At 48.2% G+C, this 72089-nt stretch overlaps 1 protein-coding gene across 3 annotated transcripts; it reads left to right on the forward strand.

Annotated features, from left to right (window-relative positions):
• The first annotated feature begins 9570 nt into the window (after window positions 1-9570).
• LOC140721148 (NACHT, LRR and PYD domains-containing protein 3-like) lies at window positions 9571-56452 on the forward strand. Of its 3 annotated transcripts, none has more exons than XM_073036026.1 (12): window positions 9571-9867; window positions 28589-28676; window positions 30838-31004; window positions 32185-32235; window positions 41214-41306; window positions 42171-42337; window positions 46982-47153; window positions 47253-47318; window positions 51572-53309; window positions 54998-55084; window positions 55240-55407; window positions 55572-56452. In XM_073036026.1, the coding sequence occupies exons 5-12, from the start codon at window positions 41246-41248 to the stop codon at window positions 55657-55659; spliced, it is 2547 nt and encodes an 848-aa protein (XP_072892127.1). In that variant the 5' UTR covers window positions 9571-9867; window positions 28589-28676; window positions 30838-31004; window positions 32185-32235; window positions 41214-41245; the 3' UTR covers window positions 55660-56452. The 3 variants fall into 3 exon arrangements, with proteins under 3 accessions (XP_072892127.1, XP_072892128.1, XP_072892126.1); XM_073036027.1 differs by lacking the exon at window positions 9571-9867 and adding an exon at window positions 27579-28234; XM_073036025.1 differs by lacking the exon at window positions 9571-9867 and having other exon boundaries at window positions 27579-28676.
• The last annotated feature ends 15637 nt before the right edge of the window (window positions 56453-72089 follow it).

A 72089-nucleotide genomic window follows, 5' to 3' on the forward strand; every position in this document is an offset into this window, starting at 1 on the left:
TTTGTTTGTGGTTCAAGTATTAGATTGCCCACAGAAAGCAAAGAGTGGTTGTAGCTGGGTCATATTCTGCGTGGAAGTCGTTGACCAGTGTCGTGCCTCAGGAATCTTTCTGGAAACTCCACTCTTCGTGATTTTTATAAATTAACTTGATGAGGAAGTGGAGGGATGGGTTAGTAAATTTGCTGATGACACAAAGGTTGGAGGTGTTGTGGATAGCGTGGAGGGCTGACAGAGGTTACAGCGGGACATTGATAGAATGCAAAACTGGACTGAAAATGACAGATGGAGTTCAACCCAGTTTAGTGAGGTTGTTTTGTTTTGGTAGGTCAAATAGGATGGCAGAATATATTATTAATGATAAGACTCTTGGCAGTGTGGAGGATCAGAGGGACTTTGGGGCACGAGTCGATAGGGCACTCGAAGCAGCTGCGCAGGTTGACTCTGTGGTTAAGAAGGCGTATGGTGCATTGGCCTTCATCAATCGTGGGATTGAGTTTAGGAGCCGAGAGGTAATGTTGCAGCTATATAGGACCCTAGTCAGACCCTACTTGGAGTACTGTACTCAGTTCTGGTCGCCTCACTTCAGGAAGAATGTGGAATCCATGGACAGGGTGTAGAGGAGATTTACAAGGATGTTGACTAGTTTGGAGCGCATTCATTATGAGAATAGGTTGAGTGAACTCTGCATTTTCTACTTGTACCAACGATGAGAGGTGGCCTGATAAGTTTGTTCAAGATGAGGAGAGGCATTGGTCGTGTGGATAGTCTGAGTCTTTTTCCAAGGGTTGAAGTAGCTAACATGAGAGGTCCCAGTTTTAAAGTGCTTGGAAGTAGGTACAGAGAATATGTCAGGGGTACGTGTTTTACGTAGAGAGAGGTGAGTGCATGGATTGGGCTGCCGGCGACAATGGTGGAGGCGGATACAATAGGTTAGTTTAGGAGACTCCTAGATAGGTATATAGAACTAGAAAAATAGAGGGCTATGCTTAACCCCAGGTAACTTCTAAGGTAATGACATATTCGGCACAGCGCAGTGGGCTGTACAGCCTGTATTGGGTTGTAGGACTTCTATGCTTCTATGACGTTACCGGGAAAGTTGATGAAGACAAGACAGTGGATATAGTCTGCATTGAGTTTAACATGGTATTTGCCAAGGTCCCACGTGGGAGGTTCGTGAAGAAGTTTCAGTCGCTCGGGATCAATAAACTGTATAAGACACTGGTTTGGTGGGAGAAGCTGTGATGATGTAGCAGATGGTCACCTCTCTGACTGGAGGCCTGTGAACAATGGAGTGCTTCAGGGATCAGTGCTGGATCGGTTGTTCTTTGTCAACAATCTGGATGATAATGTGGTTAACTGGATCAGCAAATTTGCAGATATCGCCAAGATTGGGGGTGTACTGGACAGTGAGGAAGGTCATCATGATTTGAACGAGCTGTAAAAATGGGCTAAAGATGTCATACCCAATTTAACGCAGATAAATGCTAGGTGTTACAGTTCGGCAGGACCAGCCAGGATGGGACTTAAGCAGTGATTGATCGGGCATTGAGGAGTTTGGGAGAACGAACGCATTTGGGGTTACAGGTACATAATGCATTGAAATTAGCGTGACTGTTAGATAGAGTCGTACAGGAAACATTTTCCGACATTGGCATTCATAAATCTATGTATTGAGTTGAGGAGATGGAATGTTACATTGAAATTTTATAGGACATTGGTGAGGCGGACTTTGGAGTACAGTGTGCAGATTTGTTCACCTACCTGCATCAAAGATGTGAGTAAGGTTGTAGGAGTATTGAGTGATTTTACAAGGAAATTGCTGGGTCAGGAAGACCAGAGTTATAAGGACAGATTGAGCAAATTGGAAGACTGAGAGATTTGACCCAGATATACAAAGTTATGGGGGGTATAGGCAGGGTAAGTGCAAGCATGTTTTTTTTTTCACTGAAGGTGAGTGGGACTGCAACCAGAGGTTATGGGTGAAGGGTGAAAGATCAAAAGTTTGAGGAACGTGAGCGGAAACTTCTTCGCTCAGAGGGTCGTGGAATGAGAGGCCAGCAAAAGTAGTGCATGAGAATACGGTGTCACTGTTTAACTGATCGATTGGACGTTAGGGGTATGGCGGGCTCTGTCACGGGGATTAATCAGTTGGATGGTCGATGTATGGTGGATATGTCCCCGGTGTAGGTAGATGAGATTAATCATTTGGATCATAGGGGTATGGTGGGATATGACCCCGGCGAAGGTCGATGGGATTAATTATTTAGACGATAGGAGCATACTGGGTAATGCCCCAGTGCAGGTCGATGGGATTAATTATTTGAACGATAGGGATATATTGGATATTGCCCCAGCGCAGGTTGGTGGGATTAATTATTTGGATGGTAGGGGTATGGTGGCCTATGGCCCCAGTGCAGGTGAATGGGACTAATTATTTGAATGGTAGAGGCATAGTGGGCTATGACCCCGGTGCAGGTTGATGCATTAATCATTTGGATGGTAGGGGTGTGGTGGGCGATGTTCCCGGTCAGGCTGATGAGATTAGGCAGTTTAAGTTCCTCGGCCGAAGGACCTGTTTCTGTGCTGTACTTTTCTTTGACTCTATGTCTCCTTGATCTCCGATCCAGACAGCGATTGATTAAATAATGATCCAAAATAAATATCAGAAGTTGAATTATTCACACGTTTATTCCCCAAGAATATGCCAAAGGTGTAGATAAATTTAAAGTCGTTTCACTCTGACCCTACCCCAATGCCCCGTACTCTTCCTCCTGCCGATCTTTCATAACCATGGAAACACACAAGGTTCTGGAGGAACTCAGAAGGTCGGGCAGCATCTATGGAACTGAATCATTAATCGATGTTTCAGGCCCTGACAGCTCAGTGGAATTGGAAATGAAGGGGGAAAAGATCAGATCATTGATTTGGAAGATGCGGGTTGCTGTTCTGTTTGACTCTGAGCTCAGGATCTGTGTGTAAACAGCTGCCTGTCCGGGTGCATTCCTCAGAACAGGGAGTGGCCCTTCTGCTGAAATCAGATCTAATCGGTTTGACAATTCGCAGCTTGTCCGTACGCATTCCTCAGAACAGGGAGAGGCCTTTCTGCTGAAATCAGATCTAATCAGATTGACAATTCGCTCTCCTTCGGGTGTGAACAAAGTCACTTTAATATTGCATTTAACCATTTCAGCTGCAGGGTAGAGTGATAGAATCCTTAACATGATTTAAAGAAAATTACCTTGGGTCTCGAAACTGCAACGCTGCCCTGTTTGCTGCAAGTTCCCAGGATCTTGTGTTTACCTCAGACACGTATCCTCTGCAGTTGGGTTAAAAATAATCTTCAAAGGTCTTTTAAATAAATCCGTCCATGGCATTCCCAATCGCGACTTTCCTTAATATGAAGAACATTACCTAGGAACTGCAACCTGCAGCGTTCCCAGTTACAGATTCCTCGAATCTTTTAAATGTTGTTGAGGTGAGGGTGAGGAGCAGGAGCAGAGTGAGGGGTGAACAGGATCAACAGGAAGCTGAAGATGAAGATGAGTGTAAGGGGTGGCAGCAGAAAGAGAGAGAAACACAGAGGGTGTGGGTTAGAGAGAAAGGGGTAGGGTGAGGGAGATAGAGCCTGAGAGGGGAGAGATAAAGGGAGAGAAATGGAGTGGGACGGTTGGTGAGTGGTTGAGTGAGGGGGTAGAGAGGTTTGGAGATTGAAAGGAAGGGGAGAGAGGAGGAGATAGCGGGGATGGATGTGTGAGCTGAAGGGAGAGTGTGAGGGATAGGAGTAGAGACAGAGTGACGTTGTGTGAGTGAGGGAGAGGGGCTGAGGATTGTGAGATGAGAGAGGGATTTGAGGGAGGATTATTGAGTATGTGAGGGTGCCGTTGTATTGGTGACTGACAGGGCAGTGAGCATGAGGGCTGAGTGATAGGGGAGGCGAGGAGAGAGGGTTGAGTAAAATGGGTGACAAGGGTGTGCAGTGTGGACTATGCAGTGACGATGAAGGGTGACTGGGATGGGCGGGGAGGAAAAATGGGTGAGTGAGAATGCCGTCAATGAGAGGGGGTGAGGGAGGGCTTTGAGGCAGGAATGAAGGTGTGTGGTGCAGACAGCAGGGTGAGTACGAGCGGGAGGTGAGAAAGGAGGGGTGAGGGTGAATGGTGGTGAGTTGGGAGGGAAGAGGGAGAGGAATAGAGAAGAGACCAGAGTGAAAGAGACATGGATGAGTGAGGGAGGCACTGAGCCTGGTCAGAATTATTAGACAAACTATTTATTCATTCACTGAGGCAAGGATGTTAGTCATGGTTTATCACAAGTCACGGAACAGATGCACAGTGAGGTTACGGTTCCCTGTCTCGCGATTCCACACGGGGAGTTCTGCCGCACACTGATCCCCGTCTCCAACCCAGAGCGGGTGTTTTACCATGCATGGATCCCAATCTCCGCAACCCACATAGGGAGTATTACCGGTCACGATTCCCAGTCTCTGTATCTCATCAATCACCATATCCCATACCGGGAGTTTTACCGTGCACGATTCCCAATCACCATATCCAACACCGGGCCTTCTGCTCTGCACGGTTCCCAGTCTCCGTGTCGATCTGTTAACTTGCCAAGCCCCATTGACATGCTCTCCATCCCCTACCATCTGTTCACTTATCCAAATTTCTCAAACAGATATTGTTAGGACCGCAGACAAATGCAGACTAATGTTCTGAGCTGTGTATGTTTCAATGTACGAAGTATTGAAGGAAAGGCAGATGTGCTCAGGACATGGATCAGCATGTGGAATTATGACGTTCGTAGCCATTCGTGAGACTTGGTTGCAGGACGGGCGGGAATGACTGCTCTGGGTTTCCATTGTTTTAAATGCGACAGTCCATGTGGAATTAAATGGCGTAGGGGTGGCCCAGGAGGGCTAGTACTCCTGGAAAATGTCCCGGCAGTGCTCAGTCAGGAAAGACTGGAGAACTCGTCTAGTGAGGCTTTATGGGCAGAACTGAGGTATCAGAAAGATACGACCACATTAATGGGGCTGTATTACAGATCACCAACAGTCTGTGGGATTTAGTGCAGCAGATTTGCTGAGAGATTGCAGACTGTTGTAGAAACATAATTTGTGATGGTAGGTGATTTTATCTTTTCTCATATGGACTGGGACGTCCAAACTGTAAAATGACTCGATGTAATAATGGACCCTATACAGATTAGAGAGGAGGAGTTATTTGCTGTCTCAAAGCACATTAGGGACAATGACTCTCCAGGACCTGACAAGGTTCTCCCTTGGATGGTGTGGAGGCAAGTGCAGAACTTGCAGGGCCCGAGCAGAAATCTTTAAATCATCCATAGCGACACGTGAGGTAGCGGAGGATTGGAAGATAGCTAATGTTGTTCCACTGCTTCAGAAAACCTCCAAAAATAAACCAGCAAATGAGAGGCCAGGAATCCTGATATAAGTAATGGGAAAGTTATTGGAAGCTATTCTAAGGGACCAGATATATGACTATTTGGATAGACTTTGACTGATTCGGGATGACCAGCATGGCGTTGTGCGTGATAGGTTGTGTCTCAGCACTCTTATAAAAGACAAGACAGTGGATGCTGCCTACGTGGACTTTAACAAGGCATTTGCCAAGGTTCCACTTCGGAGCTAAGTCAAAAAGTTTCAGTTGCTCGACATTCAAAATAAGGCAGTAATTTGAATCAGTGGTTTGGTGGGAGAATCTGGAATGTGGTAGTAGATGGTTACCTGACTGGAGGCCTGTGAACGATGGAGCGCTGCAGGGATCAGTGCCGGCTAGGCTGTTCCTTGTAAATAATCTGGATGATAATGGGGTTAACTGCATCAGCAAATTTGAAGATAACGCCATGTTTGGGAGTGCAGGGATCAGCATGTATGGAACTGAATAGTGTCGGTGCTTCAAGCAGAGAGCCATCAGTGAAATTGGAAATGAAGGGGGAAGAGGACAGGTTATGGATTGATTTGAAGGTTCGGGTTGTTGTTCTGTGAGACTCGGTGCTCAGCGTCTGTGTGTGAGCATCTCCCTGTTCGCGCACATTCCGCAGAGCAGGGAGCGGCCCTTCTGCAGAAAACAAATCCAACCGGTTCTGAAAAAACACTCTCATGCAGGCGCAAAGAAAGTCGCTTCAATATTGTACTTAACCCTTTTTGCTGCAGGGAAGAGCGAGATAATCTCTAGCATGATTTAAAGAAAATTACCCAGGGTCTGGAACGCGCAGCATTGCCAGTTGCAGCTGTTGCCCTGTTTGCCGCGAGTTTCCAGCACTTCATGTTTATCTCAGACTCGAATCATCTGCAGTTGTTGCCCTGTTTGCCGCGAGTTTCCAGCCCTTCATGTTTATCTCAGACTCGAATCATCTGCAGCTGTTGCTCTGTTTGCCGCGAGTTTCCAGCCCTTCATGTTTATCTCAGACTCGAATCATCTGCAGCTGTTGCCCTGTTTGCCGCGAGTTTCCAGCCCTTCATGTTTATCTCAGACTCGAATCATCTGCAGCTGTTGCTCTGTTTGCCGCGAGTTTCCAGCCCTTCATGTTTATCTCAGACTCGAATCATCTGCAGCTGTTGCCCTGTTTGCCGCGAGTTTCCAGCCCTTCATGTTTATCTCAGACTCGAATCATCTGCAGCTGTTGCTCTGTTTGCCGCGTTTCCAGCCCTTCATGTTTATCTCGGACTCGAATCATCTGCAGCTGTTGCCCTGTTTGCCGCGAGTTTCCAGCACTTCATGTTTATCTCAGACTCGAATCATCTGCAGCTGTTGCCCTGTTTGCCGCGAGTTTCCAGCACTTCATGTTTATCTCAGACTCGAATCATCTGCAGCTGTTGCCCTGTTTGCCGCGAGTTTCCAGCACTTCATGTTTATCTCAGACTCGAATCATCTGCAGCTGTTGCCCTGTTTGCCGCGAGTTTCCAGCACTTCATGTTTATCTCAGACTCGAATCATCTGCAGCTGTTGCCCTGTTTGCCGCGAGTTTCCAGCCCTTCATGTTTATCTCAGACTCGAATCATCTGCAGTTGTTGCTCTGTTTGCCGCGAGTTTCCAGCACTTCATGTTTATCTCAGACTCGAATCATCTGCAGCTGTTGCCCTGTTTGCCGCGAGTTTCCAGCACTTCATGTTTATCTCAGACTCGAATCATCTGCAGTTGTTGCCCTGTTTGCCGCGAGTTTCCAGCCCTTCATGTTTATCTCAGACTCGAATCATCTGCAGCTGTTGCCCTGTTTGCCGCGAGTTTCCAGCACTTCATGTTTATCTCAGACTCGAATCATCTGCAGTTGTTGCCCTGTTTGCCGCGAGTTTCCAGCCCTTCATGTTTATCTCAGACTCGAATCATCTGCAGCTGTTGCTCTGTTTGCCGCGAGTTTCCAGCACTGCATGTTTATCTCAGACTCGAATCATCTGCAGTTGTTGCCCTGTTTGCCGCGAGTTTCCAGCCCTTCATGTTTATCTCAGACTCGAATCATCTGCAGCTGTTGCTCTGTTTGCCGCGAGTTTCCAGCACTTCATGTTTATCTCAGACTCGAATCATCTGCAGTTGTTGCTCTGTTTGCCGCGAGTTTCCAGCACTTCATGTTTATCTCAGACTCGAATCATCTGCAGTTGTTGCTCTGTTTGCCGCGAGTTTCCAGCACTACATGTTTATCTCAGACTCGAATCATCTGCAGTTGTTGCCCTGTTTGCCGCGAGTTTCCAGCACTTCATGTTTATCTCAGACTCGAATCATCTGCAGTTGTTGCTCTGTTTGCCGCGAGTTTCCAGCACTTCATGTTTATCTCAGACTCGAATCATCTGCAGTTGTTGCCCTGTTTGCCGCGAGTTTCCAGCACTTCATGTTTATCTCAGACTCGAATCATCTGCAGTTGTTGCTCTGTTTGCCGCGAGTTTCCAGCACTTCATGTTTATCTCAGACTCGAATCATCTGCAGCTGTTGCCCTGTTTGCCGCGAGTTTCCAGCCCTTCATGTTTATCTCAGACTCGAATCATCTGCAGCTGTTGCCCTGTTTGCCGCGAGTTTCCAGCCCTTCATGTTTATCTCAGACTCGAATCATCTGCAGTTGTTGCCCTGTTTGCCGCGAGTTTCCAGCCCTTCATGTTTATCTCGGACTCGAATCATCTGCAGTTGTTGCCCTGTTTGCCGCGAGTTTCCAGCCCTTCATGTTTATCTCAGACTCGAATCATCTGCAGTTGTTGCTCTGTTTGCCGCGAGTTTCCAGTACTTCATGTTTATCTCAGACTCGAATCATCTGCAGTTGTTGCTCTGTTTGCCGCGAGTTTCCAGTACTTCATGTTTATCTCAGACTCGAATCATCTGCAGCTGTTGCCCTGTTTGCCGCGAGTTTCCAGCCCTTCATGTTTATCTCGGACTCGAATCATCTGCAGTTGTTGCCCTGTTTGCCGCGAGTTTCCAGCCCTTCATGTTTATCTCAGACTCGAATCATCTGCAGCTGTTGCCCTGTTTGCCGCGAGTTTCCAGCACTTCATGTTTATCTCAGACTCGAATCATCTGCAGTTGTTGCCCTGTTTGCCGCGAGTTTCCAGCACTTCATGTTTATCTCAGACTCGAATCATCTGCAGCTGTTGCCCTGTTTGCCGCGAGTTTCCAGCACTTCATGTTTATCTCAGACTCGAATCATCTGCAGCTGTTGCCCTGTTTGCCGCGAGTTTCCAGCCCTTCATGTTTATCTCAGACTCGAATCATCTGCAGCTGTTGCCCTGTTTGCCGCGAGTTTCCAGCCCTTCATGTTTATCTCAGACTCGAATCATCTGCAGCTGTTGCCCTGTTTGCCGCGAGTTTCCAGCACTTCATGTTTATCTCAGACTCGAATCATCTGCAGTTGTTGCCCTGTTTGCCGCGAGTTTCCAGCCCTTCATGTTTATCTCAGACTCGAATCATCTGCAGCTGTTGCTCTGTTTGCCGCGAGTTTCCAGCACTTCATGTTTATCTCAGACTGGAATCATCTGCAGTTGGCGTGAAAATAGGCTTCATGGATCTTCCGAATAAATCGGTCCATGAGACCTCCCCCGGCAAAACATCTGGCCATTTGGAATGGCTGGAAACAAATTCCACAAGTATTTCCGGCGGGGTGTGAATCAACAATCACTGCTTGCGAAAAGAAACTCGCTGTTAACCGTGGGCGAGGGGGTTCTTCTGACAGCAGTTGTCCGGATGGAAATGCAATAATCTCTCAGTGATAGAGTTAATAAATGAATGTTAATAAATTCCCCTGAATCGAGAGGCCCTGAGAAAATCTTTGATCAGATTTATTACAGTTCATTGTGAATATATATAGTCGAAGGTGTTGGATTAATTTCAGCAGAAAGGCGGCTCCCTGAAAGACGTTTGAGCTGAAATTGTACCTATGCCGGGCAGTCCTGTTTACACACACGGGGCGGAGCTCAGACCCTCCCAGTACCCGGACTGGATCAAATCCGCAGCCTGGGACTGGCTGAGTTAAACAGAGAAACTCCGCCCCACTGGTTGCGATGAAAGAAAAAGGAGAGATCCACACGGAAATCCGGACTGAAAGGTTAACGCAGCCTGTTTGTTTTCCTCTTTAGGGTTGCTACATTGATCCCACTCCCGCCTCCTCCCGCTGTCAGACCCGTCCTGAGCCGGTGAGAGTCAGTGTGACCCGGACTGCGGCAGTCCCGCTCTACCCCGGCTCACCCGGCCCTGTCCATCTGTAATGAGCGACGGACACATCACAGCCGAGTGGCCTCGGGAGCAGCAGCTCAGACTCAGCTCTCCGTACAGGGTGAGGACACCGGTGCAGGACCATTGTCGTTCACCCGGGAAGTCAGACTGTGATTCCCTGGGGCCACACTGAACGCCGTCTGGTTAAACATCAGAGGTAAGTGTTGTCTATGAATCTGCACAACTATTCAGCGTTTAAAGTGAGACTCGGCGTTGTTCGGGATCGGGAGTGAATTTAGTGGGAGAAGGGAGTCCTGACATGTTCATGATAACGAGTCAATTACTATCCAAATGGATTAAGAGAAACGTGAGTGCGAGCAGAAGGCTTCTTTCACCCCGGTAGTGACATGTGAAATATCCCACGGGGCAGTGACCCGTCACCGATCTCTCTCAAACAAGAGAAATCAGCAGATGCTGGAAATCCGAGCAACACACACAGAATGCTGGAGGAACTCTACAGGTCAGGCAGCATCTATGGAAAATAGTACAGTCGACATTCGAGATCCTAGTAATGTTCTTTACATTGTGCCTTTGGTTCTACTGCTCATCCCTGTAGAAGAAGGGGTTAAATGCAATATTAAACTTTTTTCACGCTTGAATGACAGTGTTTTGACGAACCGGTTTGGATTTGATTTCAGCGGAACGGCCGCTGCCTGTTCTGAGGAATGTGACGGACAGGCAGCTGCTTACACACAGACCCTGAGCACCGAGTCTCACAGAACAACAAGCCGCAACTTCCAAATCAATCAATTATTTGGCGGCTTCCCCTATCCATTCCAGTCCTGATGAAGGGACTCGGTCCACAACATCGACTGCTTACACCCCTCAGTAAATGCTGCCTAACCTGCTGAGTTCTCCCAGCACTCTGTGTGTTGCCATGGTTACGTGTGATACGTGTGGGGTTGTGGGCGGGATTATTTGTAAGAAACGGTACACAGTATTTATACTCTCAGAAAATCTTGTGGAATTGACTTAAGAATAGATGATAGATAGATAGATAGATAGATAGATAGATAGATACTTTATTCATCCTCATGGGGAAATTCAACTTTTTTCCAATGTCCCATACACTTGTTGTAGCAAAACTAATTACATACAATACTTAACTCAGTAAAAAAAAATATGATATGCATCTAAATCACCATCTCAAAAAGCATTAATAATAGCTTTAAAAAGTTCTTAAGTCCTGGCGGTAGAATTGTAAAGCCTAATGGCATTGAGGAGTATTGACCTCTTCATCCTGTCTGAGGAGCATTGCATTGATAGTAACCTGTCACGGAAACTGCTTCTCTGTCTCTGGATGGTGCTATGTAGAGGATGTTCAGAGTTATCCATAATTGACCGTAGCCTACTCAGTGCCCTTCGCTCAGCTACCGATGTTAAACTCTCCAGTACTTTGCCCACGACAGAGCCCGCCTTCCTTACCAGCTTATTAAGACGTGAGGCGTCCCTCTTCTTAATGCTTCCTCCCCAACACGCCACCACAAAGAAGAGGGCGCTCTCCACAACTGACCTATAGAACATCTTCAGCATCTCACTACAGACATTGAATGACGCCAACCTTCTTAGGAAGTACATTCGACTCTGTGTCTTCCTCCACAAGGCATCTGTGTTGGCAGTCCAGTCAAGCTGCTCATCTAACTGTACTCCCAGATACTTGTAGGTCTTAACCTGCTCCACACATTCTCCATTAATGATCACTGGCTCCATATGAGGCCTAGATCTCCTAAAGTCCACCACCATCTCCTTGGTCTTGGTGATATTGAGACGCAGGTAGTTTGAGTTGCACCATATCACAAAGTCCTGTATCAGTTTCCTATACTCCTCCTCCTGTCCATTCCTGACACACCCCACTATGGCCGTGTCATCAGCGAACTTCTGCACATGGCAGGACTCTGAGTTATATTGGAAATCTGATGTGTACAGTGTGAACAGGACCAGAGGGAGTACGGTTCCCTGCGGCGCCCCTGTGCTGCTGACCACCGTGTCAGACCTACAGTCTCCCAACCGCACATACTGAGGTCTATCTGTCAAGTAGTCCACTATCCAATCCACCATGTGAGAGTCTACTCCCATCTCCGTTAGTTTGTGCCTTAAGATCTTGTACTGGATGGTGTTAAAGGCACTAGAGAAGTCAAGGAATGTAATCCTCACAGCACAACTGACCCCCTCTAGGTGAGAGAGTGATTTGTGCAGCAAATACGTGATAGCATCCTCCACTCCCACCTTCTCCTTATATGCAAACTGAAGAGGATCCTGGGCGTGCCTGGTTTGTGGCCTCAAATTCTGTATTATCAGCCGCTGCATGGTCTTCATCACCTGCGACGTCAAGGCAACAGGTCTGAAGTCATTCAACTCCTTTGGTTGTGGTTTCTTCGGTACCGGGACAATACAGGATGTTTTCCACTGTCTGGGTACTCTTCTCTGCTCCAGGCTCATGTTGAAGATGCGCTGTAGTGGTTCTCCCAGCTCAGTCGCACAGGCCCTCAGTAATCGTGGGGAAACTCCATCCGGTCCCGCCGCCTTGCTGGTACAGATCTTCCTCAGTTGACCTTCCAACTGTGCAGCCGTAATCCTGGGCGTGGGCAAGGTCTCCTGTGAGTGGCTATTTTCCTGTGAGGGAAGTAAGCCTGGTGTGGATTTCTGCGGTGAAGATGAGATTGAGCTGTCGAACCTGTTGAAGAAGTTGTTCAGCTGGTTCGCTTTCTCCACATCTCCACTTATGTTCGCCCTCCGCTTTGCACCGCATCCGGTGATGATCTTCATCCCATCCCACACCTCCTTCATGCTTTTTTTCTGCAGCTTTTGTTCTAGCTTCCTCCTATACTGCTCCTTTGCCCCCCTCATCTGTACTCTGAGTTCCTTCTGAACTCTTTTAAGCTCCAACCGATCACCATCTTTAAAGGCCCTCTTCTTCTGGTTTAGGAGGCCTTTGATGTGACTAGTGATCCAGGGCTTATTATTAGGATAGCAGTGAACAGTTCTAACAGGGACAACTGCATCCACACAAAAGTTAATATAGTCCGTTGTGCATTCAGTGACCTCCTCAACGCCCCCACAGAGCCCCCCCTGCAGTACATCCCAGTTAGTAGTACCGAAGCAGTCTCTCAGGGCCTGTTCAGCTTCAGGAGTCCACTTCCTAAAAGAGCGTGTGGTAGTGGGATGCCTCATCACAATTGATTTATATCTGGGCTGTAACAAAACCAGGTTGTGATCAGCTTTCCCCAATGAAGGCAGTGGGGATGCACTATATGCCTCCTCTACGTTTGCATACAGTAGGTCAATAGTCCTATTACCCCTGGTGTAGCAATCCACGTACTGGGAGAAAGCAGGTAGTGTCTTGTCCAAAGTCACATGGTTGAAGTCCCCTGTAATTATCATCAGTGCCTCAGGGTGCTGTGTCTGCAGCCTAGCAACAGTGGAGCTGATGACGTCACACGCTACCGTTGCGTCGGCACGCGGCGGGACATACACATTCACCACAATGACGCTTGCGAATTCTCGAGGCAGGTAATATGGCCTCATACTCACGGCGATCAGCTCAATATCTCTTTCACAAACGGAGATCTTTGTACTCACATGCCCGGGGTTACACCATCTTTCGTTAATGTAGACAGCGAGTCCCCCTCCTTTCTTCTTCCCACACTTTTTGGCATCTGTGTCAAATCTTACCGTAGTAAAACCAGGTAATTCTACATTTACATCCGGGAAGTTAGCATAATTCAGCTTCGGATATTTATTTCGGATCTTTATTTCCAAATAACAAGTTGTCTCTGCATTGAATCAGCGATCAAGGAGATACTTGTTTTTTGAGCCACTTCTGGCGGCTTTGCTTTTTCTGTTCCTAGTGTTAGAATTTTTTGAGGTTGTGACTAAACACATTTCTGAAGTAAGAGCAGTAGATGTAGTGTATATGGATTTCAGCAAGGCATTTGATAAGGTACCACATGCAAGGCTTATTGAGAAAGTAAGGAGGCATGGGATACAAGGGGACATTGATTTGTGGATCCAGAGCTGGCTTGCCCACAGAAGGCAAAGAGTGGTTGTAGCCGGGTCATATTCTGCATGGTGACCAGTGGTGTGTTTCACGGATCTGTCCTGGGACCCTTACTCTTCGTAGTTTTTATAATTGACCTGGATGAGGAAGTGGAGGAATTGGTTAGTAAGTTTGCAGGTGACACAAATGTTCGCGGTGTTGTGAATAGTGTGGAGGTCTGTCAGAGATAACAGCGGGACATTGATAGGATGCTGAACTGGGCTGAGAAGTGGCAGATGGAGTTCAATCCAGATAAGCGTGAAATAGTTCATTTTGGTAGGTCTAATATGATGGCAGAATATAGTATTAATGGTATGATTTTTGGCCGTGTGGAGGATCAGAGGGATCTTGGGGTCCGAGTCCATAGGACGCCCAAAGCTGCTACGCAGGTTGACTCTGTGGTTAAGAAGGCATACGGTGTGTACTGGCCTTCATCAATCGTGGAAACGAATTTAGGAGCCAAGAAGTAATGTTGCAGCTATATAGGACCCCGTGCTCAGTTTTGGTCTCCTCACTACAGGAAGCATGTGGAAACCATAGAAAGGATGCAGAGAATATTTACGAGGATGTTGCCTGGATTGGGGAGCATGCCTTATGAGAATAGTTTGAGTGCACTCGGCCTTTTCACCTTGGAGCGACGGAGGATGAGAGTTGACCTGATAGAGATGTATACGATGATGAGAGGCATTGATCGTGCGGATAGTCAGAGGCTTTTTCTCAGGGCTGAAATGGCTGCCTCAAGAGGGCACATGTTTAAGGTGCTTGGGAGTAGGTAAGAAGAGATGTCAGGGGTAACTTTTTTTACACAGAGAGTGGTGAGTGGTGTAATAGGCTGCCGGCAACGATGGTGCAGGTGGATACGATAGGCTCTTTTAAGAGACTTTTGGATAGGTACATGGAGCTTAGAAAAATCGAGGGTTATGGGTAACCCTAGTAATTTCTAAGATAGGGATACGTTCGGCACAACGTTGTTTACCGAAGGGCCTGTATTGTGCTGCAGGTTTTCTATGTTCCATGTTTTTCTTTGTTAACTCTTTGCACGATTGACATTTTCCACAGGCTTAGTAAAGATTAAGAACAGCTCTAGAACAATGGCCACCTGTTTCAAAGCGAAGGTGCGCGATCTGTACAGTAAACGCCTGTTCCCTTTTCAGAATTTCTAATTTCAGATGGATACATCTATTCTATTTATACATCTGTGTTGATTGAGGGTGTTCTGAACTCTTCTCCTCAATGGCCAGTGGAAGAAAAGCCTTTGATTCTTTTGAAGGCCGAGATTCTTGATAAACCGTAGGTTACAGGGATGGACATGGGGGAATACGGAATGAAATTTCAGATCAGATCAGCCATGATTTCATTACCTGCAGCATCAGTTTTGAGGGATGTGTGGTCCAATGGAGAATGTGTGGAGCAGGTTAAGACCTACAAGTATCTGGGAGTACAGTTAGACGAGAAGCTAGACTGGACTGCCAACACAGATGCCTTGTGCAGGAAGGCACAGAGTCGACTGTAATTCCTAAGAAGGTTGGCGTCATTCAATGTCTGTAGTGAGATGCTGAAGATGTTCTATAGGTCAGTTGTGGAGAGCGCCCTCTTCTTTGTGGTGGCGTGTTGGGGAGGAAGGATTAAGAAGAGGGCCGCCTCACGTCTTAATAAGCTGGTAAGGAAGGCGGGCTCTGTCGTGGGCAAAGTACTGGAGAGTTTAACATCGGTAGCTGAGGGAAGGGCGCTGAGTAGGCTACGGTCAATTATGGATAACTCTGAACATCCTCTACATAGCACCATCCAGAGACAGAGAAGCAGTATCAGCGACAGGTTACTATCGATGCAATGCTCCTCAGACAGGATGAAGAGGTCAATACTCCTCAATGCCATTGGGCTTTACAATTCTACCGCCAGGACTTAAGAACTTTTTAAAAGCTAATGCTTTTTGAGATAGTGATTTAGATGCATATCATATTTTTTACTGAGTTAAGTATTGTATGTAATTAGTTTTGCTACAACAAGTGTATGGGACATTGGAAAAAAAGTTGAATTTCCCCATGGGGATGAATAAAGTATCTATATATCTATCTATCTATCTAAAAGCTCTGACAATTTAAATAATGTAATCTGGTATAATGACTGCCTTCGAAGAGCGATATAATTTCTTTTATATGGTGAGCTGAAAACAAGCATTAAATAGATGAACGATTTACATCCAACTTTGTGCTTTAAGTATATGCCCCAGCTACGTCAGGGGATGGAATTTATGAGTAACTCGGTGAGCTGGACATCACGATGTTGGACCGAGAGGCGAGCTCCCGATTCCATGTTAATCCTGCTGCAGACTCCATGTGTCTTTCCACGACCCCAACACAGACCCCACAGCAACATTAGAAGTTAGGGGACCTCGGATGGCCACGAGTGGCCAGAGATCCCCGCGGAGCCATCACTTGTCGGCAGCCGGATGGACAATGGAGAGGGCTTAGCTGTCCGGCCCTTACTGTGCGACACTCCCGATCTCCACATCAACTCCATCCATCTGACTCTGGGCGAATTTTAACAATTAGCAAACATAATTCCTCTCAGCGACCAGCTCTCTGAGTGATCCCCTGGCTTTTAGAGTAAAGGTTACCTATGGTCCACACTGTCAGGGTGTTGAGTTTACCAGGAGACAAAGACTGCAGGGACGAGAGGTTTTCTGTTGACTAATACACTGTGTGTGGACCCCGCTGGCAATTCTGGTTTACATTTGTAAAACAGATGTTTTTGTTTCAAAATACTGAACAGTGAATCTCTGCATTGATTAATCTACTCGAATCCAGATCAACCTCGATAGTTCTCCCAAATCATTCGGGACTTTGTGACCTAACTCGAGACAAATAGCGTGCTACCCACTCCAACAACGGCACAGCTGGGCGAATCCCAGGATTGATTTTGTTGTCGCTCTGAAACCAGAATAAACAGCCATTCGGGTGTTTTAAAATACAAGAGCTCTCCCACACCAGGACCTAACGACACGTGTGCGGTACTTTACGTCGCACTAATAGAAACATAGAAAGCCTAGAGCACAATACAGGCCCTTCGGCCCACAAAGCTGTGCTGAACGTGTCCTTACCTTAGAGCTACTTAGGTTTGCACATAGCCCGCTATTTTTCTGAGCTCCATGTACCTATCCAAGAGTCTCTTAAACAACCCGATCGTATCCGGCTCCACCACCGTCACCGGTAGCCAATTCCAGTCACTCACCATTCTATGTGGAAAAAACTTACCCCTGACATCTTCTCTATACCGACTTCCAAGCACCTTAAAATTATGCCCTCTCATTGTAGCCATTTGAGTGCTGGGGAAAAGCCTTTGACTATCCACACGATCAATGCCTCTCATTATCTTATACACCTCTATCAGTTCACCTCTCAGCCTCCGTCGCTCCAAGGAGAACAGGCCGAGTTCACTCAACAATGCTGCCCGGCTCGCATTGAGATGTGTTAACGGCTCAGGTACCAATCACGTCAGCCCACCCCCACCGGCGCTGTCAACAGAGCATATACAAGCTACATTATTCTCATTGATGCGAAGAGATGTCAATTACTGGTTACACCCAATAGTGGAGGCGGACCAGTCGAGAGGGTGGTACCACCACAGAACGGTCTCCCACTCCCATTCCAAACTCCCCGTCAAAGTGGAACAAACCTCAAAGTAAATGTCCCCCTTTTTTGTTTATCTCCAATTCCTTCCGAGGGAAGTTGGGGGTGTTTGTGAACCGTCTTCTGCAGCCGGTGTCTGATGTATGGCTGAGAGGCAGGAGGAGACTGCTTGTCCATCGGTTTGATGCCGGCTCCCCGGGGTGTGAGAGATCCCTCCTGAAGAAGTGGGGGGGGGATTTTATTGAAAGGATAAAGATGGTGTTAGAGGTGTCGGAGAGGATGGTTTCCCCAATGGGGATAGGAGGGACTCATCTGTGGAAATGTCCGAGCACATGGTGGTGGTGAGCAGAGGGATTCACCATATTGGTGGACAAACACCGGCGGACTGTTGACCTGTAAATTGGCCACGTCACAAAAATCTGTATATTGTTGACGACATAAAAAAGATATTTTATATGTTACTGACAGAGGTTTTGTATAATTTATGTTAGTGTGTCATCTGGATGTACTTGCCTTCGATGCTGCTAGAAGTCAGTGTTTCTCTATACCTGCACCTTCCTGTATTCCTGAATACGGGGCTTCAAAAATGCTGCAAGGGGGAGGGATTCAAATTTCTGGGGCATTAGAACCAGTTCTGAGAGTGGTGGGACCGCTATAAACTGGACGGTCTGCACCTGGACTGGACTAGAACCTATGTCCTTTGGGGAGCGTTTGCTACTATTGTTCAGGAGGATTTAAACTAATGTGACAGGGGGATGGGAACAAGTGCAGAGAGACAGAGGGGTGTAAAATGAGGGTAGAAGCAAAAAGTAGTAACTTGAAAAATAAAAGTAGCAGGCAGGAAAATCCAGGGAAAAATCAAAAAAGAGCCACTTCTCAACATAATTGTATAAGGGCTAAGAGTGTTGTAAAAACAAGCCTGAAGGCTTTGTGTGTCAATGTGAAGAGCATTCGTAACAAGGTGGATGAATTGAATGTGCAGATAGTTATTAATGAATATGATATAGTTGGGATGACAGAGACATGGCTCCAGGGTGACCAATGATGGGAACTCAACATCCAGGGATATTCAATATTCAGGAGGGATAGACAGGAAAGAAAAGGAGGTGGGGTAGTGTTCCTGGTTAGAGAGGAGATTAACGCAATAGAAAGGAAGGACATTAGCCTGGAGGATGTGGAATCGATATGGGTAGAGCTGCATAACACTAAGGGGCAGAAAATGCTGTTGGGAGTTGTGTGCAGGCCACCTAACAGTAGTATTGAGGTCGGGGATGGCATTAAACAGGAAATTAGAAATGCGTGCAATAAAGGAACAGCAGTTATAATGGGTGACTTCAATCCACATATAGATTGGGTGAACCAAATTGGTAAGGGTACTGAGGAAGAGGATTTCTTGGGATGTATGCGGGATGGTTTTCTGAACCAACATGTCGAGGAACCAACTAGAGAGCAGGCAATTCTAGACTGGGTATTGAGTAACGAAGAAGGGTTAGTTAGCAATCTTGTCTTGCGAGAGCCCTTCGGTAAGAGTGACCATAATATGATGGAATTCTTCATTAAGATGGAGAGTAACATAGTTAATTCAGAAACAAAGGTTCTGTACTTAAAGGAGGGTTACTCTGAAGGTACAAGACGTAAATTAGCAAAGATAGACTGGCAAATGATACTTGACGGTGGATATACAATGACAAGCATTTAAAGATCGCATGGATGAACTACAACAATTTTTCATCTCAGTTTGGCAAAAGAATAAACCAGGGAAGGTATTGCACATGTAGCAGACAAGGGAAATTAGGGATAGTATCAATTCCAAAGAAGAAAAATACAAATTAGCCAGAAAAAGCGGCACACCTGAGGACTGGGAATAATTCAGAGTCCAGCAGAGGAGGACAAAGGGCTTAATTAGGAAAGTGAAAAAGATTATGAGAGAAAACTAGCAGGAAACATAAAAATTTACTGTAAAAGCTTTTATAGATATATGAAAAGAAAAAGATTGGTTAAGACAAATGTAGGTCCCTTACAGTCAGATACAGGTGAATTGATCATGTGGAACAAGGACATGGCAGACTAATTGAATAACTACTTTGGTTCTGTCTTCACTAAGGAGGACATAAATAATCTTCTGGAAATAGTATTGGACCGAGGGTCTAGTGAGATGGAGGAACTGAGTGAAAAACATGTTAGTAGGGAACTGGTGTTAGGTAAATTGAAGGGATTAAAGGCAGATAAATCCCCAGGGCCAGATGGTTTGCATCCCAGAGTGCGTAAAGAAGTAGCCCAAGAAATAGTGGATGTATTAGTGATAATTTTTCAAAACTCTTTAGATTCTGGATTAGTTCCTGAGGACTGGTGGGTGGCTAATGTAACCCCACTTTTTAAAGAAAGAGGGAGAGAGAAACCGGGGAATTATCGACCGGTTAGCCTGACATCGGTGGTGGGGAAAATGCTAGAGTCAGTTATCAAAGATGTGATAACAGCACATTTGGAAAGCGGTGAAATCATCGGACAACGTCAGCATAGATTTGTGAAAGGAAAATCATGTCTGACGAATCTTATAGAATTTTTTGAGGATGTAACTACTAGAGTGGATGGGGAGAACCAGTGGATGTGGTATATTTGGATTTTCAAAAGGCTTATGACAAGGTCCCACACAGGAGATTAGTGTGCAAACTTAAAGCACACGGTATTGGGGGTATGGTATTGATGTGGATAGAGAATTGGTTGGCTGACAGGAAGCAAAGAGTGGGAATAAACGGGACCTTTTCAGAATGGCAGGCAGTGATTAGTGGGGTACCGCAAGGCTCAGTGCTGGGACACCAGTTGTTTACAATATATATTAATGATCTAGACGAGGGAATTAAAAGCAGCATCTCCAAGTTTGCGGATGACACGAAGCTGGGCGGCAGTGTTAGCTGTGAGGAGGATGCTAAGAGGATGCAGGGTGACTTGGATAGGTTAGGTGAGTGGGCAAATTCAAGGTAGATGCAATTTAATGTGGATAAATGTGAGTTTATCCACTTTGGTGGCAAGAACAGGGAAACAGATTATTATCTGAATGGCGGCCGATTAGGAAAAGGGGAGGTACAACGAGACCTGAGTGTCATTGTACACCAGTCATTGAAGGTGGGCATGCAGGTACAGCAGGTGGTGAAAAAGGCCAATCGTCTGTTGGCATTCATAGCAAGAGGATTCGAGTACAGGAGCAGGGAGGTTCTACTGCAGTTGGATAAGGCCTTGGTGAGAGTACACCTGGAGTACTGTGTGCAGTTTTGGTCCCCTAATCTGAGGAGATATTCTTGACATAGAGGGAGTACAAAGATGGTTCACCAAATTGATTCCTGGGATGGGAGGACTTTCATATGAAGAAAGACTGGATCGACTCGGCTTATTCTCGCTGGAATTTAGAAGATTGAGGGGAGATCTTATTGAAACGTATAAAATTCTAAAGGGATTGGACAGGCTAGATGCAGGAAGATTGTTCCCGATGTTGGGAACGTCTAGAACGAGGTGTCACAGTTTAAGGTTAAAGGGGAAGGAAGCCTTTTAGGAACGAGATGAGGAAAAACTTCTTCACACAGAGAGAGGTGAATCTATTGAATTCTCTGCCACAGAGAACAGTTTGAGGCCAGTTCATTGGCTACATTTAAGAGGGAGTTAGATATGGCCCTTGTGGCTAAAGGGATCAGGGGGTATGGAGAGAAAGCAAGTACAGAGTTCTGAGTTGGATGATCAGCCATGATCATACTGAATAGCGGTGCGGGCTCAAAGGGCCAAAGGGCCTACTCCTGCCCCTATTTTCTATGATTCTATTGTACACTTGACAATAAATTCAACAGGACCTGAGAAAACTCAGGGAGATTTGATTAGTGATGATCATATTGGAACCTCGGTAGGTGGAATGTAAATAGACAGTACACTGTTAAATGTAAGACCCTTAAAATGTCGATGAACACAGGGATCTTGGAGTCCAAGTTCATCGCTCCCTGAAAGTAGCTACACAGATTGACAGGGTGGTTAAGAAGGCAAATAGCATCTTTGCCTTTATCAGTCAAGATATTGCATTCAACATTCATAAAACTTGATTAGACCACATTTGGAGTGTTTCAGACAGATCTGATCGCCCCCATTCTCGGAAGGATGTCGGGACTTTGGACAGGGCGCAGAAGAGGTTTACCAGGACACTGCCTGGATTAGAGGGCAGGAGCTATAATGAGAGGCTGGACAAATTTGGGTTGTTTTCTCCGGAGCGGCTCAGGCTAGGGAGGGACTGGATGGACATTTATAAGATTATGCGAAGCATATATGGAGTAGACAGACAAGATCTTTTACAATGGTAGCAATGTCTAACACCAGAGGCCATACATTCAAGGAGTAAAGGGGTAGTTTGAAAGGAGATGTCAAGGGCAAGTGTTTCTTACAGAGAGAGTGGTGGGTCGCTAGAATGTGCTGCCTGGGGTGGTGGTAAAGGCAGATACATTGGGGACTTCTCAGGGACGTTTCGATAGGCACACGGATGTGAGGAAGATAGAAGTATTGTGGACATTTTGTAGGCAGAAGGGCTTTGATTGGTTAACATTTCGGTAAAAAAATTTAATTGGTTGAGTACAATATTGTGGGCCGAAGGGCCTGTTCCTGTGCTGTACGGTTCTATTTTCTGTGTCTGTTCTCGAGAGATTTCAGCGTAACTGAGGCAAAAGGAGTGAGTGGGAACAACAGGTCAGCTGGTCCAATGTGGGAAATGTAACATCACCCACTTCTGTAGGAGAAACAGAAACACTAAATGGTTTAAATGGTGAGGGACTGAGGTGCAGTGGGTGGGGAAGGAAGTCAAAACTACATTGAATTTATCGTAAAACTTATTGGATATCAGAGTGAAATGACTTTAACAATTATTTGGGCTCTGTTGAGATTGTACCTGGAATATTGTGTAAAATCCCGCTCCCCATAACCAAAGAACAAACTGCCGGAGGAACTCAGTGGGTCAGGCAGCATCTGTGGAGGTAAATTTTTCGGGCCGAGACCGTCCCTCTGGTGAGAGTGGACGGGAAATAGTCAGAGAAAAGAGGTGAGGGGTGGGTATGGGGCAAGAGCTGGGGAGTGAGAGGTGGATCCAGGTGAGGGGGAGGTGGGAAGGTGGAAATAGTGACAGGGGTGGGAGGTGAGTGGTTGGGGCAATACGGGGCTGCAGAAGATGGAAATTAATTCCATAGAGGATTAACAAAGGGGTTAGAGAGTATTTGTTATAGAGAGTGCAATGAGGATTCACCTGACTGATCCCTGGGGTGGTGGGATCATCATATGAAGAAAGATCAAATGCGATAACCCTTTCATTTAAAGAATCGAGGACTGAGAGGTGAACACATTGAAATGCACAACATCATTACTGGTTGAACCAGGGATCCCAGTCTCTGAAAAAAGGGGCGGACTGTCCGGGACTGAGTGAGGGGAAATGTCTCCACTCCGAGGGTGTTGAATGTCTGTAATTCCCCACCACAGAGGGTGGTGAAGACTCAGTGATCATCCTTACCTAAAACAGTGATCGGCAGATGTGGGGAGAGACCGAAGGGATCGAAGAAACGAGGATCGGGCAGAAACATGTGGCTGAGATGGAAGAGCAGCCGCCATCTTATTGATGGTTAGAGGGGCTGAATGGCCACCACTTGCTGATTCTCACTTGATGATGTTTCAATGTTCCTTTCCAGTGAGGCCGGAGGAATGTGAATAGAAATTAGTGTTTGTACACATAGAAGTGATTTAAATGAAATCTGCATATTTCCTGTTTGGGTCTGAATTGTGTGTCGGACCGGGATGTGAATCGAACTGGTAACTCTGTGAGCCGGTGATGGAGTGAAGGGATCGGGGAAGATACAGAGGGATTTTTTTTTAATTAAAATATAACTGGTGTAAATATGAAGTAATTTGGAAAATGCAGCGGTTGGTAGGTAGTGTTTGTGGGGTGAGAAGCAAAATTACCGGCTCAGGTGGGTGACCATTCACGGGTCATGTGATCCCATCTCCCGCTCCTGTTTTACCGCAGATCTGGATCCTGATTCCACAGTTTTTGACCCAGGTAAAACGGAGCCGAGGATCGGGCCACCAAGTTTTCTTAAGGTGTTGAACGGGTGTTTTTCTTTTGGGCTCAGATATTTGTTTCTGAAGTTCCTTTGGAAGCAAAGACTGCTTTTCCGAGGACAGGATAAGCTCCTGTTCCAAATGCTGAGATTAAATGGGCTGTTCTGTGTTTATAACAGTAGAAATAGACACAGTCCAGTGTTTAAACCGTATGTGGAAATTTCCCCCCACTGTCACCTGTCTGTTAGGCAGTGGAAATCAAACAGAAACTCAAGTTAACACACACAAAATGCTGGAGGAACTCAACAGGCTAGGCAGAATCTATGAAGAACAGTAAACAGTCAACATTTTAGGGGCTGTGACGGCCTGCTAAGATCTTGCACTAGTTTGTGTGCGTTACATTTAGATTTGAGAAAGTTGGGACGCTGGAGATCCGCACTACAAGCGGAAAATGTTTGAAGCCATTCTAACGAAAGTTTGGGAACCTGAATTGTTACTTAGTTCCTCTCCCCACAGCTGTTCCTTACCTGCTGACTGTTTCAAATAATTGCAGATTACTTTTTTAATTACATTCACTCTGGAATGATTTAAATCTGCTGATAATTGTACGTAGGTGCTCTTTTTGTAATGTTTCGAGAACAATAAAATAATCACTGTTTTTGTTTCCCGTAAATTATCCTGGTACCGATTTGCCTGAAAATGTGTTCAGTACAGGTGTTGCTAACAATGTTCACAAGAATGATGACAGGGATGACAGTCTTTAACTATGAGGAGTGTTTGATGGATCTGGGCCTGTGCTCAGTGGAGTTCAGAGCGACGGGACAGGGTGCGATCCTACTTAAACCTCTGAATGTTGAATAGCCTGAATTGAGTGGACGTGGAGAGGATATTTCCATTGGTCAGAGAGTCTGAAATCCAAGGTTGCACCTTCAGAATAAAGAAACTTCCCTTTAAAACTGAGATGAGAGGAATTTCTTCGGCTAATGGTTAATCTGTGGAAATTGTTTCCACATGGGGTGTTGGAGGCTTGTATTGTGATACAGCTGAGACTACTATGTTCATGACTGTAAGGAGATTGAGGATTTAAGGAAGAACGTAGGAGAATAAGGTTGGATCAGACTGGATGGACCAAATAGCCTTATTATACTGGTTTTACTGTGAACAGAAGGATATCACCTCCAGATGTTGCGGTGTGAGGGACGATTATATATTTGTTCTCTGAGATCATTCTACTTGCAAGCGGTGTTCAAATTTCAATGAGGTTTGCTTTTAAAAACAGTAAGATCTGGTGGTTTTCGAAGTTATTTTAGGAGTCCAGGAACGTCTTGAAAACTTGTCCCAACTCGATCGTACATTGAAAGTTTAAAAATAGAAATGGGCACAGCATCGTGTCCTAATAGTGTTCTAAAATCTCCTATTAATGTTTACTATTAATAGTGTTATTAATTCACTAATTAATTAGGCTCCAGGCATGGTACAGCGAGGCAAGGTGAGGCACCAGGAGGAAAGTGAAGGGAAGGGATAGGGGCAGGGGGTTTGGGCAGGAATAATCCAGCCGCCAGAGGCTGAATCCTGAAGCTGTTTACAAAGCCAGCCCAAACAAGGGGATGCTGGGGGAAACAGGAAAACCTAGAATAAGGAACTTGGACGGGATGGTGAAACGGAATGCCGATTCCATGGACCGGACCATGACAATGTCATGATCTGGCATATTAATGCGTGGCTGAGAAACTGGTGTAGGGGGCAGGGTTTAGGGTTCCTGATTCATTGGGGGCTCTTTTGGGGAAGGGACCACCTGTACAAAAAGGACGGATTACACCTGAAGTCAAATTATCTGAGTAGGCAGGGTTAATAGTGCTGTTAGGCAGGGTTTAACAGAGGGTGGGAACTGGAGTGATTGGGCTGAGGAAGGGGAGAACAGAAATAAATCGAAGATAACCTGCATTAGAGATGATAGAAATGACAGGCAGGAGCTGAGGCTTAATCACAGCCAGTGGCATGAGTTACAGGCAATAGAGTCATGGTGCAATTAAAACAGAAGCAACAAATGCTGGACTGAGAGTGTTGTACTTGAATGCACGCAGCATAAGGAATAAAATGGACGATCTTGAAATTCAGCTGCAGATTGGCAACTATGACGTAGTGTCCATCTCTGAATCTTGGCTAAAGAATGGCTTCCATTGGGAACTGAATGTCCAAGGATACACTGTGTATCGGAGAGATAGATTGGTAGGCAGATATGGGAGTGATATGGCCCTGTCTAGAAGAACTAATATTAAATCATTAGAAAGGGATGACATACCATTGGAAGGTGTAGAGTCGATATGGGTTGAGTTAAATGGAAAGTGTATAAGGACCCTAATGGCAGCTTTATACAGGCCTCCAAACAGCAGCCGCGATGTGGATTACAATTTACAGCAGGAGATAGAAAAGGCCTGTCAGAAGGGCAATATCATGATAATCGTTGGGGATTTTAACATGAAAGTGAGTTAGGTAAACCAGGTTAGTACTGGACCTCAAGAGAATGAAATGGTAGAATGTCAAAGGGATGTTTTTTTTTAAGAACAGCTTGTTGTTGAGCCCAGTCGGGAATCGTCTGTGCTGGATTGGCTGTTGTGCAATGATCCAGAAGTGATAAGGGAGCTTAAGGTTAAGGAACACTTAGGGAACAGTAATCACAATATGATCGAGTTCACATTGAAATTTGAGTGTGCAGGCTGATCGGCAGAAAACAAAGAGTGGGAAAGAAGGGATCCTATTCTGGCTGGCTGCCGGTTACCAGTGGAGATCCTCAGGGGTCGATGTTGGGACCACTGCTTTTTACGATGTATGTCGATATGGACTATGGGATTAATGGATTACTGGCTAAATTTGCCGATGAAACTAATGTAGGTGGAGGAGCTGGTAGTGTTGAGGAATAAGAGAGTCTGTAGATAGACTTAGGTAGTTTAGGGGAATAGGCAAAGAAATGGCAAATGAAATACAATGTTGGAAAGTGTATGGTCAGGCACTTTGTTGGAAGCAATCAATGGGCAGACTGTTATTTAGATGGGGAGAGAATTCAAAATGCAGAGATGCAAAATGACTTGGAGTCCTTGTGCAGGACACCCCAAAAGGTTAACCTCCAGGGTGAGTCCGTGGTGAAGCAGGCGAATACAATGTTAGCATTCATTTTTAGAGGTATATAATATGAGAGCAGGGATGTGATGCTGGGGCTCCATAAGATACTCGTGAGACACACTTGGAATATTGTGTGCAGTTTTGGGCTCCTTAATTTAGAAGTGATATACTGACATTGGAGAGGGTTCAAAGAAGGTTCTCCAGAATGATTCCAGTGATTAACGGGTTACCGTCTATTGAACACGTGGCTGCTCTTGGGCTATGTTCCCTGGAGTTCAAAAGAATGAGTGAGGGAATCTCATAGAAAAAATCCAAATGTCAAAAGGCCTGAGAAGATTAGGTATGGCAAAGTTATTTCCCATGGCAGGGGATTCCAGGACAAAAGGACACAACTTCAGGATTGAAGGACATCCATTTAGAACAGAGATGCGAAGAACTTACTTTAGTCAAAGGGTGGTAAATCTATTGAATTTGTTGCCACGAACGGCTGTGGAGGTTAAGTCATTAGGTGTATTTAACGCAGAGATATACAGGTTCTTGATTAACCAGCACATCAAAGGGTATGGGGTGAAAGCAGGGGAGTGGGGATGACTAGAAGAATTAGACCAGTCTATGATTGAATGGCATAGCAGACTGGATGGGCCGAATGACCTACCTCTGCTCCTATATCTTATGGTCCTATATTTCAAATAATCGTCAGATTGAGAAACATTTGTTGAGAGTGTAGCCAAACAAATTTGTCATTGTTCGCGACCCCCAAGGATTTGTTATGGTTGTATGATGTGTCCTCAACTCCAATAGCGATTGCAAAAGTTGGTGATTGTAAAGGTTGGTGTATTCGATCATTTATTAGAAATCAGTTAACATGCAATCTTGTAGTGATGGAACTCAAGTCCACCCGAGTGTAAATTCAGTGTATTGGAGTGGATAATAATCAAAGGTATGACATCCGTCAGTTCCCAGCTGTGAACAAAGCACAGATATTTAACTGATTCCCTTCACTTTTACCCCTCCCTACCCCACCCCACCCCACCCCACAGCATAAGAAAATCATAAATACGCTAGACAGAATACAATGCAGACAGAGAGCAGATACATGGCTGATACAGATAGGCTCAGCTTTGATTACACGGTCTTCGACCCGAAGTATCAACGTACCGTCTGCCTTGTTCAATAATTCCAGCATTTTGTTTTAGTTATTGTCAATCAGTTTTTGCCAGCTTGCTGTTTTTGATGTATGGTGGGTCTGCATTGTGTTTAACAAAGTGCCATGTAACTATCTGATAATAGCCAGATGAATGCAAAAATAAATCTTGACCGGAGATTAGGTGCTAACAATGATCTTAAAATCCTGCCAGAGAAAATGTGGTTTCTGGACAAGATGCCAGAAAAGACTATAGACTGCATTGTTCAGGATTCATTGTTCATTGAACAAGACTGCATTGTTCAGGATGTAGAGTATTTCTATGTAGACTCACTCCACATGTATTGCCGTAGGTGTCAAGGCCAGGCAATGATAACCTGAAAGGGGACGGTGAGAATCAGGTGTGACTGAGAAATCTGTATAATCCAGTGACGAGAGGAATAGACGTCCCATTGGTCAGCAGAAATGCTTCACCTAACACTGCTGGAACAGCTATCCATTACTCACCAGAGCGCCACCAATGGTAGGAGGACCAAAGCAGAGCGTGTTGTCTGATCAATCTGCCTCGCCATTCCATTGACAAATCACTCACAGTCCAGGACACAAGATTGGTTCTATAAAGGGAGTTGCCTGTAATACAGCGAGTAGATACTCCGGGGAATCCCCAAAAGGTGAACAATCCAGGGATAGAGGGGAAATGGGTATTCTGTGATTGTGGGTGGATGGGCGCAGGTCGATTAGGTCGTATCAAGTCTTCAGTGGATAGGCCTAAGATGTTTGGAAGTGTGTTGCTCTGCTTAACAACAAAACAGTGTTCTCCTTTATACTTCAATTAATGCCTGATGCTCTACTGTTAATTCTGTTTGATACATCGCAGCAAAATCTCACGACAACTGTCCTCAACATGGCTGAACGGGCGGGTAGTGGAAGAGTTCCAGTGATGTCAATATCTGGAAAGGTCACGGGTATGTCGGCAATTGCCTTGACTCTGTATCTGGGTTTAATGCTGTGTCTGCACTTCACAAAATATTTGTGAAATCAGCAGAGAGATGAGAGAGTTAACATCCCTAAGGGAACAGTCACACGTGGAAGGAGTAAAATCCCCTCTCCATCTCTCCCCACCGCTCCCTTCCCCCTCTCCTATACATCTCTGCCCAACCCTCCGTTCCACCTCTCCTGTCCAGCACTCCCCACCCCTACCTTCACTCCTCTCCAACTAATCCCACCCCTCCCTTCACCCTCTCCTCTCCCTCACTCTCCACACCTCCCTACCCCCTCTCTTCCCCATCTCTCCACACCCGTCCCTTCCCCCTCTCCTCCCCATCTCTGCCCACCCCTCCGTTACCTCTCTCCTCCGTCTCTCCCCACACCTCCCATCCTCCTCTTCTCTCTCTCCACCCCTCCCTTCCCCCTCGCCTCTGCATCATTCCCCACCCCTCCCTCCCCCTCACCTCTCCCTCCCCATCCCTCCGTTCCTCCCCACCCCCTTCCCTCTCTCCTCTCTGTCACTCCCCACCCCTTCCTTCCCCCTCGCCTCTGCGTCTTTCCCCACCCCTCCCTCCCCCTCCCCATCCCTCCGTTCCTCCCCACCCCTCCTCTCTCTCCTCTCTGTCACTCCCCACCCCTCCCATCCTGCTCTACTCTCCCTCTCCCCACCAATCATTTCCCCCCACCACTCCGTCTCTACCCAGCACTCCCTTTCCCCTCTCCTCTGTCTCTCCCCACCGCTCCGTTACACTCCTCTCTGTCTCTCCACATCCCTCCCTCCGCCCTCTCCTCTCACTCTCTCCGCACCCATCCCTTCCCCCTCCATCTCGCCACATCCCTCCCTTCCTCTCTCCCTTCCCCCTCTCATCTCCGTCTCCACACACCCCACTCTTCCGTCTCTCCAGTCCTCTCGCCCCATCCCTCCCTTCTCCCTCTCGTCAACGTCTCTCCCCATGCCCTTCCCCCTCTCCTCTCACTCTCCACGACCCTCACTTACCCCTCTCCTCTCCCTCTCTCCCCACCGCTCCTTTCTGCCTCTCCTTTCGGTCCCCACCCTTCCCTTCCCCCTCCTCTCCATCTCTGACCTCTCCTCCCTTCCCCTTCTCCGCTCCGTCTCTACCTTCCCCCCTTCTCTTCCTCTCTCCCCTCCTCTCTGTTTCTCCCCACCCCTCCCTTCCCCCTCCTCTCTGTTTCTCCCCACCCTCCCTTCCCCCACTCCTCTCCGTCTCTCCCGACCCCTCCCTTCTCCCTCTCCTCTCAGACACTCCCCACCCTTCCCTTCCCTCTCCTCTCTGTCTCTCCACCCCTCCCCCCTCCTCTCCCTTTTGCCTCACCACTCCCTTCCCCCTCATCTCTCTATCTGCCCACCCCTCCCTTCCCCCTCTCCTCCACTTCACTCCCCACACCTTCCTTCCCCCTCTCCTCTCCCTCTACCCATCCCTCCCTTCCCCCTCTCTCCTTCTACCCACCCCTCCCTTCCCACTCTCCTCTCCCTCTCCCCACTATTCCTTTCCCCCTCTCCTCTCAGTCTCTCCACAACCCTCACTTAGCCCTCTCCTCTCCCTCTCTCCCCACCACTCCTTCTCCCCCTCCTCTCCATCTCTCAACTCCCCTCCCTTCCCCTCCCCTCTCCATCTCTCCCTATCCCTCCCTTTCCCCTCTTCTCTCCCTCTCTCCCACCCCTCCCTTCCCCCTCTCCTCTCTGTTTCTCCCCACCTCTCCCTTCCCCCTCTCCTCTCCATCTCTCCCCACCCCTCCCTTCCCCCTCTCCTCTCCGTCTCTCCCCACCTCTCCCTTCCCCCTCTCCTCTCCGTCTCTCCCAACCCCTCCCTTCCCCCTCTCCTCTCCGTCACATCCCTCCTTCCCTTCCCCTATCCTGTCCGTCTTCCGCACCTACCCTTCCCCCTCCCTCTCCCTACCAGCTTTCTATCCCACCTCCGGCTCACCACCCGCCCCGCCTCAGCACCGGATCTCTGACCGCTCCCTATTTGACTCTCGTCTCCAGACCTCTCTACACCTACCGTACTTATTTTACACTGTGTTTGGTGACCTGCCACACCATCTTTAGGTTCCAGAAAGAAAGTTACTGCCCAATATTGGGTCAGCAATTTCTTTAATGCTCCTCATTCTCCATCACAGGTCCGGGCTCAGCAATCACCGAGCTCCTGGAAAGCTGGGACGATTCCCAGCTCCTGCAGTTGACAGATATCTACCAGGACAGGCTGGAGCAGGCGATGGAAGGAGGGGTGCACGGAGTGAGCCTGGCGTTAATGGCCGAGAATCAGTTCAGCGGAGAGGAACATCGGGTGAGTGTGAGGGAGAATGAGTTTGAATTTTCACACATCACAGCACTGATGGGTGTTGAATTCTAACTCATCGGATATTAAATAACATAAAAGAACAACTGGGAAATAAATACGGTACCTGCAATCACAAACATGTGAATCTGAACCAGTGATGGAAAGGGGTGAAAAGACCCCGCGGGCTGGTGGGTTGCTGCTCAATGTTCAGAGTGAGTTGAGCAGGTAACAGTTGTGTGGGCTTACAGTATTAAATGGAAATATGACAGGAGGTTTCGGTTTGGGATGAACGTGCAGCGTGACGGCAGGATGTCAGTGAGAACCAGGACATCATTTGTGGGTGCCACAGGAGCTCCAGTGTGTTCTGTTCTGTGTGGCAATGATTGTGTTACAATCTGTAACTGCAAACAGTGTGAATCGGGGAATACTGCCATGTTCTAATGTGTAATCACTGAATAAACCTCCACTGGAAAAGGCATCAGGTGTCAGCTGGTAATCCGCTGTCATGCTGGACACTGGCGGACTGAGGAGATGAATCACATCATCTTTTCTGCAACTTCTCTGAGACTGCTCACTCTGTTATAAAAACCCTCCTGACTTCTTTCTTCATCTGTGATCGTTATTTTCTGATTTCTGTTTTACACCGTCAAATCCAGTGAGGAATTATTTATGGATTTGGAGCCACGTCAATGAAGCGGTCACAGACCAGCCAGGATCTCATTGACTGGTGGACCAGGTTCACGGTGAATGTCCCTCCGTGTGCTCTGCACTCAGAATGTACAGTCCATGTCCAGACAGGATCAGCACCCGTCCGGGTGACTGCTCAGTGTGATCCCGTTACAGAGCACATCATTTACTTCTCATTCTCTGTGTGAATCTGTCAGTCCCCAATATGTTCACTGTTACTCTTCACAGAAAATCTCTGATCTCGCTGATAAGGGAGAGTGGGCGGACAGTTCTAAACTCCTCCTGAGCCTGGTGATGGAGAAAGGCTCCCGCGCCCGGAGGGTGATGTGGGAAACCTTTGTGAAAATGCGGATTGGTGTCCCAAAGTTTGACAAAATACTGAAAGAAATACAGGAACATGGGGAGAGAGTATCAGAGATTAATTTAATTTTGTATTCAGACATTACATACTTATAATTTGAGGAATTGAAACGTGTGAAATTATTTTAAATCTGAACAGGTTGTGTTCCGGTCCGTCAATGCATACCGGAGATTCCCAGTGAGCTGAAAGGTAAGTGAAGAAACCTCTGTTTTCAACGAAGGTTGATATTATGTAGGGCCATGTCGTTGTTGAGCCAAGGGGACTTGATCAGGTAAATGTTCCACCGTGACACAGAGTACAGTGAGACACAGGGAAAATATTTTGTTGGAGGGAGAGATTTCACAGGACAGCATGAGGAACAACGCAGAGAGATGGGGGCTTTGCTGAAAGAGTTCACTCCTCTCCGGGTCCCGCAACTACAGATCCCTCCACCCAAGTCAGAATGGAGAAGAGGGCAATCTGAGGACCGAAATTATGGGAAATGTCTTATTCTGAAAGGTGAAATTTTTTCCCTACAACCACCCAACCCCCGGTACAGGCCTCATCTTAATTCCCTCAGATCCTACAGGAAATCATTTTTGAACTGGGAGTCCATTGAAGTTCTCGGCACCGAATAACAATGATAATGAGAAAAGCAGGTAGCACCCCAACTCGTCTGTTCAACCCCAAAGCAGCATATGAAATCAACTATAGACACATCTGCACTTCCTTACTGCAAACACTGCCAAAGTTATCCAGTTTAATATCCCACTCAGTAATACTGGGAATCCCATCAGGAGACAGTGTTACTGAGGGTGTGATGGGGACAAAATCTTCAGCTCAGTCCACAGAAGCTGAAATTGAGAGGATGTGTGATGGACACTGTGGAAGGGTGAGAGGTGGGAATTAGGACAGGGAAACCGAGGGTTGTGGGATCGCGGCAAGAAAGGTGGAAAGGACTGAAAATATCTATAAATAATATTGCAATCAATTAAATTGTGACCGTCTGGATAAGAAACTCACTATTGTACATCTGTAAGCACACTGTGTCTGTAAAAATGGAGCCCGAGGCAGTGCATGGGCGAAAGAGATTGCAAGGCTTCATAATCACAGACTGAGTTGGATTACTCAACTGCACATTTAACAGAGGAGACAGCGTGGTGAAGACAGATATCGTAAAAATTATTAATCTTAAAGTAGCCCATGTTTTATCTGATTTCTCAAAGCCCTTGAACAGAAATATAAAGAATCTGGACCACAACCCTCATTCAGCCTCTCTCATTTCCAAGAACAAATTCCAAAGATGTTAATATTCAAACGGCACCAAAGGAAGTGGTCAAACTGCTCACGTTTCTGTCACCTGTGATAATGCTTTTCCCATCTACATTCAGACAATAAAACCCCTCCGTTCCCCTGCACTAAGGATTTGGTAATATTCTACAATTTCCTGGCAAACTTATTCTTCACTGTTCTTCATGCTGTTTGCTGAGGGAACAGTCACAGCAGTAAAGCTCCCACATCTATTTCTGAATACAGAACAGACCTCTCCCTGATTATTGAAGAAAATTATTTCTCCCACTGTCACATTCTCTAAAGTAAACATTTCAACAATCAATGTTTTCTTACGCTCCCTGTTTCACCCGAATACATTGTCTGGAGAGCCTACACATTCCCCGACAGGTCCTGACAAATTGTGAGACACCTCACAGACCTGGCAGGTTCCTAACACACAGTGAGACTTTCCACACTCCTGATAGATTCCTGACACACTTTAAGACCCCACACACCCCTGACAGGGTCCTTACACACAGTGAGACCCCACACACCACTGACAGGGTCCTGACACACTGTGAGACCCCACACACCCCTGACAGGGTCCAGACAAACTGTGCGACCCCACACACCCCTGACAGGGTCCCGACACACGGTGAGAACCCACACACCCCTGACAAGGTCCTGACACACTGCGAGACCACAATCCCCCCCCCACCCCGGAAGGTTCCTGAAACACTGTGAGAAACAACACACCCCTGATGGGGTCCTGACACGCTGTGAGACCCCACACACTGCTGACAGGTTCCTGACGCACTGTGAGACCCCACACACCCCTGACAGGGTCCTGACACACTGTGAGACCCCACACATACCTGACACGGTCCTAACACACTGTGAGACTCCACACAGCCCTGACAGGGTCCTGACACACTGTGAAACTCCACACACCACTGACAGGGTCCTGACACACTGTGAGACCCCACACACCCCTGACAGGTTCCTAACACACTGAGACCCCACACACCCCTGGCAGGGTTCTGACACACTGTGAGACCGCACACACCCCTGACAGGGTCCTGACACGCTGTGACACCCCACACACTGCTGGCAGGGTCCTGTCACACTGTGAGAACCCACACACCACTGACAGGGTCCTGACACACTGTGAGACCCCACACACCCCTGACAGGGTCCAGACAAACTGTGCGACCCCACACACCCCTGACAGGGTCCCGACACACGGTGAGAACCCACACACCCCTGACAAGGTCCTGACACACTGCGAGACCACAATCCCCCCCCCACCCCGGAAGGTTCCTGAAACACTGTGAGAAACAACACACCCCTGATGGGGTCCTGACACGCTGTGAGACCCCACACACTGCTGACAGGTTCCTGACGCACTGTGAGACCCCACACACCCCTGACAGGGTCCTGACACACTGTGAGACCCCACACATACCTGACACGGTCCTAACACACTGTGAGACTCCACACAGCCCTGACAGGGTCCTGACACACTGTGAAACTCCACACACCACTGACAGGGTCCTGACACACTGTGAGACCCCACACACCCCTGACAGGTTCCTAACACACTGAGACCCCACACACCCCTGGCAGGGTTCTGACACACTGTGAGACCGCACACACCCCTGACAGGGTCCTGACACGCTGTGACACCCCACACACTGCTGGCAGGGTCCTGTCACACTGTGAGAACCCACACACCCTTGACAGGGTCCTGACACACTGTGAGACTCCACACACACCTAACAGGATCCTGACACACTGTGAGACCCCACACACCCCTGACAGGGTCCTGACACGCTGTGAGACCCCACACACTGCTGGCAGGGTCCTGTCACACTGTGAGAACCCACACACCCCTGACAGGGTCCTGACACACTGTGAGACTCCACACACACCTAACAGGGTCCTGACACACTGTGAGACCGCACACACCCCTGACAGGTTCCTGACGCACGGTGAGAACACACACACCCCTGACTGGGACCTGACACACTGTTAGACTCCACATACCCCTGACAGGGTCCTGACACACGGTGAGACTCCACACACCCCTGACAGGGTCCTGACACACTGTGACACCCCACACACCACTGACAGGGTCCTGACACACTGTGAGACCCCACACACCCCTGACAGGTTCCTAACACACTGAGACCCCACACACCCCTGGCAGGGTTCTGACACACTGTGAGACCGCACACACCCCTGACAGGGTCCTGACACGCTGTGACACCCCACACACTGCTGGCAGGGTCCTGTCACACTGTGAGAACCCACACACCCCTGACAGGGTCCTGACACACTGTGAGACTCCACACACACCTAACAGGGACCTGACACACTGTGAGACCCCACACACCCCTGACAGGGTCCTGACACGCTGTGAGACCCCACACACTGCTGGCAGGGTCCTGTCACACTGTGAGAACCCACACACCCCTGACAGGGTCCTGACACACTGTGAGACTCCACACACACCTAACAGGGTCCTGACACACTGTGAGACCGCACACACCCCTGACAGGTTCCTGACGCACGGTGAGAACACACACACCCCTGACTGGGACCTGACACACTGTTAGACTCCACATACCCCTGACAGGGTCCTGACACACGGTGAGACTCCACACACCCCTGACAGGGTCCTGACACACTGTGACACCCCACACACCCCTGACATGGTCCCGACACAAGGTGAGACCCCACACACTTCTGACATGGTCCCGACACACTGTGAGACCCCAGACACCCCTGACAGGGTCCCGACACACTGTGAGAACCCACACACCCCTGACAGGGTCCTGACACACTGTGACACCCCACACACCCCTGACATGGTCCCGACACACTGTGAGACCCCACACACCCCTGACAGGGTCCCGACACACTGTGAGAACCCAAACACCCTTGTCTGGGACCTGACACACTGTGAGACTCCACATAGCCCTGGTTTCGGTCATGACAAACTGTGAGACCTCACACACCCCTGACAGGGTCCTGACACACTGTGCGACTCCACACACCGCTGACAGGGTCCTGACACACTGTGAGACCCCACACATCCCTGACAGGGTCAGAACACACTGTGAGACCCCACACACCCCTGACAGGGACCTGACACACTGAGACCCCACACACACCTGACAGGGTCCTGACACACTGTGAGACCCCACACAACCCTGTCCGGGTCCTGACACACAGTGAGACCCCACACACCCCTGACAGGGTCCTGACACACTATGAGACCCCACACACCCCTGACAGGGACCTGACACACTGTAAGTCTCCACATACCTCTGGCAGGGTGCTGACACACTGTGAGAACCCACACACATGGCTGACGGTGTCCTAACACACTGTGAGACCCCACACACCCATGACGGGTTCCCGACATGCTGTGAGACGCAAGTCAACCCTGGCAGGATATTGTTCCGCTCTGAGAACCCACACACACACCCCTGACAGCTTACTGACACACTGTCAGACTCCACATAACCCTGGTAGGGTCCCGACGCACGGTGAGAACACACACACCCCTGACTGGGACCTGACACACTGTTAGACTCCACATACCCCTGACAGGGTCCTGACACACTGTGAGATCCCACACACCCCTGACAGGGTCCTGACACACTGTGAGACCCCACACACTCCTGACAGGTTCCTGACACACTGTGAGACCCCACACACTTCTGACATGGTCCCGACACACTGTGAGACCCCACACACCCCTGACAGGGTCCTGACATACTGCGAGACCCCACAGACCCTTGACAGGGTCCCGACACACTGTGAGAACCCACACACACCCCTGACAGGGTCCTGACACACTGTGAGACCCCACACACCACTGACAGGGTCCTGACAAACTGTGAGACCCCACACACCCCTGACAGGGTCCTGACATACTGTGAGACCCCGCAGACCCTTGACAGGGTCCCAACACACTGTGAGAACCCACACCCACCTGACAGGGTCCTGACACACTGTGAGACCACACACACACACCCCTGACAGGGTCCTGACACACTGTGAGACCCCACACACTCCTGTCAGGGTACTGACACACTGTGAGAACCCACACACATGGCTGACGGTGTCCTAACACACTGTGAGACCCCACACACCCATGACGGGTTCCCGACATGCTGTGAGACGCCAGTCAACCCTGGCAGGATATTGTTCCGCTCTGAGAACCCACACACACACCCCTGACAGCTTACTGACACACTGTCAGACTCCACATAACCCTGGTAGGGTCCCGACGCACGGTGAGAACACACACACCCCTGACTGGGACCTGACACACTGTTAGACTCCACATACCCCTGACAGGGTCCTGACACACTGTGAGATCCCACACACCCCTGACAGGGTCCTGACACACTGTGAGACCCCACACACTCCTGACAGGTTCCTGACACACTGTGAGACCCCACACACTTCTGACATGGTCCCGACACACTGTGAGACCCCACACACCCCTGACAGGGTCCTGACATACTGCGAGACCCCACAGACCCTTGACAGGGTCCCGACACACTGTGAGAACCCACACACACCCCTGACAGGGTCCTGACACACTGTGAGACCCCACACACCACTGACAGGGTCCTGACAAACTGTGAGACCCCACACACCCCTGACAGGGTCCTGACATACTGTGAGACCCCGCAGACCCTTGACAGGGTCCCAACACACTGTGAGAACCCACACCCACCTGACAGGGTCCTGACACACTGTGAGACCCCACACATCCCTGACAGGGTCAGAACACACTGTGAGACCCCACACACCCCTGACAGGGACCTGACACACTGTAAGACCCCACATACCTCTGGCAGGGTCCTGACACACGGTGAGAACCCACACACATGGCTGACGGTGTCCTAACACACTGTGAGAACCCACACACCCCTGACAGCTTACTGACACACTGTCAGACTCCACATAACCCTGGTAGGGTCCCGACGCACGGTGAGAACACACACACCCCTGACTGGGACCTGACACACTGTTAGACTCCACATACCCCTGACAGGGTCCTGACACACGGTGAGACTCCACACACCCCTGACAGCTTACTGACACACTGTCAGACTCCACATAACCCTGGTAGGGTCCCGACACACGGTGAGAACACACACACCCCTGACTGGGACCTGACACACTGTTAGACTCCACATACCCCTGACAGGGTCCTGACACACGGTGAGACTCCACACACCCCTGACATGGTCCCGACACACTGTGAGACCCCACACACCCCTGACAGGGTCCTGACACACTGAGAGACCCCACACACCCCTGACAGGGTCCTGACACACTGTGAGACCCCACACACCCCTGACAGTGTCCTGACACACTGTGAGACCCCTCACACCCCTGACAGAGTCCTGACATACTGTGAGACCCCACAGACCCTTGACAGGGTCCCGACACACTGTGAGAACCCACACACACCCCTGACAGGGTCCTGACACACTGTGAGACCCCACACGCCACTAACAGGGACCTGACAAACTGTGAGACCCCACACACCCCTGACAGGATCCTGACACACTGTGAGACCCGCAGACCCTTGACAGGGTCCCGACACACTGTGAGAACCCACACACCCCTGACAGGGTCCTGACACACTGTGAGACCCTACACACCCCTGACAGGGTCCTAACACACTGTGAGACTCCACATACCCCTGACAGGGTCCCAACACACTGTGAGACTCCACATACCCCTGGTAGGGTCCTGACACACTGTGAGACCCCACACACCCCTGACAGGGTCCTGACACACAGTGAGACCCCACACACCCCTGACAGGATCCTGACACACTGTGAGACCCGCAGACCCTTGACAGGGTCCCGACACACTGTGAGAACCCACACCCACCTGACACGGTCCTGACACACTTAGAGACCACACACACACACCCCTGACAGGGTCCTGACACACTGTGAGACCCCGCACACCCCTGACAGGGTCCTGACACACTGTGAGACTCCACATACCCCTGACAGGGTCCCAACACACTGTGAGACTCCACATACCCCTGGTAGGGTCCTGACACACTGTGAGACCCCACACACCCCTGACAGGGTCCTGACACACAGTGAGACCCCACACACCCCTGACATGGTCCCGACACAAGGTGAGACCCCACACACTTCTGACATGGTCCCGACACACTGTGAGACTCCACACACCCCTGACAGGTTCCTGACACACTGTGAGACCCCACACACCCCTGACAGGGTCCTGACACACTGTGAGACCCCACACACCCCTGACAGGGTCCTGACACACTGAGAGACCCCACACACCCCTGACAGGGTCCTGACACACTGTGAGACCCCACACACCCCTGACAGCGTCCTGACACACTGTGAGACCCCACACACCCCTGACAGAGTCCTGACATACTGTGAGACCCCACAGACCCTTGACAGGGTCCCGACACACTGTGAGAACCCACACACACCCCTGACAGGGTCCTGACACACTGTGAGACCCCACACACCACTGACAGGGTCCTGACAAACTGTGAGACCCCACACACCCCTGACAGGGTCCTGACATACTGTGAGACCCGCAGACCCTTGACAGGGTCCCGACACACTGTGAGAACCCACACCCACCTGACAGGGTCGTGACACACTTAGAGACCCCACACACACCTGACAGGGTCCTGACACACTGAGAGACCCCACACACCCCTGACAGGGTCCTGACACACTGTGAGACCCCACACACCCCTGACAGCGTCCTGACACACTGTGAGACCCCACACACCCCTGACAGAGTCCGGACATACTGTGAGACCCCACAGACCCTTGACAGGGTCCCGACACACTGTGAGAACCCACACACACCCCTGACAGGGTCCTGACACACTGTGAGACCCCACACACCACTGACAGGGTCCTGACAAACTGTGAGACCCCACACACCCCTGACAGGGTCCTGACATACTGTGAGACCCGCAGACCCTTGACAGGGTCCCGACACACTGTGAGAACCCACACCCACCTGACAGGGTCCTGACACACTTAGAGACCACACACACACACCCCTGACAGGGTCCTGACACACTGTGAGACCCCGCACACCCCTGACAGGGACCTGACACACTGAGAGAGCCCACACACACATGACCCGGTCCTGACACACTACGGGACCCCACACACCCCTGACAGGGTCCTGACACACTGCGAGACCCCACACACCCCTGGCAGTGTCCTGACACACTGTGAGACCCCACACACACCTGACAGGGTCCTGACACACTGTGAGAACCCACATAACCCTGGCAGAGTCTTGACACACTGTCAGACCACACACCTGACAGGGTGTCATATAACTAATTATCTGATAATAGCCAGGTGATATGCTTAAAGAAATCTTAACCGAGTTTTAGTGCTAATAATGATCTTAAAGTCCTGCTGGAAAAATGATAGTGGTTCAGGACAAGATATTATGATACTATGGGTGAGACTGCATTGTTCAGGATGTCAGATTGTTTCTCTATAGAGTCAAATCATATATTGCCATAGGTGTCAATGCCAGGCAATGTTAAACTGTGGTAGGATGACCACATTCGCCATTCCATTGACACATCCCTCCAGGGCACAAGATTTTTACCTAATAGGGATTTGCCAGCAATATAGTGAGTAGATACCCCAGAGAATCCCAGCACGGTGCACAATCCATGGGGAGATCGATCTGTGGGTGGTTGGACGCGGGTGGATCTGGCTGTGTCAAGCCTTTAGTGGATAGGTCCAAGATATTTGGAAATGTTTGCCTCAGTTGAAAAACAAAACAGTGTTCTGCTTTACACCTCAATTAATATCTGACCCTACTGTTAATTTTGTTTGTTACAGAGCATCAAAATCTGAGCACAACTGTCCTCAAAATGGCTCAAGGAGTGGGCAGGAGAGAAGTTCCAGTGATGTTAAGATCAGGAAAGGACATGGGTATGTTAGCAAATTATTTTAATTTTTAAATATTTCCTTGACACTGTGTCTGAGTTTATTCCAATATCAGCAATTCACAAAATATTTGTAAAAACTGAGCAGAGAGATGAGACAGAGTTAGCAGTCACACGTGGAAGGAGCACAATTATTGTCTGCTTTTTGCTCTTCAAACAGACAGTGATGCACAATAAAACAGTGAGGTGTTCCAGAGCACAAGACATTCTGCAGATGCTGAAAGCTTTGAGCAACACAAAGACACACAAAATATTGGCGGAACTCAGCATCCATGGAGAGAAATAAACAGTTAATGTTTCAGATCAGGACCACAAAATATAGAAAATAATGTGACAATATCTAGAATTTCTGTCCCCTCATTTCCAGTCTGATGAAGCACCCTAAATGTTGGCTGTTTATTCTCCTCGATAGATGCTGCCTGACCTGCTGAGTACCTCCAGCATTTTGTGAGATATGCCAGAGATTTGCTGAGGAAGGGGTTGACCAGGCAGGCAGACATAACCCAGAGCAAAGCGGTGGTGATGGGCAGTACCAGGAGAGTGAGGGTGATGGGTTACTATATTCTCAGGAATAAGCAGAGTCCTTTCCAAACAGAGAGGTATATTCCTGGGGACTAGAAAGGGCAGCCTTCAACAGATGGAGCCAAGCCCCACCACAACCCTGCTCGATCTGAACCCCCACCCAGCCTGCGCTCATTTCACCAACCCCGCTTATTCCTCCCTCGCACCCTTTATATATATCTTGGACTGTGTTTGGTGACCTGGTGCACCATCTTACGGTTCCAGAGAGAAAGTTGCCTCCGAATATGGGGTCAGTAATTTCTTTAATTTTCACCATTGTGCTTCATAGGTCCGAGTTCAGTGATCACCGAGCTCCTGGCAGGCTGCAACGATTCCCAGCTGCTGCAGCTGACGGACTTCTACCGGGACAGGCTGGAGCAGGCGATGGAAAGAGGGGTGCACGGAGTGAGCCTGGCATTAACGGCCGAGAATCAGTTCAGCGGAGAGGAACATCGGGTGAGTGGGAGGGAGAATGAGTTTGAATTTTCACACATCACAGGACTGATGGATGTCGGAACTCCGACTCATTGGATATTAAATTAGATAAAAGAACAACTGGGAAATAAATACTGTACATGCAATCTCAAAGATGTGATTCTGAAGCAGTGATAGAAAGGGGCGAAAAGACCCGCGGACTGGTGGGTGGCTGCTCAATGTTCAGAGTGAGTTGAGCAAGTGACATTTGTGTGGGGTTACAGTATTAAATGGAAATATGACAGGAGGTTTCAGTTTGGGAAGATCGTGCAGTCTGACAGCAGGATATCAATGAGAACCGGGGCATCATCTGTGGGTGCCACAGGAGCTCGAGTGTGTTCTGTTCTGAGTGGAGATTGTTATGAAACCAGTAACTGATTTCACTTACCAGCAAAGATAGATATGTCAGTTGAAGTCCAATGGTACTATTTTCAAAAAGTTTTATTAATAAAGGGGCACAAAAATTAAGGTTAATACAAACATTCAGATAACATGCGTCAATACTCAATCTAAACCGCAGGTACATTAATAATCACTCAGAAATAAGCTCTTTCGTTGTCTAGGGTATATAATACTGAGTCCAATTGGAAATATAAAGAGTCACTCTGAAGTCTGCAGGCTTTTCTCTTTTGGTTTCACGTGTTGGAGAGAGAGAGAGATAAAACGGAAAAACTTGCCCAAAACATCCGTGGAATCAGGGGAGCGATCTTCCCCGTTGTTAGTTAAAAAGCGATCTTCCGTTGGTTCCAGCCACAAACCCCGCATTCGGAATTTAACGCACGTGGCTTATTTCAAAATGGCTTCCCGTTCCCACGGGAAGCGTTATCGTGCTTCTTGGTGTCTCCTTGGTGCGTCTGAGGGTCGTCCTCTTTCAGACCCTTCTTTATACTGCCTCACGGGATCTCAGGTGTCAATCAGGTTGCAGGTGATGCAATCTCTCTCTCAACCAGCCCACTTTGCCCGAGGGCTTTACAATGTCCCTGCGAGTTGGCACGTCTGCAGTTCCCAGGTGTCTCCTGAGAACAATGCCACAGTCTCCAGCTTTTGTCCCAGTGGAATGCGGTATCCAGCACGTTGCTGTCTTTCCATTTCCTGTGTCCATTCAGCCTGTCTCTCTCTCTCTCTTGCTCTCTCTCTCTCTCTCTCGGGTCATTGACCCCCCTTTCACTCGGGCTCTTGCAATTCTCACAAAGGAGGGGGCTGGTATCATAACACCTCCCCTCTTAAAAAGGTTTTTACCAGCGGTTAAAACCCAGAGTGGTACAGTCTTACAGAAATTTTGAATCTAATACAATACAGAAGCTTTTCTTTTCACTACAGAGTAATACAGTTATACATTCAAGTCAGCATCTAAACAGTTAACAAGTACAGTGTCCCTTTAGTTAATATCTTAACATCTTAATATCTTAAAGTCTTGTAGCATCAGACTTCAATTCAATAACCACCCATTTATTTATTGTTTTCAGCCACAAAACTGCGGAGGTGTGATCTTAGCTTAGGTGCATCTACAAAAGTTTATGCGAATACTAATCGTTTCGGTCGGTTTACTTCGCCGGCAGGTCTCCAAAGGTCTGTCTTTATTATTCACAGGCTTTGGCGCAACCCGTAAAACCTGCTTTGCTGTTTAAAAAAAATGGCATCCCCATTAACCGTCACCTCTTTTCTGGCGAGTCCCCCCGTTGGGACTTTGAGTAATTTGGCGTGGTGAACTCCCGCCCGCCTCGTTCATCGGGGCTATTTTTTCAACACCATGCCCCAAACTGTCAAGACCCTTCAGGCTATTTGTTTTTAATTCCAACTCCTCTTTCAGGTAGCATTTCGAATGCAACCTCTTCACACCCCACCCTGGCGTAACAATAGAGTGGGGGGCCCCGCTATTTCCCGACTCACTCTGTGAGCGATCTGCCAGGTTTAAAATTTCTTCCTTCGACTTGGGAACTACAGACTCTCCGTTTCCTTCAATAACAATCCTCATCCCCCCCTTAAATTCGGCATTAACCTTGGCCCCACTCTCGAATACAAACACCGTGGAACTCACACTTCCCACGGTTACCAAGGTTAACCCTTTTCCTACTGAACCAACCCTATCTGATCCACAAAGACGGCCGCCCCGTCCCCCTGAATCAAACACCTCAGACTTCCCCTGAGCTCTGTTACCAGGTTCAGTACCATGTGCGCCCCCATCTTGGACACACTCAAACGGGACATTGGCCCCTTCCAGGCTTTCAATACCCGTACCTTTTTCAAATTCTAACGTCCCCCGATCCTTCCAGCTACTCTCTAGGCAGCCCCCCGTTGGGGAAGGCGCAACCCTGCGAGCTGAAACAACCTCCTCGGCCATTTCAGCTGACTTCTCCACAGCAAGGATACCCTTCCTCTCTAAGACTGCCCTCATTTCACTCTCGGGACCATCGAGAACACCTTTAGAACTCTGAACTTCTTCAAACAATTCTGCCAAACCAGACAGATTAACCATGTCCAACTCTGGACATTTTAACAACTTTATCCGTTTCTCAACTTTAGTTCCTACCTCTAGGACCTTTCTCTTCACTAAGGGCAGGGCTATTTCCTCTCCCTTACCCCCTTTTACTTTACTGCTTTCTGTTTTTCCACCCTCGGAACCCTCATGGTACAGGGTCGGTAAAAACATCTTGGCCAGATTACTGCTGGCCCGATTTAAACTGCTCACTGCTTTTCTGGACAGGCTGCGTGTGACCGCGCATGCGCGATAGCTTTGGTACTCTAGGGGCGGGGCCACCGCACTCGCCGGTCTGCGGGTCGGCATCATAGCTGCCACCGTTTCAAAAAACAAGAAATAACTATCAACATCCGTCTCCTCGAACGGAGGTACTACTCTCAGCTCCCGACTAACATTAAACCGCTCTCTCCTTAGCTCCTCCCTCTCTCTTTCTCTCCCCGCTGCCGCTCTCTCGGCTGCTGCTAACTCTCTGATCCGAATTTCATGCTGTCTTTGCCTCTCCGCTTGATCCTGCTCGTTTTCCAGTTCTAACCCCTTCGCCAAATTTAACAAGTCTGCTTTGGTGCTCACCTCTAGCGCCGCCACAGTCGCGCTTTCCATAAATTCACACACGTCCATCCTTGCTGGTTTTTCTGTCTGGCTACCTGCGTACCAGATCCAAATTATTTTTTTTTTGACTTACAATCCCGATTGACTGACCTCCCCCTTTTTGGTGTCAAATCCCGAGACGAGAACCCCACTTGTTATGAAACCAGTAACTGGTTTCACTTACCAGCAAAGATAGATATGTCAGTTGAAGTCCAATGGTACTATTTTCAAAAAGTTTTATTAATAAAGGGGCACAAAAATTAAGGTTAATACAAACATTCAGATAACATGCGTCAATACTCAATCTAAAACGCAGGTACATTAATAATCACTCAGAAATAAGCTCTTTCGTTGTCTAGGGTATATAATACTGAGTCCAATTGGAAATATAAAGAGTCACTCTGAAGTCTGCAGGCTTTTCTCTTTTGGTTTCACGTGTTGGAGAGAGAGAGAGATAAAACGGAAAAACTTGCCCAAAACATCCGTGGAATCAGGGGAGCGATCTTCCCCGTTGTTAGTTAAAAAGCGATCTTCCGTTGGTTCCAGCCACAAACCCCGCATTCGGAATTTAACGCACGTGGCTTATTTCAAAATGGCTTCCCGTTCCCACGGGAAGCGTTATCGTGCTTCTTGGTGTCTCCTTGGTGCGTCTGAGGGTCGTCCTCTTTCAGACCCTTCTTTATACTGCCTCACGGGATCTCAGGTGTCAATCAGGTTGCAGGTGATGCAATCTCTCTCTCAACCAGCCCACTTTGCCCGAGGGCTTTACAATGTCCCTGCGAGTTGGCACGTCTGCAGTTCCCAGGTGTCTCCTGAGAACAATGCCACAGTCTCCAGCTTTTGTCCCAGTGGAATGCGGTATCCAGCACGTTGCTGTCTTTCCATTTCCTGTGTCCATTCAGCCTGTCTCTCTCTCTCTCTTGCTCTCTCTCTCTCTCTCTCGGGTCATTGACCCCCCTTTCACTAGGGCTCTTGCAATTCTCACAAAGGAGGGGGCTGGTATCATAACAAGATGATTGTGTTACAATCTGTAACTGCAAACAGTGTGAATCGGGGAATACTGCCATGTTCTAATGTGTAATCACCGAACAAACCTACACTGGAAAAGGCAAAGGAAAGGAATCAGGTGTCAGCCGATAATCCGCTGTCATGCTGGACACTGGCGGACTGAGGAGATGAATCACATCATCTTTTCTGCAACTTCTCCGAGACTGCTCACTCTGTTATAAAAACCCTCCTGACTTCTTTCTTCATCTGTTATGGTTATTTTCTGATTTCTGTTTTACGCTGTTAAATCCGGTGAGGAATTATTTATGGATTTGGAGCCACGTCAATGAAGCGGTCACAGACCAGCCAGGATCTCATTGACTGGTGGACCAGGTTCACGGTGAATGTCCCTCCGTGTGCTCTGCACTCAGAATGTACAGTCCATGTCCAGACAGGATCAGCACCCGTCCGGGTGACTGCTCTGTGTGATCCCGTTTCAGAGCACATCATTTACTTCTCATTCTCTGTGTGAATCTGTCAGTCCCCAATATGTTCACCGTTACTCTTCACAGAAAATCTCTGATCTCGCTGATAAGGGAGAGCGGGCGGACAGTTCTAAACTCCTCCTGAGCCTGGTGATGGGGAAAGGCTCCCGCGCCCGGAGGGTGATGTGGGAAACCTTTGTGAAAATGCGGATAGGAGTCCCAAATTTGGACAAAATACTTAAGGATATACAGATGTATGGTGAGATAATATCAGAGGTTAATTCAAATTTGAGTTGCAAAACATTACACTTCACAATTTTCCATAAATTATCCACTTAATGTGTTTAAATTCAAACAGGTTCTGATCCATCCCATCGATCAAATCCCACTCAAGGTTTACTCAAGATTCTCAGTGAGTTGAAAGGTGAGTGAACATGCGTTGAAAATTGAAGAGTATAACAGAGGAATAGGCCATTAGGCAAATAATATTGTACTGAAACAGCTAACAAGTAAATCAAACATACCCAAACTCTAATCTCCCCTTCCGACACCATCTCCATATGCCTCCATCTTCCTTAATCCATGTACCTAACCAAACGTCTCTTAAAAGCTTCAAAAAATTTACGTCTACCACCTTACCAGGCAGTGCTTTCCAGACAGCAATGACACTTCCCCCTTCACTGTACACCCTCTCACCTTCAATAGCATTTGAGACATTCAGAAACCGATTCTTTCTGTTCACTCTATTTATGCCTCTCTTAATGTTGCAAACCTTTGTCAGAGCTCCCCTCGGCCTCCGATGATCCAGAGAAAACAATCTAATTTTATCCAGCCTCTCATGATAACACATGCCCTTTAAACCAGGCAGCATCCTGGTAAACCTCTTCTGCTCCCTCTCTAAAGCCTCAACATCCCTCCGGTAGTGAGGCGATTGGAACGGTACGCAGTGGCCCAGATGAGACTGAAGCAGAGTTCATCAAGTTGAAACTTGACCTCTGTTTTCACCAACGTTTGTAATTTGCATCAGGCGGTTCAGTTGTTGAGCCACGAGGATCTGACCAGGTAAATACTGGCACTGTGACAGAGAACACAGTGACACACAGGGAAACGTGTTTGCTAGAGGGAGAGTTTTCAAAGGACATTTTGAGGAAAGAGGCAGAGAGCTGGCGAGTTTGAGGAAAGTGCTCACACCGCTCTGGGGCCTGAAACTACAGATCCCCACCAGAGTCTGAGTGGAGAAGGGGGGGATCTGGAGAATGACAAAAAAAAAGGATATTTCTTCATATCAAAAAGTCAAATCCTTCTCTTGCCAGCGACTATCCGCTCCAGGATAGCCTCATCCTTAACCATTTTCTAAACGACTTCAGTTTCTTTAGGTTATTTTTGTTTTTCGAGTTGCTCGTCCATTGAAGTTCTATTCACAGAATAGTAATAATAACGTCACTTTAATCAAAAAAGCAGCATATGAACCCTGCTCTTTTCACATCTGCGCTCCCTTAGTGCAAACTTTGATAAAGATATCCAGTTTAATTTCCAACTCAATAATCCTGGGAATTCTAGCAGTGAGACAGTATTACTGAGGGTGAGATCGGAGACAAATTCCTCAGCACAGTTCACAGAAGCTGAAATTGATGTGTGCCGGTTTGTGTGCTGGACTCTGAGGAAGGTGAAGAGATGGGAATTAGGACAGGGAAACCGAGGGTTGTGGGATCGCTGCAAGGAATGTGGAAAGGACTGAAAATATCTATAAATAATATTGCAATTAGTTAAATTGTGACCATCTGGATGAGAAGCTCACTACATCCATAAGCCCATCATGCCCGTGAAAATGGAGCCCGGGGCAGTGCATGGGCTGAAGAGATTGTAAGGCTCCATCATCGCAGACTGAGTTGGATCACTCAACTTCACATTTAACACAGGAGAGAGCGTAGGAAAGACAAATATCACAAAACTTATCAATATTGCATCAGCCCATGTCTTATCTGATTATTTGAAGCTCTTAAAATAAATATAGGGAATCTCAGCCAGAACCCTGGTTCAGTCTCTCTCACTTACAGGAATAAATCCCAAAGATGATAATTTAAATTTGGTACCAGAGATAGACCAATCAGGAAGTTTACAAACTACTCACGTCTCTGTCACCTCTGTTAATGCAGCTCCAGTCCACATCCGGTCAATAAAACCCCTCAGTGTCCCTGAACACGGGTTTAGTAAATCGCTACAAGCTTGTTCATCATTGTCCTTCATCCGGTTTACAGAGGGAACAGACATGACATTGTCATTCCCACACCCATTTCTGAATAGGAAACAGATACACTCCCTGATTATTGAACAACATCATTTCTACCAGTGTCACATTCTCTAAATTAAATATGTGCAAGATCAATGTTTTCCTACGTTGCCTATCACAGCTGAATAGATTGAATAGAGACCCCACACGTACCTGACAGTGTCCTGCCGCACTGTGAGACCCCACACACTCCTGGCAGGGTCCTGACACACTGTGGGACGCCAGACACACCTGGCAGGATCTTGACACACTAAGAGCCCACACACTCCCAGCAGGGTCCTGACACACTGTGAGACCCCACACACGCCTGACAGGGTCCTGACACAATGTGAGACCCCACACACTCCCAGCAGGGTCCTGACTCACTGTGAGACCCCACACACGCCTGACAGGGTCCTGACACACTGTGAGACCCCACACACTCCCAGCAGGGTCCTGACACACTGTGAGACCCCACACAACCCTGATTGGGTCCTGACAAACTAAGAGAAGCCACATACCCCTGGCAGGTTTCAGATACATTGTGAGATCCAGATCTTATCAAGGAGCCTAATGTAAAGGGAACCTTAGGAGACAGTTAGTGACTGGGTAAAAGCCAAGGAATAAGATAAAAAAAGTTGTTTTATTTTCTCTTTCTTCCATGGCCTTCTGTCTCTTTAACCAATCAACTTCAACCCTTTGCGTCAACCCTCCCCCTCCAGTTTCACCCATCGTCTGGCAATTCTCTCTCCCCTCTCCTCCCCCCACCCCCCCCGCCACACCTTTCAATTCTACTCCCCAGCATTTTGTTTCCAGACCTACCGAAGTGTTTAAGCCCGGAACGTCAACTATACTTTTTTTCCATAGATGCTGTCTGGCCTTCCAAGTTCCTCCAGCATTTTGTGTGTGTTGCTGCATTTTCAGCATCTACAGATTCTCTCTTGATTGCAAAATTATAGACCAGTTTGCCCAACCTCAGTGGTTGGGGAAGTGTGAGAGTATTATTAAGATTGAGGTTCTGAGGTATTTACAGTCTAATTATAAAATAAGTCAAAGTCAACATAGTTTCTATGAAGGGAAATCTTGCCTGATAGATCTGCTAGAGTTCATTGAGGAAATTCCAAACAGAGTGGACAAAGGAGATGCAGTGGATGTCATTTAGGTTTTCATAAGGCGTATTATAAGTTACCTCATGAGTCTACTTAACAAGATAAAATCTGATAGCGTTACAGGAAATATACTGGCATGGACAGTAGGTTGACATAGGACACTCAAGGCTGCTGCGGAGTTTGACTCTGTGGTTAGGAAGGCATACGGCACATTGGCCTTCATCAACCGTGGGATTGAGTTCAAGAGGTGAGAGGTAATGTTGTAGTTATATAGGACCCTGGTCAGACACCACTTGGAGTACTGTGCTCAGTTCTGGTCACCTCACTACAGGAAGGATATGGAAACTATAGAAAGGGTGCAGTGGAGATTTACAAGGATGTTGCCTGTATTGGGTGCATGCCCTATGAGAATAGGTTGAGTGAAACTAGCCTTTTCTCCTTGGAGCGAGGAAGGATGAGAGGTGACCTGATAGAGGTGTATAAAGTGATGAGAGGCGTTGATCTTGTGGATAGTCAGAGGCTTTTTCCCAGGGCTGAAATGGCTAGCACCAGAGGGCATAGTTTTATGTTGCTTGGAAGCAGGTACAGAGGAGATGTCAGGGGTAAGTTGTTTTTTACTCAGAGAGTGGTGAGTACATGGAATGGGCGGCCGGCGGTGGTGGTGGATGAGGATACGATAGGATTGTTTACGGCTCCTCTGGATGGCTACATGGAGCTTAGAAAAATAGAGGACTATGGGTAAACCCAGGTAAATTCTAAGGTAAGTACATGGTCGGCACAGCTTTGTGGGCCGAAGGACTTGTATTGTGCTGTTGGTTTTCCAAGTTTCCAATCTTCTACCACACCACAGATCCACAAATGTATTTCTCTTTATTTTGAATCCGTGATGGTGAGAGGGGAGGGGGAGCTGTGATTCCCGTGACCTATTCCGTTGACAGAATGCCCACTATCATTTTCTCAATCTCCAAAGACCACATCAACACTGGGGTTTGAAAGTTTTTCCACAGAACCATGATAGAAGTGGCAGTAGTGGGAGTTTGTCTAGTCGGGGCTCAGTAAACTACCAGGGAAAACTCAACTTAACTGAACAATTAATGTGGAAATGTGATGATCTGATGATTATCTGGCCCATGCCTTTCCATCCACTTTGGGGTCTGTTAATCAAACTTAATTTAGTGTAAGAAAATCCAGTGATGAGTTCAAATAATGCAAAACCTTTGAGCTAATCCTTGGCTACTTAAATACTGAGTTCTGAGTTGAAGCATCTAACAGTTTGTCCACTGTCTGTTCCCATGGAAGATGTTCAACAGAAACACAAGGAGACTCTGCGGGCACAAACTGAAAAACTGAGAGCGAACACGATCCTGATGAGGGAGAAGGTGAAGGTTTTCCAGCTGGCAGATCGATACGCTGAGCTCACGGTCATTTCTACTCTTCGAGATCGGACACTGGTGGAACATGAGCTGCTGGCAAGAGGCAGAGACCACGAGGAGTGGAGAGAGAAACATCTCCGCGGAAAGCTGGAAAAAATCCGGACTGATCAGTTGTTCCGGAGCAGCTTTTCCCGGAGGAAAACCAAATCTGGGAGTTCGGCAGCAGTGGCCGGAGTCCCGGGGATCGGGAAAACAACAATGGTACAAAAGATTGTTTATGACTGGGCCATGGGGAAAATATACCAACAATTCCAGTTTGTCTTCAGTTTCAAATTCCGTGATTTAAACACTATTAACTGCAGAAAAAACCTGAGGCAACTAATTCAGGATCAGTATCCTTACTTTGGGAATATCCTGAGAGATGTCTGGAAGAACCCAGAGGGATTGCTGTTTATATTTGATGGTCTGGATGAATTCGAGCACAGAATTGATTTTGCTGACAGTCGGAGAGATACAGAACCCAAGCACCAGTGCCCAGATCCCGAGTGGTGTTGTGAGGTGTCGGACATTTTGTACAGTTTAATCCAGGGCAAGCTGCTCCCAGGGTGTTCAGTGCTGGTGACCACCCGTCCCACTGCATTGCATTTATTGGATAAAGCCAAGATCAGCGTCTGGGCTGAAATCCTGGGATTTGTTGGTGAGGAACGGAAGGAATATTTCATCAGGTATTTTGAAGATCCATCGGTGGCGGAAGCTGTTTTCAAACACGTGAAGGAGAACGAGATCCTGTACACCATGAGCTACAACCCCTCCTACTGCTGGATCCTCGCTCTGGCACTGGGCCCCTTCTTCACACAAAGAGTCAGGGACCCGCAGCGAGTTCCCAAGACCATCACTCAACTGTACTCCTACTATATTTACAACATCCTGAAAAACCACGGCCGTGACATTGAGAACCCCCGTGATGTGTTACTCAGGGTTGGTCAGATGGCCTTCAGAGGAGTGTCTGAGAAGAAGATCATATTTACATATGGAGATTTGATCAGCTACAATCTGCAGCCTTCCCAGTTCCTGTCCGGGTTCCTGATGGAGCTTTTGGAGAGAGAGGATTCTGCCCAGAGAGTGGTGTACACATTCCCACACCTCACCATCCAAGAGTTTGTAGCTGCAGTCGCACAATTCCTGAATCCACATCCCGGGGATATCCTGAAATTCCTCACTGAAACCCACAACACGGCAGATGGACGATTTGAGGTATTTCTCCGTTTTGTTGCTGGTCTGTCCTCCCCAATGACAGCTCGGGGCCTGGAGGAGTTTCTGGGTCCATTTCCCCATCAAACTACCTGTCGGGTGATTGACTGGGTGAAGGAGGAGATGAAATGTCAGAGTGGAAACACGAGGAGTGAAGCTGGTAAAAGGAGCTTCCTGAACACATTACACTACCTGTTTGAGTCTCAGAATCGTGGACTGGCTCAGGCCGCACTGGGATCTGTGGAAACACTTTCATTCAATGGAATGACACTGACCCCGATTGACTTTGCGGTCCTGTCTCATGTCATCGGACTCTGCGATGCAATAAAATCTCTTCAAATGCTGGGTTGCAACATTCAATGTGAAGGAATCCAGCGGCTGAGACCCGGGCTGCACAAATGCCTGGATTTGAGGTAACTTGATTTATCTCTCACTCTGAACTGTGAAACTATTCCATCGTCTTCATTCAATGCTAAGGAATTTGGACTAAACTTCATCTGATCAGTGGACAACGGCCATTGGGTTAATGGTAGTAAATCACAGGAATGGCCGTGTTTCTCGCTGCCTCTGACACGTCCTTTGACAATGTTCCGTCTCACTGTTACTGACACCCAGACCGACACTGACTGCAGCAGGTGGGTCAGAGATTCACACCCACTTCCCGGTGAGAGACAAGAGACCGTCAGCAGACTGTCCCATTGAAAAGGAAAGAAATACCATTGTGTGATTGTCCTCCCCTGCCTTTCCCCGTGTGTGAATATCACAATCAGTCAACCTGTGTGACTGTGCTCACTACAAGATACCCAAACCCCATAGGCATATGTCCTGTCTCGTTATAACCCTAGGTTCATTACACCTATACCGTACAATCTATCTTCTAGGATCACCTTCTTCCCTCCGATCCTCCTGTGGGACATCTCTTCCTCATCCCCCTTCCTTACGTAGTAACACTCTTCCTTAACCTCTTCCTCCTGTGGATGACTCTTCCCCATCCCCTTCCTCCTGTGGGATCTCTTCCACATTTCCTTCCTCCACAGTGATCTCTCTTCCCCTTCCAACTGTGGGATCTTTCTTCCCCATCCACCTTCCTTCTGTGGGACCTCTACCCTTTCCACTTCCTCCTTTGGGAACTCTCTTCCGCATCCACATCCTCCTGTGGATTTATCTTCCCCATTCCACTTCCTCCTGTGGGATCGCTCTTACTCCACTCTATTCCTTCTGTGGGATCTCTCCTCCCCTTTTCCCTCCTCCTGTACGATTTACCTCCACATTTGCCTTTCTCCTGTGCCATCGGTGTTCCCCATCTCGTTCATCCTGTGGGATCTGTCTTCCCCATTCGCCTTCCTCCAGTGGGATTTCTCTTCCCCAACCCCCATCCTCCTGTGGGATCTCTCTTCCCCATTCGCCTTCCTCCAGTGGGATCTCTAATGTCCATCCCCATTCCTCCTGTACGATCTCTTTTTCCCATCCCCCTTTCTCCTGTGGGATATCTCTTCCTCATCTCCACTCCTCCTGTGGGATCGTTCGTTCCCCATCCCCCTTCCTCCTGTGGGATCTCTCTTCCTCATCCCCCTTCATCATGTGGGATCTCTCATTCCTACCCCCTTCCTCCGGTAGGATCACTCATCCCCATCTCCATTCCTCCTGTGAGATTCACTTTCCTAGCTCCATTCCTGCTGTGAGATCTCCATTTTCCATCCCCATTCCTCCTGTGATATCTGCTCCCCATCCAGTTCCTCCTGTGGGATCTCTCTTCCTCATGTCCCTTCCTGCTGTGGGATCCCTCTTCTCCATTCAATCCTTCGGGACTTTCTCCCCTTCATCCCTGTACTTCCCGACCCTCTCACATCAGAAACAGATTTCTAACCATCGGGGAAAGAGACGGAATATGTGGATTTTACAGGGTCACACCGACAGACTAAATTACTGATATTCGGTGAATAGCCTGGCGCATGTAAGTGAGGGACATTGACAGTGATGGGAAATCCAATCAGTGATTTACTGAATGTTTTAATGTTTCCTTAAATATCTGAGAGAGAGAGATTCCCCCAGACCCACGGTTTGAATCACTTTGTTCACAAATCTGTCTGTTTGTGTTTAGACTTGGGGAAAATAACCTGGGAGATTCAGGAGTGAAACTGGTGTCTGAGGCTCTGAGGAACCCGGAGTGTAAAATACAGAAACTTCAGTAAGTACCAGACTGTGGGAGATTGTGTTTACCGTCACTGGATGTCTGACACTGAACATTAATGTGATCAGTAATTGTGTTACTGATAAACACTGGGGATTTGTACCGTCTCCTGTCTCTCTGTGTCCTTCAACCTCATTCTCTCTCATCTCCAGGCTGAGTGATGTCGGTCTCACAGATTCTGGTGCTGAGGATCTCGTCTCCGCTCTCAGTAGAAACCCATCACTGACGGAGCTGAACTTGAGTCTCAACTCGCTGACAGACCGATCTCTCCCCGCTCTCCGCCGCCTCATACTGGCCCTCCCGAGTCTGGAGCGGATTGAGTGAGTGTTTGTGTTAATGTTCAATCTGATAAAATATCAGCGGATCCGCGGGTTTTCTGGTGATATTTGTCTGTGAGTGTTGTTGAAACATTAACCCCGGTCCCCTGTTACTGACACTGTTGTGTAATCTGTTTATTTCAACTTTATTCTCCCATCTGTTTCAGGTTGGACGGGAATCGGTTCAGTGAGACCGGGGAGAAGGAACTGAGATCTCTGCAGGAACCCAGACCCGGACTGAGAGTGACCGTGTGAACATCTGAATGTGTGAACATCCGCGCCCGGTGGGATAGGGGCATTCTGGCCAATTCCCCGCCCTCCCATTTAACGGCCACTCTTACCTTTCATTGCCGCGCGGCTGGTTTAATTGCCAACGGTTTTAATGGAACGGCGCCAGTCTCGCTCGGAGTGACGTATTTCCGTCTGTTCTCCAGCGACGCAGCTTCCGCGGATGTGCATTTTGAAACTCCTTCACGTGAGACCCACGGGATTTACACAGCCAGGAAGAGCCCGGGGGCCGGGGCTCAGTCTGGGATACCGGTATCCCGGGGTGGGATTATCCCGGGAGAGAGTCCTTTTGCTCCCTTTGCTGAGGATGGTGCATTCGACAGCCTGGCCGATATAATGATGTTAAATTGACAAATACCTCGGCAGTGACCCTGAATCTGCAGCGATCCCGGACACGGCCCTGAAGTGTGATTTTATAATCATCGGTTCCCCGATGCACAGTGACGGTGAGAAATGGGACAGATTATTCAACCGGTCAGTCGTTGTCGCCGGTCAGTTAATTGTGTGTGACTGTGAGAGAGTCGGGAGCAGCTTATTTATACCCGCACGTCAGAAGCTCACACATTGTTTAATTTACATTTGTCATGATGAAATCAATAAACAGCTGTAACTTCCTGTCCTGGTGCCGGACTCGAGTTTTATTTGAGGTTTCTGCTGCCCCCCGCACCCTGTGCACTGCAACAGTGGGTCGGAGCTCCTCACACTGACACAGTAGCGTCTCAGCTCCAGGCTGAGGGAGGTCGGATGCCCAGGATCTCATCTCCACCAACGCCACTTCCTGGATAACTGACACCCTCCTGCCACCCGCAAACAGTTAAAATAGACTGTTATCAGACGTGATTCCACCGAGGTCTGGACTACGAGAGGAATGGGGGATGAAATACCGGCTTTAAGTACGGTATTCACACCCTCTACACCGTCCCATCACACAAACTCCGGGTCAGACACAGAGTGAAGCTCCCTCCAAACCGTCCCAACACCCACTACCGGGAACAGACAGAGTGATTCTCCCCCCACATCGTCCCAAAACACATTCCTGGGGTCAGACACAGAGTGCAGCTCCCTCTGCATCGTCGCATCACGCACTCCCGTGGTCAGATACAGAGTGAAGATCCCTCCGCACAGTCCCATCACACAATCCCTGGGTCAGTCACCCCTTCCCATTCATTCCCACCGTCCGCACTCCCAATGGACACCACCTCTTCCCATTCAGTGCACCAATCTGCATTCCTAACGGGACGCACTCCTACACATTCGGTCTCATCGTCCGAACATTCCAACTGGACCCCAGCCCTTCCCGTTCACTCCCACCACCTGCCTCCCAATGAGACCCCTTCCAGTTCATTTCCAACGTGTCTGTCAACCTGGAAATTGGCGGGCACGCCCGAATTCCGTGTCTGAAAGAACTCAGGGCTTCATTTAGGGAATTTGACGAGAACGCCGATGGTTTATTAGTTACACGGAAGTCGAGGGTGGTGTGCATGTGACGACTTTGTAACACTGACGATACTCATCTCCTGGCGGAGACGATCGATACGTTCGGACTGATGGACCTTCGACACGACTTCCTGAAGATTGCGGGGTGGGGGGTCAGTGTGGTGAGGGAGGTTTAATGTTTTCAGTGTCCCCACTACGGGAGATTCATCGATCCCGGTTCCCAGTGTCCACATAGCCCACCGGAAGATATCCAGGGTACGGTTCCCGGTCTCCAGATCCCAAACTGGGAATTTTGCCAGGCACAATTCCCGACCTCTATCTCCACACCGAGAGTTTTACCGCGCCCGGAGTCGGGTCTCTGCATCTCGGAGTGATAACGCACAGGATCCGGAGATGAGGATGTCGGATCTGTCTCTATTGTTTGCGATATATTTATTATTTGTGATAAACAGTCTGCGCAATCGAGTGGAGGGTGGTCGAGAGTGTCTGTCCTGCGAGGGGCTCCTGATTGAAAATGGTGAATATGGAGGGAACGACAGAAGGATTTAGAATGGTCACTAGGGAGTGAGTGAAAGGTTGACTGAAAATGGTCTCCGGGGAGAAAGTGATGGGTTGAGTGACAATGGGCGCCAGGGAGGGGGCGATGGGCGGAATTAAGATGGCCGTGGTCACCTTGTTTCTCATGGCCGGCGGGGAGGGAGTGATACACTGACAAGAGAGTGGGAGAGACAGGCAGAGTTAAAATGAGCTACAGGGTGGGAATTGTGCACTGACTGTAAATTATCACGGGTGGGGGAAGGAGTTATGTGCTGAATAAATATAGGATTCTGGATAAAAACCAGAACGTAAAATTAATCCCAGGGAGAGAGTGACGCGCGAGTATAACATTGTCAAAAGGGAGGAGTGACGCGCTTTGAAAATCGTTTGCAGGAAGGAAGGGACTGACAGAAAATGGACGCAAGGAGGTGACAGAGAGAGGGGCGGCCCGATCTGAAATAGACCCTGCTTCCTTTGTTACAATTGCCGATAGGGAGAGTGGTGGACAGACTTCAAATGGCCAACAGGGAGGGAGATACGCACCGCGTAAAATGGCCGAAATTGAGACAGTAGCACATTGAGAAGAGAGAGGGGGTAATGTGTCGATGCAAAATGACCTATTGCTCTGACATAAAATGGCCGCTGCTTCGCTTAAAATGCCAGACGGGACAGTTTAGGGAGGTGAGACTCCGATTGAAAACGGCCGACACCATCGTTAATTTTGTTGAGAAAAAGGGAGAAATGTGGTGACTGAAGGAGACCCCGATCGGCCCGGTTGAGTGACGGGTCGAGGAGTGGACTGATGAGACGGTGAGCGAAGTGTAGTCACTGACTCAATAGGGGACGGAAAGGGGAGGGGCGGAAGTTCCTGTCACAAACCGGTGGCCGACATGGAGAAGATAAAGGCAGAGTGAGGAGGAGTGAAACGACAGGAAGGGAGCGGGAGTGATGGGACTGGGAGGGAGGGAAAGTGATGGGACGTGGAGGGAGGGGAAGTAATGAAATGGAAAGGGAAAGGATGTAATAGGACGGAAGGGAGTGGGGAGGAACAGGATGGGGTGTGTGGGGGAGTGATTTTTCAATAGTGGAGGAAGGATGGGTGGTGACATTTCCTTCGCAAATAAGATGAGCTTCGGGGGGGGGGGTGTCGTGGACGGTGAAAAGGGGGAACGAGGGTCAGGGCTGATTGGATGGAGAGTTGAGTGTCCCAACGGAGGGAGAAGGGAGCGACTCACTCAACGACGGAAGGAAGGGATTGGGTGTGGGAGCGCAATTTCCCATCAGATATTGTTCACCACCCAGGATGTGGTGGACGGCGGAAGAAAGGGTAAGGGGTCAGAGAGGGGAAAGGGCGTCAGGAGTGACGGGGTGAGTAGGGGAGTGACTCACTGGGTAACAGAGAGAGTAAGAGGACGATGAGGAGAAGTGAAAATTGGCATCGCAAAATGAGAGACAACCAGCATAAAATGCAGAGCATCGAGGTGGTGGGGAGAGGAGAGCGAGGGAACGGAGGGAAGGGGCTTGGGAATGATGGGATGGGAAGGAGGGTGACAAGATGGTGAGTGTGAGGGAGTGACACACTTCGTGGTGGAGGAAGTGGGCGGGAGCGTCTCACACTGTCACATAATGCCTGTTGGCAGAAGGTTAAATGGAGAGTCAGGAGAGCGGGCACCGAGGGAGAGTAAAGGAGTGATGAGGAGTTGAGATTGAATAAACAGGGAGGGAAGTGAATGGAAGTTGAGGAAAAGGGTGTGCCCCATTCTATGTTGCTGGGAGAGCGGTTGTCAATTGTAACCATCACAAACTGGCCGCCAGCCGTGGTGAAATGGGCAGTGACAGGGGAGAGAGAGGGAACAGAGAGAGGAGTGACAAGATGCCGAGGATGTGATAGCGAGACTCGTAACAAGGCACCTGGAACACTGAGGGGTGCCCGTGGTGAGGAATGTCGCAACGGACAGAGCTTGGGTTACTACCTCCGTCCCAACCCCAAAATACCGCCTTGATTTTTCCCTCCCCTCCACAGCTTGCTCGGCCCGAAACCGTCAGGCTGTCCCGTGGAGTGGGGAACGTGTTGTCACTGAGGCCCGCCAGAGGCAGGAGTGGGCGCGGGCTTGCTGGAGAAGATGGAGGCGAGGTCTGTCGGTGCGGACTGGTTAGCAGAGGGCGAGGTGAGAGGGAGGGATCAGACTGAGGAGGGGAGGGGTGAAAGAAAAGGTGAAGAGAGGAGACAAGATGAGTAAAACCATCATCGCCTCTGCTTCGTTTATTACCAACTCCTTCAGTTTCTCTTTTCCTCACTCCCCTCCCCCGTCCCCTTGCCCTCTTCATCTCTTCCCCAACCTCTCCATCCCCCATCCTGTTCTCCAGCCCCTTTCACCACCCTTTATTTCGTTTCTCCCGCTGTTTCCATCTCTCTATCTACACGTCCCTCACTCTTGTTCCTACACGTCTTTACCTACCCTCCTTTACTGTCTAGGCGCCCAGTCTCTCTACCGTCCCGCACGCCCTCTCGCCCCGTCTCGATATCCCCGGTCTCATCCGAAATCTCTCATCATCCCGGCTCTCTCCCTCTACGATTTCTCTCCCTCTCCTCTTGGTCTATCTCCCGACTTGGTCTCTGCGTCTCCCTCACTGGCCTTTCTCCCCGTCTAACTCTCCTCCCTTCCCAGTCTTTCTCTCTCCATCCTCCCAGACTCCCTCTCTCCGACAGTCTCTTTCCAAGTTAAAAGTAAATTTATTATGAAAGTACATCTCTGTCACCGTATACACCCCTGAGATTTAGTACAGAAACATAGAAAACCTACAGCACATTACAGGGCCTACGGCTCACAAGGCTGTGCCGAAAATGTCATTTTCTTGCAAGCATACACAAATACAACAATAAATAATAATCATAATAGAATCAATGAAATATATCTGCTGATGGTAATTAGGCTGGGTTTTCTTCCTCCAAGGTCCTTCTCCACTCTCTCCTCACCCCCGTGTCTGCCTCAGACTGTCTCTCCCTCTCCAGACTCTCTACCCCAAAGCTCTTTCTCTCCAGTCTCTCTCTCTCTCTCTCTCTCTCTCTCTCTCTCTCTCTCTCTCTCTCTCTCTCTCTCTCTCTCTCTCTCTCTCTCTCTCTCTCCCCCCCCCTCTCTCTCTTCCCCCCCCTCTCTCTCTCTCCCCCCGCTCCCTTTCTCCCTGATGCCGCAGCCCCTTTCTCTCAATCTCAAACCCCAATCCCCAGACTCCCCCACGGGAGGAAGTGGGAGGAGAGAGAGAGGGATTGTTATAGAGAAAGATTTAGAGGCAGTGAGAATAAAAGAAGAGGGACAGGCAGACAGGCAGACAAATACGGGAGAGAGACAGAAAGTAAACAGAAAGCAAACCCGAGGGAGATAGTGAGAGAGGAAGTCCGAGAGAGCAATGAGCAAAAAGAGAGAGAGAGAGAGAGAGAGAGAGAGAGAGAGAGAGAGAGAGAGAGAGAGAGAGAGAGAGAGAGAGCGAATGGAGGGAGAGATACAGAGCGAGGCGAGGCAGTGAGTGTCAGGATGAGTGTCAAACGGAGACGAGATTCGGACGGAACAGCGACGCGTGAAAGGCTCCATTCAGACCAGCAGAAACTCGCACCGCAGCTCGGGAACAGGAGGAACTGGCGAACGGAGGGAGAATGGGAAACCTCAGACCCTCCCCTTGTGCTGCCTTGGTTACTGTGCTTGGGTCAGAGAGAATGGAACTTCCCAATCCCCTGTCTGAGTGTGTGTAGCTCCCGCACCATCTTCTCTCCTCTGTCCACACGCTTCACCTCCTCCATCCCCCCATCCTCCCCACCCGTCACCATCCTCATACAGCAGTATATCAATAAATCCCCAGAAAAGCTCAATACTGACCACCATTAGAATAGTCGGAAAGTTCTGAGCAATTGAGAGATGAGTGTGCCCGGACCTCTGGTTTTATCAGCTTGAGCCAAGGAAAGCAAAGTAATACATATTGACGTGTATAACACACATATCGTATAATATCCCGGTCTGTGACCGATCTGGAAAACTTACAAAGGAAAATAAGGACTGAAATGAGGAATTTTAGAAAACACCATGTACACTCGAACCTATTTATATTAACTCCACCTAGGATAGAAGGATGAACAGAATAAGACATAAATACTTTACACAACAGTCAGATAAAACTTCTAAGGATATATTTTCATTAATGGAAACATGATTAACCACTCCAACGAACATAGACTATTCTGATATGAAGTACACGAAACTGAAATTAAATGAAAGCACAAGGACGAAAGATGAAGGAAGTATCACGACAGTAGAAACTGTTAATCAATGGAAGAGCATGAACTCCAGACCCGGCAACATCCTTGTAAATTTCCTCAAAAATGTATCATTCTACTTCAGCGCGACAACCCATCTCCTGTACTTAACTCCTTGATACATGAAGACCAATGTGCCCAAAGCTTTCTTTACGACCCTATCTACCTGTGACACCACTTTCAACAGATTATGGACCTGTATTCCCAGCTCCCTTCGTTCTACCGCACTCCTCAGTGCCCGACCGTTCAACCTCCCCTGGTTAGTTCTACCGAAGAGCAACACCTCGCATTTGTCTGCGTTAAATTCCTTCAGCCATTTTCAGCTCATTTCTCCAGCTGGTGCGGATCCCGCTGTAAGTCATTACAGCCTTCCTTGCTGTCCACTACACCTCCAATCAGGTTGTCATCCGCAGATTTCCAGTAAACCAGATTATCATTCAGATGGTTGATATCGACAAAAAACAAAAACGTACCCAGCACTGATCCCTGCGGCACTGTAGGAGTCACAGGCCTCCAGTCAGAGATGCAACAAACTCCCTCCACTCTCTGGCTTCCTCCGCAAAGCCGATGTCTGATCCCATTTACTACCTCATCGTGAATGCCGAGCGACTGAACCTTCGTGACCAGCCTCCCGTGCGGGAGCTTCTCATCTGGTTACTGACACGGACACGATCACGTGGCAAACATCATTCACCAAAATGTTGTTTTAAAAGGCAAACCCATAAAAGATGCCATACATTACTATAAATACAATCCTCGTCCTGTTTTAGAGTCAGAGGCCGACAATAACATGACGGGCGACCCAGTATTGCGGGTAGGGCAATCCATAATACATGGGACAGCACACCAGGACACCCAGTCGTGAACAGGAAGTAGAGGTGAGAATACGTGTGGAATTCGGATAATACGAATAATAATCATTATAATAGCAATAATAATAGAAGTAGTAGTAATACTTGAAGAATTCCTCCCAAATATTGCCCGAGACTGCCGAAGTGCCACCAATGTAGATCGGGTCAAATGTGTTATGTGACTCCGGGACCGCTTTGAGAAGTGAAATGAAGATGATACTGAAAGTCAGACCGTTACACTCGATCACTTGTGAGGGGACGAGACGTTTCACGTCGCTCCTGTGTCAGTGGGGAATTCGTTCGTGACCAATGACCGTCACTCCACTGGTTTCCAGGTTGTTAGAGAGAAGAGAGAGAACAGACATTTCAGTCAAAAACTTAATAGTTGTGAACCCGACTTTCGGTGGCATAAGGAAGAGGCAATGGGATCAACATGCACGAAACAGCGACCCGTAACGCCTTCACCGGCGATTTGGGGGATGTTAGCCAGGCCAGTCTGAAAGAATCACCAAGCAATTACCATCAACAGATCGCTTGCAGTACCCGAGGAAACCACACACTGGACGACTCTTACACCATCATCTACCGTGCGGTTCCACTCCCTCACTTCGGGAAGTCTGATCACCTGGCTGTACTTCTGCTCCCTGAGTATAGGCCGAGACTGAAGACCGCAGCACCAGTAGTGAGGACCAGGTACGTTTGGACCAGGGAAGCGCAGGAGCGCCTAGCGGACGGCTTTGAATCGGCGGGCTGGACTGTTTCCAGCGATTCATCTTCCAACCTGGCTGAGTATGGTGTAGTTCTTACGGACTTCATTAAAACCTGTGTGGATGAGTATGTTCCTACAAAGAATTACTGTACAATCCCAAACCAAAGGCCGTGGATGAAACAGAGGGTCCGCCGTCTGCTGAAGTCTAAATCAGTGACATTAAAATCTGGCCACCCGCGCCTGTACCAGAAATCCAGTATGATTTGCGGAGGGCCATTTCAAGGGGCAAAAGGCAATTTCGAACGAGGTTGGAGGAGACATCGGTTGTACGACAACTCTGGCAGGGTTTGCAAGACATTACTTCCTACAAAGCGAAACCCAATGGCATGAATGGCAACGATGCTTCTCTACCAGATATACCCAACGCCTTCTATGCGCGCTTTGAAAGGGAGAATATAACTACAGCTGTGAAGATCCCTGCTGCAGCTGATGACCCTGTGATTTCTGACTCCGAGGCCGATATTGGGCTGTCTTTTAAGAGGGTGAACCCTCGCAATGCGAATGGTTCCAATGGAGTTCCTGGTCAGGCTCTGAAGACTTGAGCCAACTGACTGCCGGAAGTATTTAAGGACATTTTCAACCTCTCACTGCTGCGGGCGGAATTTCCCACTTGCTTCAAAAAGGCAAAAATTATACCAGTGTCTCAGAAGATTAATGTGAGCTGCCTTAATGACCATCGCACGGTCGCACTCACATCTATAGTGATGAAATGCGTTGAGAGGTTGGTCATGACTAGACGGAACTCCTGTCTCTGCAAGGACCTGGACCCACTGCAGACTGCCTATCGCCACAACTGGTCAACGGCAGATGCAATCTAAATGACTCTTCACACGGCCCTAGACCACCTGGACAATACAAGCAGCTGTTCATCGACTATAGCTCAGCATTTAATAGCATCATTCCCACAATCTTGATTGAGAAGTTGCCATTCCTAGGCATCTGGGCCTCCCTCTGCAATTGAATCCTCAGCCTTCTAACATGAAGACCACAATCTGTGTGGATTCGCTCCCCCATTCTTTCCCTCTGCTAATGATCCTCCTCCAGTCTCTCGCTCCCGTATTTGTCTCACACTCCTTCTCTCCCCATCCCTCGCTCCCGTCTTTCACCTCTCCCTCCTTCCGATTCTGCCTCTCACTACCTGCGTCTTTCAGCGTCTCCGCGTGACTCTCTTCCCCCAGTCTGTTGCTCTCCGTGTGGATTGGTGATAATATCTCCTCCTCTCATCCGGTCTTCCTTTCCCGGTCCCTCTCTCTCATGTCTTTTCTGCCCCTCTTCCCTCTCTCCGCCCCTCTTCTCCCTCTCCACCAGTCTATCTCTCACGCAGTCTTTCCAACAGTCCTGCTCACCGCCAGTCTCTCTCCCCAGTCCCTCTCTGCCCACCAGTGCCTCTCACCTCCAGCGTCTCTCTACTCAGTCTCGCTTCCCAGTCTCTCTCTGTCTCTCTCTCCAACAGACTCTCCTTTCCCGTTTCCCTCTCTCCTGTCTTTCTCCTCCAGTCTCTCACTCTCACCTTCTCTCTCCCTCAGTCTCAGTTTCACCAGTCTCCCTCCGCAGTCTCCTTCCTCGCAGTCTCGCTCTCTTCCCAGCCTCTCTCCCCTATCTTTCTCTCCCCCATCTCTCTTCCCCAGTCTCTGTCTCTCCAGTCTCTGTCTCCCCATTCTCTCTCTCCGCACTCTCTCTCCCGCTTCTTTCTCTCTCCCCTAGTCTCTCTCTCTCCCCAGTCTCCCTCTCCTCCCGTCTCTCTCTCTTCCCTAGTCCCTGTCTCTACATTATCTCTCTCCCTAGTTTCCCTCTCTCCAGTCTCTCTCCCCTCAGTCTTTCTCCCTTTAGTCTCTCGCTGCAGGTCATCTTTCTCTTCAACAGATTTATCACTTTCTCCCCAATCTCTCTCTCCTTCTACTCTCTCTCTTTCCTCAGTGCTTCGCTCCCCCATTCTTTCCCTCTGCTAATGATCCTCCTCCAGTCTCTCGCTCCCGTATTTGTCTCACACTCCTTCTCTCCCCATCCCTCGCTCCCGTCTTTCACCTCTCCCTCCTTCCGATTCTGCCTCTCACTACCTGCGTCTTTCAGCGTCTCCGCGTGACTCTCTTCCCCCAGTCTGTTGCTCTCCGTTTATTTATCATCCACATCCATGAGGTTTCCTGCAATTCTCTACCTTTCCTTTTCCTCTCACCTGCATCTCTTCCCCGTCTTCCCTCCTGACATTCTCTTTCCCAAACACCTCCCCCATTCCTCCTTTTTCTCTCTACCCCTCCCACTTTCAGTCATTCCGTACCACCATCCAGTCTTCCTCTCTGGTCCCGCTGTCGTCCTTCTGTTCGCCCGTTACTCTCTGTAAATATTGTCCACAATCGGTATCATCCCAAAGCCACTACACAATGACATTAAACAATTCTGCCCGCCCGGCACAATGTAAATCTCAAGAAAGCCACAATAGGAAACGCCGCTAGAATGGTCCGAAAGTTTATAATACTTGAGAAATCGGTGTACTTATCTCTGTCAATCTCTGAAGTTTTACCAGCTTTAATGAAATATATATATATATATATCTGATAATAAACATACCATTGTACTGGGGAGAATGCAGAGGAGATTCAGCATGCAGTTTGCTCCGACGGAAATTTATTACAAATCAGGAAGTGAGAAGACATTACATCCTTGAAGCAGAGTTCGCATTATGAAGCGAATGCACCTGTTCTCTAGTGTTAAACATTTCTTCATAACGGGTCTATCTAATGCGAAGGGAAAATGCAAGGTTTACTGTACGTTCGTGCAGACTGTTAATTGTCTTTTTCATTTCATTACAGTGCAAAAGACTAAAGTAACAATTTTCAGAAGGCATTTGATAAGGTCCCACATAGGAGATTGGTGGGTAAAATCAGAGCTCATGGCATTGGGGGGAAGATATTGACATGGATAGAAAACTGGTTGGCATATAGAAAGCAAAAAGAAACGGTGAATGGGTGTTTCTCGGAATGGCAGGTGGTGACTAGTGGGGTGCCACAAGGCTCGGTATTAGGACCAAAGCTGTTTACGATTTACATTAATGATTTAGATGAAGGCATTGAGAATAACGTCAGCAAGTTTGCTGATGATACTAAACTGGGTGGCAGTGTGACATGTGATGAGGATGTTAGGAGAATTCAGGGTGACTTGGATAGGCTGAGTGAGTGGGCAGCTACTTGGCAGATGAAGGTTAATGTGAATAAGTGTGGGGTTATCCATTTTGGGAGTAGGAACAGGAAGGCAGACTATTATCTGAACGGTGTAGAGTTAGGTAAGGGAGAAATACAAAGAGATCTCGGAGTCCTTGTTCATCAGTCACTGAAGGTGAATGAGCAAGTGCAGCAGGCAGTGAAGAAGGCTAATGAAATGTTGGCCTTTATTACAAAGGGAATTGAGGTATAAGACCAAGGAAATCCTCTTGCATTTGTACAGAGCCCTGGTGAGACCACACCTGGAGTATTGTGTACAGTTTTGGTCTCCAGGGTAAAGGAAGGACATCCTGGCTGTAGAGGAAGTGCAGCGTAGATTCACGAGGTTAATTCCTGGGATGTCCGGACTGTCTTACGCAGAGAGGTTAGAGAGACTGGGCTTGTACACGCTGGAATTAAGGAGATTGAAAGGGGATCTGATTGCAACTTACAAGATTATTAAGGGATTGGACAAGATAGAGGCAGGAAATATGTTCCAGATGCTGGGAGAGTCCAGTACCAGAGGGCATGGATTGAGAATAAGGGGTAGGTCATTTAGGACAGAGTTAAGGAAAAACCTCTTCTCCCAGAGAGTTGTGGGCGGCTGGAATGCACTTCCTCGGAATGCAGTGAAGGCCAATTCTCTGGATGCTTTCAAGAAGGAGCTGGATAGGTATCTTATGGATAGGGGCATCAAGGGATATGGGGACAAGGCAGGAACCGGGTATTGATAGTAGATGATCAGCCATGATCTCAGTATGGCGGTGTAGGGTCGAGGGGCCGAATGGTCTACTTCTACACCTATTGTCTATTGTCTATTATAACAAATGAGCTGCATTTTCACCGATTTGTTCTTCGATGTCCTCAGATCCCGAAGCGCTACGTCATTATGGAAACTGGTGTGGCTGTGACGGAAGCGGAGATGAAGTGAAACAAATAAAAAATAAAAAAAATAGTTTGAGTTTAATAATTGGTAGGAGGTGGATGTCTCGGGCTGCGGGTGACGTAGGGTCTGTTCACGTGCTGTGTTTCTCTCGGGCTCTAAACCAGATTTATTCTCCCTGCCACCACGTTCCCCGCTGAATTGTGAAGATGGAGAGCTCTCCGACCCCACTGAGAAGAACTTATATATTACGTTTGTTTATTAGTTGAGTAATTGACGTGAGCGGATATTTTACTGCTCTGATGAACTGCTCTCTGAACTTGGACTGAGTTACCCCATAAATAAACGTGTTTGTGCAGCAACTTAATAGCATCAGCATATATCCGGTGTGTTTAAATATGAATTCTGTTTCGTTGTAATTACTTTGATTCAATCCCATACTGATGTAGTAAAGGAATTCAGCAACATTCACCGACCAGAGGATGATGAAGCTTCCGGAGATGGAGAGAAGTAAGATCACAGACCTCCTCCTGCTGTCCATCTCCGGGTCACTGCTGTTCGCCGCCTTGTTCTGGCCCCTCAGCCCCTTACGGACGCGACTCGTCACTAAAATGTGTCTGACTGTCAGCGCGTTGAACAGTAGTATTAACACAAACGGGAGTAATGGCATTAGAACAGTAGAAAGCCAGCTATATCCCACCCAGCCGGGGTCAGTATAGTAGTTCGGCTTTATAAGACAGTCCCAGGGTATATTGTCAATCACTTTCAGAGGACGATATCTAAAGAATTCGGGCACATTTTTAAAACAGAGGAGAACGCCGGTTGTTGTCAGAACAACAGCCCCAGTTTTCCCGGTGCAGTACTTTGCTTTCCACTTCTGGCAACAGATGGCGACAAACCGATCAAATGTAAAAGTGACGGTGAACCAGACAGAACAGTGAGTGGCTGACTCCCCCACGGCAGCGATCGCAATGCATATGGGGGTGATGTCCAGAAAAGTCCCGGGGAAGTAATAATAACTGAGCCGCCACAGTATGACATCAAAGATGATGGTCAGTAGATCCGCCGCTGCCATGGCCACCAGGTAGCGAGTGGTGCAGGTAGAGAGGCCGCACTTTCCCCGGGACAGGATGACAATCGCCACTAAATTCACTGGAGAAACAGAAAAAAAGAATGAGTGGATTATTGTCTCACCACTCTGTGGGTCTCTGAGCAAAGCTCAGCGAGAAATTGAGAACAATCAAACTTCGCAGACAGCTCATTTTTGGAGTTTTAAAAGGCGTAAAGCACGAGACAGTGATGCCTCAACCGCGTGCATGTTGGGTGAAAGGGAGCGGTGAATCGGTACTGGAAATGGAACTGTGTTTGGGAAGGACACACTGTCAACTGGTCACCGAGAGCGTTCTGGAGAAATCAATTAAACTCTCCTAGCATCAGGTTTCGACTGACGTGAAAAGGCTGCATATATCGGCAACTTTTTCAGCGATGGTTATGGCCGCGTTCCCGACACTTATGTTTTATCACTCTCCCCGTACAACGAAGCCGCTCCTCTGCCCAGTTACATAGTTCAAAACAATTCATTTCCCTCATTCGCCTACCTCGTCTCCTCCAGGACTCCCCGCTCCTCACCTGTCCACGGAGGTCCCATTTGGCTCGCTTCTTTTACATTCTGAAACCACTCTGGACACCCCGCTCCTCACCTGTCCACGGAGGTCCCATTTGGCTCGCTTCTTTTACATTCTGAAACCACTCTGGACTCCCCGCTCCTCACCTGTCCACGGAGGCCCCATTTGGCTCGCTTCTTTTACATTCTGAAACCACTCTGGACTCCACGCTCCTCACCTGTCCACGGAGGTCCCATTTGGCTCGCTTCTTTTACATTCTGAAACCACTCTGGACTCCCCGCTCCTCACCTGTCCACGGAGGTCCCATTTGGCTCGCTTCTTTTACATTCTGAAACCACTCTGGACCGGAGTTCCTTCGCAGCATTCGGTCAGCAACTTCCAATTTTCGCTCTTAGAAATTTTTGCCTGATTCGCAGAATGTTTCATGGATTGTGCGTAATCGTCCCAATTTGCAAAGGAAATACAATGCAGGTACTTTAAATAATCTGCATTTAGTGGTTGCTCCAAGCTACTGCATCGTTTTTTTTTTCTGAATGGTTTTGATGCATATTATTCCAGGGCGGAGATTCGCATGAAACTTACCCCACCCAAATGACCTCTATTTTGTTTATTAATTAGTTGAATAATGGGCATGAACGCCTGTTTCGCTCCGCTGATGAACTGCTCTCTGAACTTGAACTGATTTACCCCATAAATAAACATGGTTATGCAGCAGCTTAATATCAACAGCATGTATCCCGACAGTTGAAATATTAATTCAGAATCGGTATAATTATTTGGATTCAATCCGGCAGTGGTGCAATAAAGGAATTCAGTAACATTCACAGACAACAGGATGATGAAGCTACTGGAGATGGTGAGAAGTAAGATCATAGAGCTCCTCCTGCTCTGCGTCATCGGGTCACTGCGGTTCGCCGCCTTGTTCTGACCCATCAGCCCCTTACGGACGTGACTCGTCACTAATATGTGTCTGACTGTCAGAGTGTTGAACAGCAGTATTAACACGAACGGGAGTAATGGCATTAAAACGGTAGAACACCAGCTATATCCCGACCACCCGGGATCCGTACGGTAACCGGCTTTCCAATACATTCCCAGGGGATATTTTCAATCGCTTTCAAAGAATGATATCTCAGGAAGTAAGGCACATTAAATCGAGTTTAAAGCTTGTTGCGTTATCGATGCGGAATAATGCTAGGGTGTCCAGCGCGCTGAACTATCGGAATTTCGTTTTCCATTGATAAATCCAAACGGCCTGCCATGAATCCGCAACATGGATCAATCTCCTCGATCTTCCACTTCACTTCTGTTTCAACTACAGGTTTATTTACAGCGGGGGTGGGGGAGGGGGGCTGCCACGAATTAAAATGCAAGGGAACTTCTGAACAAGCAAAGAGTTTTGCCACAACGTCTGCACCGCACTCTCTGATACCCTGGGATCACAGCGCGTCGGTCACTGAACGAGTCCGAAGACTGGGCACACGGAAAAACAAATGTTCGTTCGCCTCAGTTCTTACCGGGAACACCAATAACGGCAATGATCATGAACCATATCTTCCTCACACGGAAAAATGTCTGAAGCATTCTGTATGAGATTCAGCCTGTCTTCCAGCTGCCCGCGATCTCGCTGAAGAAACTCTGAGCTGATGAATCTCCACGGTCATTCATTTATACTCGCTCCAGCACACGGAATATTCAGATCTACACAAGGCTGACGTGTCTTCCAACAGCTGGGGGTAAAAATAAACATGAGGTAATTCAATTAAAATCCCAACTGTGTTGCGGTATGGATAACTTGACACGAAATTGCAAAATCTCAAAGACGAAGAAACGACGATTCGAGAAGTCAGTGAATGTTGCTGTGAAACGCTCTCATGCTCACCTCTCGAATTCATGATTTTTATTATTGATCTTGTCCATTCCGAGACTCCATAGACTTTGTCATCATAGACTAATTCCGCACTGTTATTGGCTGCTCTGTTTCACTTTTCGAATTTTCTCTGTTATAAATCTTGAAATAGAAATTTTTAAAAAAATAAACAATATTTTGTTTGCACGTTCCTGGAATATCGCAAAAAGCCTTAAACTAATATCGCATCCAGATTGCTAATTACATTAATTGCAACACAAACAAAATGCTGGACGAACTCAACAGGTCAGGCAGCATCTATGGAAATGAATAAAGTGTCGTCGTCTCTGACCGAGGCAACAAAAATTAGATATTCCCGGTGGCCAATCATTTCAAATCATAATCCCATTCTCTGCCTGGGATGTCGGCCAATGGCCGCCTTCTCTGCCACGGCGAGGCCACTCTCCGGCTGGGGGAATAACATCTTACTTTCCACCTGTTGACGGGGAACGGACCGAAACGTCAATTCGATATTCTTTTCCATATATGCTGCCTAACCCGCTGAGTTCATCCGTGTACATGACATAGATTATTATTTATTGTAAATAAATGTTGACGTTTATTATTTATTGTAAATTGTAAATGCCTGCACTTTTTTGTGCACTTTATGCAGTCCTGTGTAGGTCTGTAGTCTAGTGTAGCTTTCTCTGTGTTTTTTTTTATTGCGTAGTTCAGTCTAGTTTTTTGTACTGTGTCATGTAACACCATGGTCCTGAGAAACGTTGTCTCATTTTTACTATGTACTGTACCAGCGGTTATGGTCGAATTGACAATAAAAGTGACTTGACTTGACTTGAAGTATAATGCAGTTTCTCACAAGGTAAACCAGCTCCCATCAAATTTCATACCAGTATGCAGCAAAGTAACTCAATCACCGTACACATGA

This window comes from Hemitrygon akajei, unplaced genomic scaffold, assembly GCF_048418815.1.
Source record: "Hemitrygon akajei unplaced genomic scaffold, sHemAka1.3 Scf000050, whole genome shotgun sequence".
Classification (NCBI taxonomy): Eukaryota; Metazoa; Chordata; class Chondrichthyes; order Myliobatiformes; family Dasyatidae; genus Hemitrygon; species Hemitrygon akajei.

What these genes read in the sequence shown, in the direction of transcription:
- LOC140721148 (XM_073036026.1), top strand. Translation starts at nt 41,246, where the DNA reads ATGGCTCAAGGAGTGGGCAGGAGAGAAGTTCCAGTGATGTTAAGATCA. An exon ending in TAAGGATATACAGATGTATG is followed by an intron (nt 47,154 to 47,252) that starts GTGAGATAATAT and finishes AAATTCAAACAG; the next exon opens with GTTCTGATCCATCCCATCGA. An exon ending in CCGAGTCTGGAGCGGATTGA is followed by an intron (nt 55,408 to 55,571) that starts GTGAGTGTTTGT and finishes CATCTGTTTCAG; the next exon opens with GTTGGACGGGAATCGGTTCA.